Below are 72,089 nucleotides of genomic sequence, written 5' to 3' on the forward strand. Positions count from 1 at the left end.
CTGGCCATGAGGTTAGCAGGCTGCTCTCCCACCAACTCCACGCCATTGCATCACCAGAGGCTGAAGGAATCTCCAAAACTATAAGCCAAAATAATCTCTTTATAAGTTAATTATCTTGGGTATTTCATGTAGTGATGGAAAGCCAACACACACCGTTATTAATATGGCAGGAAAAATAAGATAATCACCATCAAACACTTTGGTGTGGCCTTCTAGGAAAAGCTAAATATGGAGCTGGACAAAGTGACAAACCACACGTAGTCCCAGTCCCTCAGCAAGCAAGTTTGAGGCCAGTCTCAAGAATTTAGTGAGGCCCTGTCTCAAAATGTAAAAAGTAAAATAAAATAAAAAGGAATGGGAATGTGGTTTGGTGGTATAACACCCCTGGGTTGTATGTATGTATTAAGTATGTATTGTATTTATTATATTTATTGCTTAACTAATCTATGAGAAAGATATAGAGTAATTTAGTAAGAAAGAACATTAGAGAAGCAGAAAGGAAAAAACTGCAGGAAAGAATGACAGAAGGAGTTGACGGAAGGAAGCCCAAGCAGATAAGAAGGTGAGTAAAGAGCGCAGCCACCCAGCCCAGAAGGACTGTGGGCTAAGGCAGGTGTGACAGTGGTGGGGGAGATAGAAGGTCAGATAGGTGCCCATCTCCCTGTCCTGAATAGTGAGGAATGGAGTGACTAAGTTAGAGATAAGTCTTACTTTACTGCCATAAACACCTGGTCCTTGTCCATTTTTTGATAACGGAGTACCCTCTATGGTGGTTTGAAAATAGCATTCATTAGTCCAATGTCTCCCTTTATGGCATCGTGGGCAAATACCCGGTATTCTACTCCTTTGATACCTAGCTTTGTTAAACCCTCCTCCTATGGGGCAACTCCTTTTAAAATGTCCTGTTTGTTCACAATTGTAGCATGTTTTTGGCCTGGCATCTAAAGCCTGTTGTACTGCAGCTGCCAAGACTTTCCCTTGTTCATTAATGTCTCTACATAATTTAATATATGTGTTTAAATCTTCATGTTTCCATGGTCTAATGACTCTCTGCAGCAACGATTTGCTTGCTCATAAGCCAGTTGTTTTATTAATGGCATTGTTTGTTCTATATCCCCCAAAACTCTGGCAGCTGTTTGAATACCTATCTACAAATTCAGCGTATGGTTCATTAGCTCTCTGTATTACCTTAGATAATTGACCTTGTAAATCTCCATGTCTTTGTAAACTCTTCCATGCCCTAACTGCGTCTGCAGCAATTTGTGCATATATAGAGGATCATATTCAATTTGTTGCCGTTGACCCTCATAAGGTCCTTTTCCTAACAACATATCTAGCTTTCTTTGAAGGTAACCGGCTGCTGCATTTCGCCTAGCTGTCTCCGTGCAAAATTCCTCATTGGCAACCTTCCATAACAAATATTGTCCTCCATTTAGCACGGATTTACACATGCTAGCCCAATCTGCTGGCGTCATGTCCAAGTTGGTAATGGATTTGACCATGCTTACAGTGAAGGGTGCTTGGGGACCATAGGTTGTTACAGCCTCCTTTAACTGCTTCACTGTTTTTGAAATCTAGAGCACAGTGAATTTGCTGCCTTCCTGCCTGCTCAAGTACAGGGCATGCTAATCTTTGAGGTCCTGTCTCAGGATCCCATCTATCAACTACGGGGGTTGGGGGCCCCATAGGATATGTTGTCTCTATAGGTGGACTTGTTGGTTGGACACTTACACCCCCTGGTGATAGAAAGGTGTTAGTAGCAGCCTCCTGTTGTAACTGTTTCCCTGATAGTTCTTCCTCCTTTAAATTTTCTTCCTCTGTCTGACTAGCTCGAGAGACCTTCTCTTTTACTTGATCTAAAATGTCTTTCTACATGGTCTGAACCTCTAACAATTTACTTAACACTCTTTCAGTTTGTTTTTTACTAATTTCCAATCTACTATAAAGATAACACAACCCAACAAGATAACACAAAACAAAACTGAAACAGAATGAAACAAAAACGGAACAAAAAATCACTGTATCGATTTTCCTATTTTCTTGAAATGTATTTTCATGGTCTATCTCTCTCTTCCTCAGGGGCGAACAACTTCAAACCTTGAGCCAACCATTTTTCCCAGTTTGCCTGAGAAAGTTCTAGGGATAGGCAGCTTGAAACAAAAACAAATCAAAACAAGAACACATTGCTTTTTGAAATGGTCACCCATTCTCTTGCCTTCTCTCAGGGGCGAGCAATTTCACTTACCTCCGAGCTTCAGGCGTTCCCAGTACGGGCCGCCAAATGCCGCAGTCCGGCTGGGCACAAAATCACGAGCCACTCAAGCAGGAACAAATTTTATTTCCAAAACTCCCGTGAATGCCACACATGCGGCCTTCTCCCGGGACACACTACACCAACTGGAAGTCCCTCCTCTGGAATTCCCTCCTACCACACTTCCCCAACCAATGGGAACTCTCCGGGAGTCCCTCTAGAGCTCCAAAGTAGCAGACTGAGGCGGACAGCAGGGGTCTAATCTCCAATTGAATGCACATCTTAACATAATCATTATCATCTCAATGGCTTGCTGGGGTCACCTTTCACCCAAAAATGCCATTCGTCATGGCTATGGCTCTCAGCACCTTACAGGCTGTTCAAGGTAACCCTGTGAGGTGACCTGGAAGCCTTGGATGCTTGGACAGCCTAGGTTCAGCTTGCCTTCCTAGTTTCCATGTTTCATGAATACTGGGTTAAAATAAGTCAGCCCACAGCCCTTAAGTACAGGGTGGACAGCCTCACCTGTGAACTCAATGGACTTATGACAGGACCCTCAAGAGAATGGGGGGGGGAATGCAGGGAATATCCTCCAGGTCCTGACCATTTGAGAAAGACCAGGTACGCAAGTATAAATCACAAACATCACCTGAGATACAGCAGAACACCTAAGGATAGGACCAGGTTGGTCATAACTTGGGGGACAGAAGGTGTACATACCAAAAGACCAGCATAAGGTCTCAAGAAGCCCATCCCACACTCACTTGGTTTCCTCTTGGAGAAAAGTAGGGGAAGAAGGAAGGAATTTTAAATACCAAGAAATGATTTCCTAAGGCATGGGATTAAACATAAACCAGTATAAATAAGTTTAAATCATGAGTTTCAATTGGATTGGGGTCCATTTGTCCCCACTCCCCTCTCACACTCCCCAGAGAAGTAGGAATGAGAGGGGCACAGGAGGCAGAGTTTATCAGGCATATATAAATACAGGCACTTTCTCTGCACCTTTGATTAGGGAGAGGCCATCTGTGGCTGCACCAGAACTGCTAAATTCTTTAACAGCCTAAGGGGTCCAAGTGTTCTGCCTTCTTCCACAACATTGTCTCTTGTGAGTCTCCCATGAAGTAAGTGTGGACAACATTTTTTTACCTCCATTGCACAATGAATGAAGGGACATGGGTCATAAACTCGAAGTGATGGAGGAAGGATTCCATTTCTCCAGCTAGGTCTCTGTGCACTGAGCAAGGGAATACAAAAGGCTCCAGGTGTTTCCAACGAGGTCTCAGCAAGCAGGCTGACCAGGCAATAGACACATACGGGCACTGCTCTCCGGACATACTGACGGTTCTCACTCTGACCAAAGAGTAAACTCTGGGCAGAGACAGCCCCACACAGCAAGCCCTGGGAGATCCACCCAGATGCCTATATGCTGCAGTGTTCTGTTTTCCCAGAGCATCCACAAAGCCCTGTTAAAGCTCCAGACCCAGTTTCTCATTTCATTTTGTGCCAAGGACATTTTATTTGCAGTTTTCTCAACTCCCACAAGGCCTCATTGTAGCTCTGTTGGTCTGATTTAATTAACATCAATTCTTGAAAAGACTCACATACAGGACTGGTCTTATTGTTCTCTCTTGCTGACTTGCTGGAAAACCATACACAAACCCCACTGAACCCAACTGCGGCAGACCCAACCACATCATCATCCAAAAGTCATTTGTCACTTCCTAAATTAGTTATAAGCCAAGTTCAGGTTCATAGGAAGCCCCGAGATCTCAACAACTTTTCCAGGGTCCCAAGATTTAAGCTGTGTTCCCTTTAACCCATTAAGTCTCGAGTTTTCAATTCTGTGAATATTTCAATGAAATTAATCAGGATGCAGTAAAATAGGTTGGAAATCATAATCTAGAGCTTATATAATTTATTATCATTCGTGATATTAATGAATAGTATCACTCATAATTCACCTTTTACTTTTCTCAAAATAATGAAACTCCAAAAAATGGAAATATTTAATTCAAAGTCACCGCAGTGGCATGTTTGATGCTCAGTTTAAGTTCTTAGGTGTTCCATCAATGGGACTCTGGGACGTAATGGGTTAAGATGGGCTGGGGATCTAGAATTGAAATGATGTTTGTAAATCAGCCTCTCTGGGTCTGTGGGCTCCAGCTGCTCGAGTTTCATTAGGATGACTTCTCGGGGCCTTCAGATCTCATTTCACATCAGGCTAAATCTGGTCTTGATTAAAGCTTCAGTGGGGGAAGCATATGGCAGTCAGAAAGGCAGAGGCCCTGTTACAAGCCCCTGCAGGTTCACGCCAAAGAAAGCCAGAGCCCGTAAACGGTCTGCCATTCCTTCAAGTTGGGCTCCAAATGAAACATGAGCTTGTGTCCTGCCTTTTGTTTATGGATTTGAGTTAATTGAGTTTTTAATTATTAAAAGTAAGACCAGTCAGGCAAGGAATTTAGTGAACTAAGCATTAAAATTGTGCATTAGGGAGGCAAATTTACTCCTAAGTCCTCCTCACACAAATTAGCGTGGGGATTCTGCTGTCATCTATTTTAATAGGAAAATAGGAAGGGGTGGGACTGTAACCATTCGTAGTTTGCTAAGCTTTTGCATCTGCAGAGTGAAAGGGGTAATGGTTTACCTTTTGAATTCCATGAGGCCAAACAAAACTTTTTTTCTAAGACATACTTCCAGTTGACTCCAGGACTAGCCATACAAAGGGGAAATAGATCCTTGCTCCCCATCATCAGAGCTCCCAGCCAGAGCAGACCAGAAATTACACAGCTTACTTCCACAGATACAGGAGGGGAGGGCTTTTGCAGAGTGGTCTCATTACTGAAGGAATCGCATGAAATTTTGTTCTGCATGGTCTTGAGTTCTTTATGTTGTAGAAGCAAAGCATTAGAGGTAGAGTTTTCTTGTAACCGACAGATTTCCTTTTTTTCTTATAATTATGCAAATTATTTCAAAATAAATGCTACTACAGCATATTCCTCATTTTTTTAAAAAAAATCTGTTTTATTTTTAATCAACATACAATAATTGTACAAGGTTATGAGGTAGAAAGTGCTGTTTTAATGATCAGATCATGTAATTAGTATATCCATCATCTTAAACATCTATAGTTTCTTTGGAGTGAAGCATTCAAAATCCTTCCTTTTGCATTTTAAGATCTCTGCTTCCTTTCTTCTTAAAACAATGTTATGAGTCTTTTTTCTTATGAACCATTCCTATTGTTTTTCAAAAGACTGTTAATTCCTTCTAAAGAAATAGCAGCAAAGTGTTTTCACTGCACCTTGTAGGATAACTGGATCTGTGCTGGCAACCTGTACACTGTCCCCAACTAGCACAGGGTCCTGTCTCTGGCAGTTGCATCCAGGTAAAATCCTAGGTTTCCTAGGAATGCCCACAACAGCCCATTCCTAGGAACTGAAACCCAGAAAACACAGCTGGAGACCCAGGAACCCCAGGGAGATAAGCAGCAGAGCTCACTGGGCCAGAGGGATGGGGCTGGGGTTTGGAGTTACAAGGGGGAGCGAGATGCTCAGTATCCTCAGCAAGAGACAGTTTGTCCTTATAGATGTTTCTTTGATGTTCTATGGATATCTGTGTTCTCAGAGCGTTTATTTAGCACCTGCTCTGTGTTGCTTCAAATTTAGTTCTCATAGATATCCTTTATTATCCATCATATTCCATCTCACAGGAATCATGGCATCCTACTTCTGAATCTTCTAACCTGAGGGTTATTTTAGAGTTTCCATCAACTCAACTCAGAAACAACTCAAAGAAGGAGACGACATGTACCCATGAGGCACGAGTGATTTCTGAAGACTCATGACCCAGGTGATTCTCTCTGAACCCTCCTTCTCTGGGTCAGGCTTTTCTATCTAGAAGACTTTACATTTTCCACATGAAATTGCCCATAGCTTGTCTGTGGTAGAGTGTGTCTCTGTGCTCCTGCAGAATGGACCAAAGCCCACACTCCCAGGGCTGGCTCAAGAAAGCATGGTTCTATGCCAGGAGAGAAACATTCCTGTGAAAGAACATGTTTTAGTCAGCTTTCTCACTGCTGTGACTGAAAGACCTGACAAGAACAATTATAGAGGAAGAAAGTTTACTTGGGGGCTCACAATTTCAGAGGTCTCAGTCCATGGACAGCAGGCTCCATTCCTCAGGGCTTAAGGTGAAGCAGAATAACATGGTGGAAGAGTGTGACAGAAAGAAGCAGCTCACATGATAATCAGGAAGGGGAGGAAAAGAGAGAGAGAGAGAGAGAGAGAGAGAGAGAGAGAGAGAGAGAGAGAGAGACTGACTCCACTCACCAAATACAAAACATTTACCCCAAAAGCAAGCCCCCATTGACTGCCTCCTCCAGCCATACCCTACCCACCTTCAGTTACCACTCAGTTAATCCCAGTGGATTAATTCACCTACAAGGTTAGGGCTTAGTAACCCAATCATTTCTCCTCTAAACCTTCTTGCATTGCATCTGCTCCTCAGCCCATCTGTCTACCTCGTTACCTGAGCCCCACTTTTTGTATCAAACATCACCTGGCTGCTGCTTTCAAAGCTTGGCCAGAGGGGAAGTGATGAAGTAGACACCCAACTATCTCCTCTCAAAAAAAAAAGAGAAATATTCTATTTACTCTCACATTGCTTGTTTCCTCCGACTTTGGTGTGACTCCCTCAAGGCTCTGGGACATCATACGCAAAGCTGCCTTGTGAATAGAATTCCCCAGGCCAACGCTGTGGTGTTGGTGCTGTCACTGCAGTCAGGATGTGTACCCGGGACACTTCTGGAGCACTGTGGAGAGGGCTCCCCAATCTCAGTCAGATCATCGTAGCTATGCGTGTGCAGTAAAGGAGCTCAAGACACATGGCCAGGCATATGGGTGTTCTGATCTGGGTGTCTGGTAATTTAAAAAGTCAGCCCCTAACCCAAGGAAACCTCTGGAGGCAGACACAAGTGGCTATGGGGACAGCAGAAGTTGACCATTTCCTATAAAGTCACAGAGCCTAGAAGAAATAATGGTACACCACCCCACACCCATTTGCAAATATATTTATTGTTTTTTACAGTTTAAACTAAAATTAAGGGAGTCTAATAAAATTCTGGCTTTTCCTAAAGCTGCTTAGAATCCTTTTTGAAAATAATAAACACTAAATCGTTTTATCTTGGGGCTTGACCTTGTTTTGCTGTTATACTACTTCCCGTAAGTCTGACTAGGAGGTAGCCCAGGATTCGTCCTGGTCCTCTTTTTCCAACTTTAAAAATCAAAACAGAACATTGCTACTGGTCATCTCTGTGACAAACAGACTGATCTCTTGGCTCACAGGTAGAAGAAAAAAAATTAAGTTATTGATTTCAATAACTTTGTTACCACCATGCAGAATATTTTGCAATTAATCTTAAATACATCAAATTATTTTCTGCTCTTGGAAAAGGGGTGTTCCCAGAGGAGGCTTCATAAGACATCAGGATTATCTCCAAATGGAATGTTTTTCTGAGGTCTCTTTATAAAGTCCTCACTGTTTTTCAAAACAGAGATGGTTCTAGTATACACTGCACCATCTTGCAATTACTGGGTTAATTCTGAAGGCAACTCTCCAGCAGAGATAGACCAAAGCCAAACAAGACACATATTTCAGAAAGCTCTGTCAGAGAATACACGATGGAATCACATTCAGTAGTTAACAAACCTCCATTATCTCATACTCTCCCAAGGAAATGTCTATCTTTCTGACACGAGAAGTTCTCGTTCAGTATGAATGTTGAAGATTTTATTTTACTCAAATAAAACAATCCCTGTGCAGTTGAATTTCTTTCACTATTCATTCACTATTTCCCTGAAGGATTAAAAATGCTTTTTAGGGAGCCAGTAGTCACGTCTGCACATCAGACTGACAGTGTGGTCCACTTGTTCATGATAACACTAAGTTGCTCCAAGGAATAAGGCAAATTGTACTGATCACATCCACTTGACGCAGTTTGCGTCAACAGAAACTGAGACTGGGCAAGTCCCCGTTATCTCTTAAATATAACACTCTTCATTTTTGTGGCAACAAAGAAAAAGTTGCTAATAAATGTAATTTCATCTAGTGTAAGAAATGGGCTTCTTGGGTTTTGCTTTGTTTTCAACATGTTTTACTGAAAAGACCCAGAATGCAGCAGGACTGTTCCATCAAAGCCCAGGGGTGGAAGCCCATTGAGCCACAACTGAGAGTGAACATTCAGAACCCAGGAGAATGTGTTACCATTTCTCTTTGTTTAAAAATGTTGACATTTATCATCATATTTTTTTCTCATTAACCTGTTTCCTTAAATATTGAACTATCATATTATGTATTAGAGATATTAACGTCCAATGCAATTGCCTAATTTTCCTCACCCTGGTCTGAATGCTGGTCCATTATTCTCTTCCTAGAAAACTTCAGAAGAAAGGCAGAAGCCCTGTTTGAAGAATATGGCTTAATCGGGGAAAATGAAAAATGATTCTGATGATCTCTTCTTAGATGTGGATCATCTCTAAAGACTTTGAAGATGTCATCAAACCAATACTAAGTCCTCCTCCTCGTACCCAGATCCAGTGCATGCTGTTGGGCACTGTAAAATTCCAGGGACACGGTCCTCAGCATGGTCCACATCTGTGCTGTCCAGGGCTATTGCCAACCCCCCAGCTTTGGTTCTAGGTCCACAGTCAATTTGTTTGTTTATTTATTTTCATTTTACTTCTAGCAAGACATTCCAGATGAAGGAAACAATGTGTCAGTGTATATTCTGGCCCAAGTTCCTTCTTGTATACTGGTGTTTCAAGTAACGGCCATCCAAATGAGGGGTGCTCTGGGGGGTTGTAAAAAGTGAAATCCGCACAACCAAATGTGGAATTCCCTCCCTCACTTCTTCTTACCTTTGTAATAGTGAGACCAGCAGCCAAACTAAGCAAAGAGTTCTCTTTGATAAAGGCCCTCCTTTAGCTTCTCCTTTAATGCCCTCTCTCTTTATATTTTTCATATTTGAAATGGGTCTTTTTCCTTTCCTGGATTGGCTCTGAGGCAGAGGTTCCTTTACACTAGTCTGGTTAAGAAAGACAGGTTCTTACCAAGGACAATTTCTGGATTCCTAACACTATATATAGCATCTCCTTGCTAAAATTAAATACAAATAAAGTTGATGCTCAAACCACTAGATAATGCAGACCTAGACTTGATGGCTATGATCTCAATTAGCAACTTCCCTATTTTTAAACTTTTTTTTTGTGGTTGAGGATGGACAGAATGCCTTTATTTTATTTATTTTTATGTGGTGTTGAGGATCGAACCCAGTGCCTCACACGTGCTAGGTAAGCACTGTGCTACCGAGTTACAGCTCTAGCCCTCACTTCCTTATTGTTGAGAACAAATCCACACCAAGAAAATTTTCCTTCATACAGTCACCAGGGGCAATATCCCAAACCAATCCATCAGAGGAGATGCTAGGAAAGTTGAAGATGAAGTCCCCTCCTCAAGTCTGACCTAGATGGCTGAAGCCCTTGAGAGCTAAAGACAAAGCCTAAATGAGGGGTCAGGGGGTAGAAAGTCCTTTGTAAAATTTTGCTTATAGGTTGGTATTTCCATTTACACTTAGCTGTGTGGCCACGGGCCCAAAGGCATATTTAACTGATCAGTTCAGTGTAAAGACAGATTTTATGATCAATGTTAGCTTGCAAAAAATAAAACACACACACACACACACACACACACACACACACACACATACACACGCACATAGGCCTAGAGAAGCTAAATTGAAAATCATTATTTTTGACAGGAAACTTCTGCAGAAGTGATTATTAACATTATAATTTTTTTTTCTTGCTTCTACATAGAATTTTGGCTTTTCAAACATTCTAGAAACATCACTCTGGCGAGTTCCTACAATTTTCTTTGAGAGCTGTTTAGCCACCTCATTCCATGTTCCAGGAGAAAACTAAAATACTTACTTTAAATAACTCCAAAGATTTCTGAATTGGAGGTCCTTGCCCAGGGCCTGGAGAGTATGGACCATGTAAAATACCAAGCATTTGGAAAAATCTTGGAAATCTTTGAGGACAGTGAAAGAAATCCATCAAGGGGCTGGGGGTATATATAGCTCAGTTGGTAGAGTGCTTTCCTCGCAAGCTCCAGGACACTGGGTTTAATCCCCAGCACCACAAAAAAAAAAAAAAAGAAGAAAAGAAAAGAAAAGAAAAGAAAAGAAAAGAAAAGAAAGAAAGAAACCCATCAAGTTTCTTCTCTGCCATGTATATGCATCAAGAGTGGTATCCCAGACATTTATTAAGACACTACTTTTATACCAGTAAGAACTCTAAGTTGATTAAGACTATGGTGTCGGATTATACATTTTAAAAACTACTAAATTTTTTTCTTCTAGCAGAAAAATTCTTTCTTGAACCTTAATAGAATCAAATTCATAAATTCTGTATGAGTTTTAATGACATATAATTTCACACATCACATTTTCTATCACACTCTTTATTTTTTATGCCTGACCATCCTCCACCAATTTAAGTTATTCTCCAAATTTATGGAGGGCAGTAAAGCCAGTAATTAAGTTACAGATGATATCTGAGGGAAATGCTTTTTGAATCTTGTTACCAAGGGCGCATTTCCTACGCAACATTGCCATCTCGTGGCTGACTTCATTCATTTCCATAGGACACTCCAGCTGAACTAAAGAGACCTGGAGAGCTCCACAGATTGGGATGGATTTATGGCCCTCTAATATCCTCCAATTGTGGGCCAACTTAGTTAGGGAGGAAGTAATTATCCCAAGAAATTTTACAACTTTGTTTTCCAGTAATCCATGCCATTTTATATTACATTACCACCTTTGGTTATTTAATGAAGAAAAGCTAAATTCAGATCAAGTGAAACATTAAGAAGAAGATCCATCATTTCCATCAAAAACACTTCTTTAGAGTGATTATTCCACCCATTTCAAAATTCCTCACACTCAAACTGGATTACATTCATGGTTGTTTCTTTCCTGAAGATTTTTTGAAACTGCTTGTTTCAACATTAAGACACGATGGTGATGAGACATTATATTGGGCTCTAAAAGAAAAGAAGAAAAAAATGTTCCGTTGCTCATGAATGGAAACTGAGCAGTTACTTTCCATCTTCTCTTTGGGATATTTGGTATTTTTCCAAGTAAACAGAAAAAGCCAGATTCCTCTATTCAATGTTTGGGAGAATTCCAGTTGAGGTAGGCCACCTGTGAGGTCTAATATTTGGATGTCAGTTTCACTCATTTTTCTCTACAGATGCATAGAGATGATCATAAAGCAATTCCCAAGTCTGGATCATGCAGGTGACTTCTGGTTCCCTTTGGCAGACAATCATGATGATTCAAACTGTGACCAATGGGGACTCATTATTGTAACTAGGACTCCAACTTTCAATTACACACAATGAACAGAGATCTATAAGATGGAAAGGAATAACTTCTAAGTTTAGAAAAAGATACACATTCTGACAGCTCAACAGGGAAACTATCCAAACATGAAGCACAAAAGGGGAAATTTTGACCACAAGGAACAGAAACAAAATTGCTATTCTGTCTCTTCCTTCTCATTTATTGAAAATCCAATTGCACAAACTATAATTTGTCATTTATATTCATGTATATATAAATAATAAATATATTCAATTTTCAATAATTTACCTATTTATGGATTGGGACAAATAGTTCAATATGCTCAGAGGTTTTTAAATTACATCATCATATTCCATTTAGAAAGTTAGGAGCAGCATAACATATGCAATATAATATTATTTCTGCAATAAATATGTAATAAATTATTTCTGCAATATTCTGCTTGTGGGTTATTAAAGCTTGGTCTAGACCAGGGTCTTTAAAACCTGCTTGCTGACATTAAAAATACAGATACCACTGGAGATGCTTATTCAGCAAACTTGGGGTGAATCCAAGAATCTATCTCTGATAAGCACACCAAGTAATTTTCATCATCAGACAAATGTGGAAAGTACTATGCAACATTTTCATTGTAGTGACTCAAGATCTAAGACTAATCATAGTCCAGACATATTATAATCTATTTTGAAGGTTGTCATCTTTTAATAACCCAAATATTCAAAAAGTGAGAAAATAATTATTTGCAATTTTCATAGAACGTAATATTCGTACCAGGGTATAAATGAATTGTTTTATGGAATGCTAGTCAGTGTGTTCTAATTTTGAATATTTGTCTCTTTCATTGACATATAACTAGAGGTTAAGTGTCTCTATTTTAAAAATGTAAATGAATTAGTACCAAGGAGATTAATTAGGAAAACTGAAACCCTGAAAAAGAAATCAGAATTAGCAAGAAAATAGAAGTGGAGATGAAAAGATATAAGAAGGTAAAGAACTAAACCCAAGGCCAGCATCACTCTAAATGGAGAAAAATTGAAAGCATTCCCTTTAAAAACTGGAACAAGACAGGGATGCCCTCTTTCACCATTTCTATTCAACATAATCCTTGAAACTCTAGCCAGAGCAGTTAGATGAAAGAAATTAAAGGGATATGAATAGGGAAAAAAAGAATTAAAACTATCATTATTTGCTGATGACATGATTCTATACTTACAGGATCCAAAAAACTCCACCAGAAAACTTCTAAACTGTGGTATATCTGCACAATGGAATATTACTCAGCATTAAAAGAGAATACAATTATGGCAGTTGCAGGTAAATGGATGGAGATGGAGAATATCATGGTAAGCAAAGTAAGCCAAAGACCAAATGTTCTCTCTGATAAGTGGATGTTGGTCCATAATGCCCGGGGAGGGGGGGGAATGGAAAAATGGAGAAACTCTGGGCAAAGGGGAGGGGGCATAGGGCAGGAAAGATGGTGGAATGAAAGGAACATTATTACCCTAGGTACATGTATGACTGCACATATGGTGTGACACTACATTGTTTACAGCCAGAGAAATGAAAAGTTGGGCTGCTGTTGTGTACAATGAATTCAAATGCATTCTGCTGTCATATATACCTAATTAGCATAAATAAATAAATTTTAAAAACTAACAAAAAAAGAAGGTAAAGGATTAAGGGAAAATGTGAATGCTGGAAAAAAAACAACACTGACATAAATATTGGGGAGCAAGGGTATTTTATTTATGATACAATTGATGTGAAAAGTGGATAAAAGGAAAATCCACACATGTATAAAGAACTGGAATAAATAAGAGATTTCTGGTTTGGACATTTCGCTTGTAAGTATTTGTATTTGTCCATTTTTCATGATTAAAATGAAAAAATGGAGGCAGGCTACTTTGTAAAGAAAAGAGTTTCATTTGGCTCAAAGTTCTGGAGGTGCAAGGTCTGGGGCTAGCCTTCTGCTGGCAGAGTCCCAAGACAATGCAGAGCATCACATGGCGAGTGATGGGCATCACACGTGTGTATATATTGTGTCTCTTCTGGCCTTTCTTCCTCTTCTTATAAAATCACCAGGATTCAATCGTGGGACCCCACCCTAATGACTTTATTTTAATCCTAATAACTTCTGGAAGGCTCCACCTCTACACACCATAGTAGGATTAGGTTTCTTCCTCACACCAAGGATTAAATTTTAAGACATGGTCAGCAGCACCTCTAATTTTTAAAAACAGTTTCCTGAAATCATTTTTTCTAGAACAATACCTCTAGAAGGGCTCCATGAACAAAAGGATCTCATGGTAAAGAAAGTCTGCAGAATGCTGCCCAGGACACCTGCTTCTGAGATTCCCTTGCATATAGAATCAAAGGAAACCTATTTGACTTACTTTAGCTCAGCATTTTAAGTCAGTACTTTCCAAACCAACCTGACCCAGGACACTTTCTTTCACTCCACATCTTATTAACCTCCCAGAGAGTCAGTGAGAAGAGGGTGGACTCAACATCAGAAAATCTGGGTTTAAACTTTGCTCCCACATTTACCAGCTATGTGACCTGGAGTAGGTTATTTAGTAATGACCTTGAGTCTCTGCGGCTCTATCTGTAAAATCAGTTTAAAAATGTCTGGCACCTGGGAAATGTTGAATTAAATACCTATTACTAATATTCTGAGAACATTCTGGAAAACTTAGGGACATGTTGAGTCCTGTCAAATTATCAATATACAGTATTAAGTTATGTTGTCATCTGTTTTGCATCTAGAATAAATTTTTCCAAACAAACCAGACCAAAAGAATATATGCATGTCTGTATGTATGTGTATATATATATTTTTTATTTTTCCTCATCAGACCAAGAAAGGTGAGAAGTTAGTCATATCACATACAAGCCAGTGACATGTAGCAAACAGGGGTCATAAGCAACCTGTTGCTTTCTATAGATACTAACAGTTTTGGGGCCATTTCTAAGATGAAGTGCTTTACCCTGAGGATCCTCCCACTGGCCAGGAAGCAAGACTGAGCCCCTGCCAAATGCCACAGAGGAAGAGGTAGAGCCTGCTTTTGCCACCCTCCTGACTCACCATCCCATTCAGAGGGAAAAGGCTTCCTGTAACATGCCATGCCATCCCTGATCTCATACTAAGCCTCAAAGTCTGTCCTCGCTCTCTCTATCCGCAGGACTCCAAAACCTCATCCATATATATGGGGTCTAGTGCTCCAAGTCATTCCCATTCTAACATCCTTCAAAGTCTTCAGCTGGAGTAAGGTCTAAAAAGGAAAATATCAAACACTTGCTAATAATGTGTGGGTGGTGGGGAAGGCTCCTTAAAATGAGCACCCAGTCCTTGGAGAAAGCAGAGGCTTCCACCTTGACCGTGTCTGCTCTGGTTCTAATTAAGGCCACCTTTCCAAGGATGAGTGTAAATTCCTTTGGCTCCTTCTTGCCATTTTCATAGTCACCTGTGTTTTCATAGTCACCTGTGTTTCCTCAGATTCACTCACTAGAGCTGGGACAGCCTCTGTCTGATGCCTGAATGAGTATCAGAGTAGTGAGCCCAGGTTTCCATGTGACAGTGTCAGGGAAGACACTGACCCTACTCACTATTGACAGGGGGTTCTTAACATGATCTCCCAAACAGACATCCTTCACAGTCACGCCCCTACTATCAGAGACCACAGTTGCAGCCTGAAGGCACACACTGCCAAGAAGTGCCAAGGACCCCCCTTTCACAACTGAAAGCCTATTTACCACTGCATCCTTGGGGCTTCAAGGTACCTAGAACACCATTTAACAAAACAAAGGCAAAAGCTTCTTAAATGAATGGATAATGAGCGAATACATCACTTCTCTCCATTCCAAGTTCAAACTCTTGACCCACAAGTTGGGCCAATCCTGGAATTCATTCTTTTAAGATATGGCTGTGAAGCTTACTCCCTGATCCATGAAGATAGAAGGAAATAGGAAGGATGTGATGTCCCCTGCCCCAGCATCCCAATAGCAGAAATCCCTTGAACAGTCTGATTCATCAAAGGATCCTCAAGTTCTAACCAATGTCCAACCACCAAATAGCTTTTCTAACATATATTCTGTGCCATATTTCAATTCACTATTTCATTTGTATCAAATGTTAAAAATGATTCAGACTCAGGATGTAGCTCAGTGATAGAACACACAAGAGGCCCTGAGTTCAATCCTCAGCATCACCACCCCCCAAAATCTTTCAACCATATTGAAGCAAAGCTATAACATTCTCATATATCATACTGATTCCTTGTTCACCCAAAAGAAAGTAGAAATAGCTATCCAGTTGTGATGGGCAATTGCCAGTGATACCATGGAACGTCTGATGTACCTGATGATCCCCAGCAGGCAGTTTTTTAAGTGTGGAATTGTTCTATCGTGTTTTATTTTGAATTAAGAAAATGAGTCCCTGTCTTATTTTCAAGGCCCTTGCTTACTTAGTGTATTAAGGTCAACACACTTCACTGCTTTGGTATTTAAATGGCATATACTAAATGTCACTTACCCATATGGTTCCTGAGATCATATGTCAATGACCTAATGCAGTTTGTAATGCTAGTTTCTTAAAAGCTCCGTAACACCTTATCCTTGATTATGGGTATGAAGTTATTCAAAGCAATACTATTAAGAAAACTTGCACTTGACTTTAACTTTGTAGAATGCTATTGGCAATGACCTGCCTCTCACAGGATTTGTGGTATTCTCAAAAGCAAATTAGAATGGTCTGCAAAATGGCCCTGTTACTTAGGAATACAGCAGATGGAACACACATCTGTGGTAATGGGAGGTGTTGGAACTGATCTTTTCTGGGCTCTTCCTTTCTTCCCTCCCCAACTCATTTTATTATTAATGTTGCCAGGAGTGTAAGCTCAATCATCTGTGGATGACATAATTGACTCATATTCTCTTGAGTTTGTCACAGTATTCTTATACTCTTCATTTTGGTAAGTTTTTATGTTGAGATCTTTGCTTGATGAATTAATGTTTTTGAATCCTTCAATTGTTGTGTAATATGTCCCATTTACTTTTGCTGGATTCTTGATGCCATTTCCTGCCCCCCTCATACTTACTCCCTATGACAAGTCATCGTGGCATGCACATGGACAGGACATTAAACTCCATAAAAACCAGCACTTTGTCCATTCCTACATCCTTAACACACAGGAGGTATTCAGTAAGCATATGAGTAAGTAGATGAACAAATCAAATTAAGATCACCATATGACATGAAGGAACAAAATAAAACAGATTGAATCTTATTCTTAAACAAGAGACTGAAACAAGAATGCAGTGTGTTGGATGAACAGGTTCCATCTCTGTGAGGTTGAAGCCACACCGAGGTGTTGTGGGGGAAAACTGAAGCAATTTAAGTGAAAACTTATGAACACGGAAAAGAGTCTGGAGAGTGAGAAGGATCTGTGAAGAATAGTAAATTAGCAATTAAGTTATGGTATGGAATTGCAGTAATCCAGAGGTCAACCTAAGAGCAGGGTGCAGTCAATTATTTTTTGAATGAATATGGTCATGGTTCAGGCCTGTTATAGTTTGGATGTGAGGTATTCCCCAAAAGCTCATGTGTGAGACAGTACAAGAATATTCAGAGGTGAAATGCTTGGGTTATGAGAGCCTTAACCCAATCAGTGGATTAACCCCCCGATGGGATTAACTTGGTGGGAACTGAAGGCAGATCAGGTGGCTGGAGGAGGTCATTGGGGTGTGCCTTTGGGGCATATATTTTGTATCTGGTGAATGGACACTCTCTCTCTCTCTCTCTCTCTCTCTCTCTCTCTCCTGATCATCGTGTGAGCTGCTTCCTTCTGTCACACTCTCTGCCATGATGTTCTGCCTCATCTCAAGCCCCAAGGAATGAAGCCTGCTGTCTGTGGAACTGAGACCTTTGAAACCTTGAGCCCCCAAATAAATTTTTTCTCCTCTACAATTGTTCTGGTTGGGTCTTTTTAGTCATAGCAGCAAAAAAGCTGACTAAAACAAGATCTCACAGATTAGAGATGGTAAAGGACATCACTAACCTGCAACCTGAGAGGAGAGCGCTTCATTGCAAAGAACTGACAATTACAAAAAGCATTTTTATTGATTTTATTATTAGATGTTAAACCAATAATATAGAAACTAACATTTACCCAGGGTAAAACAAAAACAAGATTTCTTTTTTCATTTTCAGTGTTTCTAAGTTAAGTCACATACCCAGATGAAATAAGTCCAGATCAGCTTCCTTTGGTTTCACGAATTCTTTCCAAAAATGATTCTAGACTATTCCACTTTCCCTCTGTAGTTAGAGTTCAAATCAGAAACTTGAGAAATGGAAAGCGGCCAGACAGGACCAAAAGCAAATAATTGAGCTGTGTGACTTTTTTCCAAATTAGAGTATACATCTGTCTCCTGAAAAGAATTTATGGCACATAGGCATTCTCATTGCTTAGACTTCAGAAAAAATAAACCTTTCAACACATAACACAAAGTAACTAATTGCATGGTTTTAATATACAATAAATTGTCCAGAGTGAAATTTGCTGTATAAGTCAAGCAAGACTATTTTGTTGTTGTTGTTGTTCAAAATATTACCAAGCAAGCCAACTAATTGTACCTTTTAATATGACCCTTCCACTTCAGAAAGTTGTATCTAATGACAACATTAGATACATCTTCTGTTGCCAACACAACACACATCAAGCTGCAGCTGTAGCTAGGGATTCCACAGGCAGATATTGCATAAAAGCATCAAACACCTTATCTTCCAGGGTAACTATACCCATTCTTTTTAAATTTTTAAATACATTTTATTAAATTTGCTTTGCTTTCCCTCTGTTTTATTTTACAGTTTGGGGTACTATATTCAATGTAAAAATTCTATGTATACATGGATTATATTAACTTTGGCTTTCATCTCAGGATATCCAGATTAAAATATTTGCTATAAAAGAGGGATTAAGCCTGCCAGGGTTAAAAGAAGCACTAATTTCATCCAGCACTCTCACTCTACAATGAAACTGAGGTTCAGAGAGATGACATAACTTGCTCAAGCCCACAAAGCAGGCTAATGACCAGAGGGACTCTAGGAGCTACCTAGGGGACACCTAGTGCTCCTTCCAACACACCACTAGATCTCAAAAAGGTGATGACATAAATGCACAAAGAGAGAAAATTAAACTCACACCTCAGAGAGATCCAGTGGCCATTGGACTCAAAGAAAAGAGACTAAGGAAATCCCCCCACCCCCAGGACAGGGTGTCAAGATGCTCTAGAGAAGTTTTTTGTTCTGCCCATCTGAAAAGCATCAGGTACTGAACTTCAGCAAACTAAGATGTGTCCAATTCAAAATTTCTCTCTAAAAGGTATATAGAAACTGCAGTCAATGGTGAGGGCTCAGGTGTAAGGGTGGATTGAGAAGAGGAGGCAGGGCAGAAAGAACATCATGCTTCTAGAGAAATCACAGTTCCTTATTATCTTGAATGTGAACTTTCAAGAATACTTCACAGTGAACAAGTCAATGAGAAAAGCTCAATTTAAAATAGATAAATGATGCCCTGAGTTTTACTTCTTAAGTTCTAGTATTTTTAGTCAGTTGGAGTTTATAGGAGGAGGAATAGGTAATGAACAGGTCCCATAGGTAACTTGTATATTTAACATGTGCATTTAAGACATTTCTTAAAGACATTTCTAAGTAGATAATGCAAGGTGATTTTTAAGACATTTCTAAGTAGATAATGCAAGGTGATCAACATTTATCTCAAAGCTGCATCTAATCAAATTACTGCTCTGTGTTTATGAAGCAAGAAACCTCTCAACTCAGTGACTTCCACATTTGGTACTCCACAAAGCCAAAATGGGTAACTCTCAAAGCAAAAACAGAAAAGCAAACCAACAAAGTGACATACTTTTAAATTATTACAGGTTACACTTAATCTGATATCACTGCTACTAATATGATTGGTGTTGTCTTCCAAACCTTAAGATGCAATTAGAGCACCCATTTTTTTTTCAGATTAAAAGCTGATACTAACAATTATAACATGTATGATCAACCTATAAGCTAAAATGCCCTTTCTTTTGGATTCAGCATGTTAAAGACTTTACACTCTTGTTCATATAGTTGCTATAAAAGAACCTAGTATTTTCAAGATGGAAATCCTGAATCTTTGTAATGGACTTTGCTTCAAATGAATATGATCCTAAATGCCTATGCAATCGTTTTTTTATGAAATTAATGGAATTTGTATCTATAAAATAAAATAAAATGCAATATATCTAAAATTACAGATGCGCTAAGCCAAAACATTTAACTCTGTGTGTAGAGGGATACACAGAATGCCAGTTCACATCATGCTAATTGAAGTCGGAGGCGGACAAGGCAGGCAGCAGGAGGCCCAGGGGAAAGGTGGCTGCAATGATGCACTACATGCGGTGGCATAGGACCACCCGTGGTGGTTTTAAAACCCTGTGGAGAAAAACAAACAGTTCATCACTATGGCCAGATCCTTAGAGTTTTCTTTTGGAAGTATATAAACGTAAAAGGGGTGATTGATCTAGGTTTACAGCAATTAAACCTCTCAACTAGAGGCTCTTCCTGTCTAACTCCAGGGACCGGCATGGGTCCCATCAGTGAGAGGACCCAGAAATGGATGATAGGAAGGGAAGGGATATTCTCTAAGGAGCCAAACACTCATGGTGCTACACAATGCTGAGTACTAGGAAGAGTATTCAAAAGCAGAAAACTCAATCCGTCTTAACTATCCTGCTTACTTGGCAATGTACATCTTATTGGAGAAGGACTTCGACTTCGAGATATCTGAAAAATAAGACAAAGTGTAATGTGAACCACACAGTAGACAGAGCTCAAAGGATGAACCCTTTGGACGTGTTTTTTACCCCCCCCCAAAACTATCTAATTAGTTGCTCCGAGGCCCTTTAGAACTATGATTTCTCCCCTGAGGCTGACCACTGTGAGTCCTTTTATGTTTTTTGAACTAAATGGGCACTCAGTGTGGTTTAAATTATAGTATTAATTACAAACTGGGTTCAATGGCCATATTGAAATTAATGCTTTTCAGAAAATAATAATTATAATAATCAATGAAATCTAAAATAATGATATAGTCATCTATTACATAGCCTTAATAAGTCGTCTCATGTCTCCAAAACCCTGCCTTTAAAATCTCATCTTTAATTTCAATAAGCAGAAGCTACCATTATTACTCTCAGCTGACGCTGCCTGCAAGCATCATTCCTGCCCTGAGTTGTCCAACACTTTAAATAAATAGATTGCTAAGGAAGATAGAGTCTGTTCTGGATGACCTCAAATAAGCCAAAAAGCCAGACTAACCAAAAACATTTATATTTTATTTTGCAGATATACCCAGTTTTGTTGTAGAGAGAGGCTGATGGAAAAAGAAGGAATGTTGGCAGAAGTTTCACCTTTGAGAATACATTCTAACTCCCTTGTCTAAAGTTCAAATTACTTTGTTCCCTTTAGCAAAAATGAGAAACAGAAGGTTTAGACGTGTCTAGGGCTCATCACGGAGGACACTGTCCATGGATGAAATGTCTAATCAGAGTCCAGAGTGACAGTCTGCCCCAGCTGTCACACAAGACATGTCTAACATTACTTTCCTCTAATATGCAGTTTCCTCTTGGAATGGGAAGACTATGATTCTCCCAGTATAATGCTCCCACTATTTTCCTTTTATTTATCAGTCCATTACATGCATGTCTTTTTTAAATACTTAATCAGAAATACAGGTAATCAAGTTATATTAAAATCCTCAAGAGCAAAATTACACAGATGCATGCCTCTTCCACCTCCCCACCATTCTTAGGCCATTTTCCTCCCCTGAATATTTTCCCCAATTCTCAGCTCATTGAAATTCTACTCATTCTAAAAGAGCCAAAGAGCTCCCCAAAGAGCTCTTTTATTTATTTATTTATTTATTTATTTATTTATTTATTTATTTATTTTACTATCATGGCCTTTGTTTTACAGACTGTACTGCTTTATAGACTGGATTACATTCAGTTAATTTGTTTAAATTATATTGATCTTCCTATATGGGGGTCCTTTCAGGGAAAGACTAATCATGCTTAGTTGTTTTTGTGTCCCTCCAAAATCTGACATCTATCAGTTACAGAAGGAATGTTTGAGAAGGAGCCAGCTGCAGAAACAAGATGCTTGCTAAACTCCTTAAGGTAAGTCTGGGCTAGATTGTGGCTCAGTGGAAGAACGCTTGTCTAGCACATGTGAGACACTGGGTTCAATCCTCAGCACCACATAAAAATAAATAAATAAAATAAAGGTATTGTGTCCATCTACAACTAAAAAAACTATTAAAAAAATAAACTACTGAGCAATAGTAACAAAAACAGCATAATATTGGCATCAAAATACACTTGTAGACCAATGGTACAGAATAGAGGACACAAGAGACCAATCCACATAATTACAGTTATCTTATATTTGACAAAGGTGCCAAAAATGTACATTGGAGAAAATATAGCCTCTTCAACAAGTGGTGTTGGGAAAATTAGAAATCTACATGCAACAAAATGAAATTAAACCCCTATCTCTCACTATGCACTAAACTCAAATCAAAGTGGAACAAGGACCTAGGAATTAAACCAGAGATACTGCATCTATTAGAAGAAAAAGTAGACCCAACTCTCCATCATGTTGTATTAGGCCCCAACTTCCTTAATAAGACTCCTGTATATCTCAAGAATTAATATCAAGAATCAATAAATGATGGATTCAAACTAAAAAGCTTCTTCTCAGCAAAAGAAATCATCAGTGAGGTGAATGGAAAGCCTACTAATTGGGAACAAATTCTTACCATATACACATCAGATAGAGCACTAATCTCTAGAATGTATAAAGAACTCAAAAATCCTAACACCAAAAAAACAAATAAACCAATCAATAAATGGGCCAAGGAACTGAACGACACTTCTCAGAAAAGGTTATACAATCAACCAACAAATATATGAAAAAAATGTTACAAACTGGGTTCAATGGCCATATTGAAATGAATGCTTTTCAGAAAATATTATAATAATCAATGAAATCTAAAATAATGATATAATTGTCTATCACATAGCCTTAATAAGTCATCTCATGTCTCCAAAACCCTGCCTTTAAAATCTCATCTTTAATTTCAATAAATTTAATTTCAATATCATCACTAGCAATTAGAGAAATGCAAATCAAAACTACTCTAAGATTTCATCTCACTCCAGTCAGAATAGCAGCTATTATGAAGACAAACAACAATAAGTGTTGGCTCAGATATGGGGAAAAAGGCGCAACCTTATGTTGCTGATGGGACTGCAAATTGGTGCAGCCAATATGGAAAGCAGTATGGAGATTCCTTGGAACATTGGGAATGGAACCACCATTTGACCCAGCTATCCCAGTCCTCGGTCTATACCCAAAGGACTTAAAAACAGCATACTACAGGAACACAGCCACATCGATGTTTATAGAAGCACAATTCACAATAGCTAAACTGTGGAAGCAACCTAGATGCCCTTCAGTAGATGAATGGATAAAGAAAATGTGGTATATATACACAATGGCATACTATTCAGCAATAAAAGAGAATAAAATCATGACATTTGCAAGTAAGTGGATGGAGCTGGAGAATATAATGCTAAGTGAAATTAGCCAATCCCCAAAAACCAAATGATGAATGATTTCTCTGATTTAAGAATGCTGATCCATAATATGCTGTAGGGGGGATGGGAGGATTAGATGAACTCTAGATAGGGCAAAGGAGAAAAGAGGAGGGGGATGGGAGGGAGGATGGGGGTAGGAAAGACAGTGAAATGTGATGGTCATCATTACACTAGGTTACATGTATGGAGATATGAAGATGTGACTCTACTTGGTGTACAACCAGAGATATTGTGCTCTATATGTATAATATGAATTGTAATGCATTCTGTTGTCATATATAACAATTTAAAATTTTTACAAAATAAATTAAAAAGAGAAAGGTGACTCTTGTTAGCTGTGTTTTGTTTTGTTGTGTTGCCAAGGAGATCTCGTCCCTTTGGGGCTACACCTGCTATGTTAAAGAACACTTCAGAGACATCTAACATTATCAAGTGTGGTTCTGCTCCTCCGCTCTCTTCTAAAACAAGGCTGAACATACATGTAAACAAATGCTGTTTGAAGGAATAGATGATTGTTAGCCTCTCTGACATATATATGTCTTGCTCCAGTCTTGACTAAATATTATTTGTTGAATAAATGGACAGTGGTGAGTTGTAATAATGTTTCTAGGGATGCTATCTTCAAAATTTTCAGAGATGTTTTTCTGGGTTTTTTTTTAATCTTGATAAAAGTGTTAGTAATTCTTCCAAGAACCAATACACAAAGAAACGAATTTTTCCTACTATGAAATTGGGGACAAATAAATACCTTCAATAAAGTAATGAAATCCAGATCCATTTGGATTTGTATTGGAAATGAACCATTTCCCCCAAACTCACACAGTAATTGTGAGAGGAACCAGGGACCTGTGACCAGATCAGTTGACCAAGGCATCTCCTTCTCTTTTCAGAAAGCTATCTGATATCTAATGGCTAACATCAGAGATAATAAAACTACTAAGTACGGAAAATCTATTATTGCTTGAACTAATTAAAAATACCAAAAAAAAAAACCCCACCCTCCTCTTCCTTCACTCTAGAATGGTAAAACTCCTTAGCCCACAGTAATATAAAAATCACTTTAGGGTTAGTGATACAAGCTCTCTTTATACCTATGATAGACTTACAATCACCAAAGAGACTGCTGAAGCAAAAAAAACGTGGGCTGTAGGCATTTTGTGTAAAAATGATTAGACAGATAAGTACCGTGCTTAAACCAATGCGGTTACGGGGGCAAATGGGACTTAAACTCCTGCTTCGACACCGACTCACAGCTCTCACTGAATTCCACTAAAAAAAAGAGAGAGAGAGACAGAGAGAGAGAGTCAGAGAGAGAGAAGTAAGTAATTAAGAATGTACAAAAGAATGTGCAAAAACTGACACGGCTTCAAACAACATGCATATCCCGTGAAACGAGAGGTTTACCAACAGGATTATCCTTGCCCATGACTGGTCACCAGTATGGGCTACATTCTTTTTATTTCCTATGACTGCCCAATATTGGGCAATAATTTTTCAAATAAAATCACGCTAAAATGAACTTGGGGTTATTCAGATTCTTGGTACTAGATTTTTTTTTAATTTCTTAGAGTAAACTATTAGAAACCCCATTTAAGTTTGCAAGTGTTGGAGAATATAAGCTCCAGGTGGGCAGGGATTGTGTCTATTTTATTCATTGCCAAATCCCCTAGCATTTAAGTACATTGCTCAGATCATAGATAAGTACTGAATAAATATCACTGAATGAAACACCACTGTTGCACATTGACTCTCTAACTGTAAATGAATGAAGACCAGAACTGTATCTCCAATTTATCTGATTGCATATATTACACATATGCTGTTTTTATTGTTTCAATAATAATACAACGATTTTATCCTACAAGTAAAATCCCCTCTTAAGATTTCTCTTTCAACTCAACCCTTTTCTTTTCCAAGTTTTTCCTTTTGGGGAATCAAAATCTTTTGATTTTGAGGTTTAAGCTTGGGCAAGTGTTGGTGATATACTTGATGTGAGAGAAGGAAGATGGATAAAGGAAACTGGTGGAGAATATGAGTACAGTGGCTGCTTCCTCTCTCTCCCTGCCAAACTGCAGTGCAGCGGAGGTTTAAGAGGCAGTATTGGAGGTCAGGAAGCACACCTTATGCTCTCATAAGATCATTGTAGAGCATATGTAGCTGTCAGATCAACAAAACCCAGTTTTGATGAGCTCCACTCTCAGAGCACAAAACATTTTATTAAGCTACAATCCACCACAATGGGATTTTTAAGCTACACAAACCATTTTCCTAAGTTCTTTGAAAATAAAATACACCCTTCCCCTTCACTATATGCTGCCGTGAGAGGCAGGCACTTCCCCTATTGCCCAGTTCAAAGAGAATCGAATCAGAGACCACCCAGATGATGGTTTTGCTCTGGATCAAGGGGTTTCCCTTTAGAATTAACCCTTTTTAGGTAAGGCCAGGTTCCACACTGTATCCCATGAACTATGTACAACCCAGCACCTGTGGCCACCAGTTGCAGCACCCGGTCCTCCTACAACACACACATGCTCACACAATTAGACACCCAGGATTCCCTTATGAAGTCTGTTAAATTATTTAATATGTTTAGCACTTGTATAGCCCTGAATATAGAGAAAGCAATCTTCCAAAACTGATCTGTTCCTCTTCCCTGACTCCTCTTTTTCTCCATCCCTCCCCTTTCTACATGTCATACCAAGGAGAGAAAATTGGCACATTCATAGTTTCCCAAAATGAAGACTTATCAGTAAAAAATTGTCAAATTGTTTCCTGAAAGTTCATTAATCACTTTCAAATGCTTAGGTTTATAGAAAGCCTCCAAACAAGACGATTTCAAGGGTTTTCCCTTAAAATATCATAATCCCTCTAAGAAGAGGTAAATTTGACTAGTTCCATCTTATAAATAGAGCAATGAAGAAATTACTGCCAGGGAATAATGCAGAATGATGGAAGAATAAATAAAAACAATCTGCTTTTCTAAGGCCATCTTCTTCTCCTTTTTATGAAATCTTAAACAACTCTTCATCAACTTCTTCTATAGAATCTTTGGGTTTATAAATATTCTCGAACTTGTGAATCAAATACTGGGGATGAACTGTCATTATGCAAGGCCACCGTACAAAAGCCCCTCTCCTGGTGACAGCTTCTCCCTTCATAATGACGCAGTCATTCTCCATGAGAGCAGGCCATACGTGGTAATAGACCAAGGGAGCGGTGAAATCCGAGTCATAGCTACGACGGTACCTACAGTAAACACAAAAGAACAGAAAAAAGAAGTTAAGCAATTATATAGCAGCATCGGGGGAAACCTTGTGTGTGAAGTTTCTTTTTTGATTATGCTTAGATCTAGGTAAATATGGATCCCAATCCTGTTATTAAAGAGATGGCTGCAAGATCTTAAAATAGAAACCAATGATAACTAGGACCTGTCAGGAAGTCACTTAGAGCAAGTCCTGGAGACTAATCTTACTCCTTCTCTGCTCAGGATTGTAAGATTCGCAAGACAGGGAAATGAGACTATCTGAAGTCCCATAGGCTTCCTATAAGATTCTCCATGCTGTCTCTGTGGACAAAGTAAAAGAAATACAGGTGGATGGTTTACTTCTGCAGGTGGCCTGGAAACTGGTTCCATGATCCTATCCAAAGAGTAATGAATGGATCAACAAGAACCTGACTGAAGATATTAAAGGTTCTCTTTTAATCCTATACATCAACACGTTTACCAACGACTTGTACAAACAGAAACATGCTCAAAGGTGTGGAGGATAGGAAATGAAAAACAGATGATGATTATACAAAAATAGATCAATAAGGCCACAAAAATAAGTTGGCTCTAATACGATAAACTAAAGGTTAATGTATATGAGGTCCTGCAACTGAGTCTAAAGAGAATTTAACTGAACAAATAAAGGAAACATGGTTTAGTCTCAACATGAGAGGAAATAAAATAGCAGGTTTTAGTTGCCCTCAAAATGTGTGAACAGTATTTTAAGGCTAAATATGAGAAAAAAAAAAAAGAAAAATGGCTGTACGTTTGTTAACCCCCTCCACTGGTAGTTCAAACTCGCCTATATTTAATTGCAGACACTTTCATTAAAATGAATACTCAGCAGAGCATGAACTATGATTCCCTGGTTGGTTGAATCTGCAGATGGAGACCCTGGCGGATTCAGAGAGCTGAAGGTAGAAACAAAGCCAATCTTTGTTCAGAATCCTGATTTTAACTGGACAGCCATCCAGGCAAGAAAGGCAGGAGGTGCCTCTGGTTAAAGGCCTGTGACTGGGAGGGCAGACAGGTCTGGGAAATGGGAAAATTCTACAAACTAAAATGGGTGAAAGTTTGAGTGTTACTGTCCATCCTCCAAAGGAGAGAGGAATAAAGGAAGGTGGATGACCATGATGATATATGCTCAGAAAGATCCACCTGTGATGTCATGTTCTTCCATGAGTGGAGGCATGCTGGGATCAGTGACCTAAAAGAAACTAGAAACAGATAAAAGCTGTGCTGTAAGGCAACCAGAAAGCCCAATCACTGATGTGATTTGCCTAAGCCCCCAAAAGGTATGTGGTCTCCCTCAACAACATGCTTTCAAGAGTCCTGGGTAGCCCCTTCCCCCCGACTCCATGACTCCAACAACACCCAGAGCTGATATTTCCTGAGCATGCCAGCAGTTACCTCAGCTATCCTTCTATTCCTAGGGAGTAGGCATCATTATTTCCCCCTTTGACAGAGAAGAAATTAAGGAACAGGAAAACAGAGTAGCATGCCTAGGACTACTCAGCCAACAGGAAGTGGAGCTGAGATTTGAACCCAGGCAGCCCAAGACAGAATCAGTGTTCTCGGCCTCTTCCCAGATTAATCTCCAGTTATAGCTAAAATTTCATCAAATCTCGATAAATGTTTAAAATTAATTTAATATCTTTTAATTTATAAAGAGAATATCTGTCATGTAAAATTTAGAAATCTGATTCTAGATAAGAATACAGTCCATCCTCTCAAACTTTAGTGTGCACAAAGCACACTGGGTACTTTTTAAACTGCAGCTTCCTAAGCTCCACCACAGACTGACAGCATGAAACAGCGTATCATGGAATGTGGCACAGGAATGTGCGTTTTGCACAAGCACCTTGAGTGATTTGCACACTGCACACTGTACTTTGAGGAACCTAGCCTAAATAATTCAATAAAAGCCAATAAAAAATAATACACATTTGCATTTATAGAGCACCTTTCTTTTAAAATGTTCCAGACAGGTTCCAGGTACCCTTAGTTCTCTCCAAAGCCCAGTCTGTTTAGTGGAGAATGAACCCAGGAAGGGCCTGCTCAGAAGTACAGAGAAGTCCACAGCAGGCCCTGGAGAGCAGAGGGTCTACTCATCCCCCCACCAACACACACATATACTGGAGTCCCCTCCCCGGCACTGTTCCCAGGAACAGAAGCAAGGCAGTTATTAAGGGGGATCCCTTAGCTTCTGCTCCTGTGTCTCTTACTTGGTGTCATTAAAAACTTCTCCATCCGCCCCAAAGGCAATGTCAAGGGGTGGCTCTAAGGACTGCATGGCAAAGGCGATGCAGCAAATCTCCTGGATAAAGTCACTGAGAAGGCAAAAGTCAACTTCAGGGGGGAATGAGATCTTGGGGTTGACATTCATGGCACGGATCACATCCTGAAAAACAAAACCAAAAAAAAAAAAAATGGCATTATCTGGTGGCCAACCTGTGACAAGACACTCTGACACCCTGAGGACTCTAACATCAGCTAGGACCAATGGGGGATGGGAAAAGAGGGTTTCAATGAAAATAAGCCAGAAAAACAGTATAGGTGCTACATAAAGAAGGATGTTGTCACTCTTTGATAAGGAAGGAGGAAAGATACACAGAGCACAAATGACATGCTGAAGGCCCAAAACTAAGAGGGAAAATGGTCCATGGATTCTTAAATTATTTTCTTATTTTTCTTTGCTGTGTAAGTGTATAAGGTGCCAACACAGAAGTCTGACGTGTTCCTAATCCATAAGAATAATTAAAATAGCTTGCTTTTATTGAGTGTTTACTATGTGCAAAGTCTCGTGCTAAGTAAACGATCCGCTTTCTTTCATTAAATCCTCTCAATGACACTCTGGGGTAATAATCATTGTTGTTTCCATTTAAAGGTTAGAAAATCTAAGCCCCGAAAGGTTATGTAAACGTGTAACATCACATGGCGCAGTCAAGTGGCAGGGTCAGTATGCAAATCCATCCTTACTTCCCAAATCCCTTCCTCTTAAGAACTATGATATTCTATCTCCCAATCCTAGGGCCCCACTTGAAGAACAGTACTCTGAAGCTCAGGACATTTTTTTCCATAAAATTTCTAAGAAAAAAATAGAAGTGACTAGTGCTACAAGACTAACTGAATGCTGTTCCTTCTTCTGTTAACTGGAAGCAATACAAATGCTAACGAGTTCCTGAATTATGAATCTCCATTGCAAATGTCATCAACCACAAGCCAGTTCTAACAAGAGACCCAACACTTACGTTAACACTGCTAACGGAGTCATACAGATCAAGATGGCAAATGATATATTCGGAGACAGCATTCTCAAAGTCATTCGACCCTCCATAATTTGGTGTTAATGTCTTCCTCACCCGGATCTTGAAGTGTCTGAATGCCATTTTCGCCACGTGAAATGCCTCCTGCGTGTGAAAACACAGCACATTTATTATCTAATAAGAGGAGGAAGGTAAATAAGTTCAAAGAAATGAATTCAAAAGAATAACAAAGTCCACATCATATTAGACTTCAGATAACTGAACACAGTTGGTCGAAATGTTTTTAATATGATAGAAAATAACATCTCTCAATTTTGAAAAAGCATGCAAGTGGATACATAACAGCCCACATTCACTAATTGCAAGCATTAGCCACTGTTCTGGTCTTTCTGAGTGCAGTGAAGCAGGATAGTACAGATTTAAGGACAGAGGTCCTCTACCATGAGCCCACTACAATAGCATATCACTGGCTGAGAATGAGAGAAAACTATCAGTCTAGAGTTCATTCCCTACATAAGCACATTGTCATGCATATTTCCTGTTACATATTAATTCAATAAATCTTTCTAAATACCTTTTATATAGTAGGCCCCGGGAAAACTCAGTTACAAAAAAGAGACTCAGCCTCTATGTTTGCACAGCTATAACCAACTCAATGATTCTTAATTATAAAAACCAGGGTTGGCAAAAAATTTTTGTATGAGGAGCCAAATCTTTTAGGTTTTTCAAACTACCTACAGTCTCTCACATTTTTTCCCTTACAATTCTTTAAAAATGTAAAAATCATTCTTACATTCTTAGTTTGGGGGCAGTATTTCTCATAGAAATACAAGCCAGGCCCAGGTATAGTCCACAGGCCATGGTGTACTGACCTCTGATATAAATGAATAGACACAGGATTCTGGACAATTCTGCTGTCATAGCAACATTTTCTTTTTTTTATATCTAATTATTCTCATAATAGATCCTAAGTATCTCAGTATGGCATTGAACAACCCATTGAACAAATGTATTTACTTTGGAAACTAAGGACTGTAGGTTTTTAATTTGCCCTACTCAAGCAAGCTGGTGTATTAGCAGTTTCATTAACTACTCTTCATTAAATAAATGAAGAGTTGACACAATTGCAACTTCTGATGTTTAGACCTGAAGTAAATGAATCAAGCAACAGTCATTTGCAGTGATTGATTTTATATAGAGAGAGAAAGAGAGAGAGAGAGTGTGTGTGTGTGTGTGTGTGTGTGTGTGTGTGCTCGTATGATCATATTAGACAAAGTTGATTTACAGTGCTAATCAACTTAGTATATACCCATTGAAAAGAGTGCTACATTTATGGACTCTTCTTCAACAAATCGGTCAATACTAATAAATGCATATGAACAGTTATTGTTGTGAAAAGCAATTCACCCCCGAATATTTGTAATGAAAGAAGGGAGGGAGAGAGGGAGGAAGTGAGGAAGAAAGGAAGGAGTGAAGGAGAGGGAAGGGACAGAAGGGGAGACCGGAATGCCCCCATTCAGTGACCTCAAGATGCACAAGTCCCTTTAAAGTTGTACCATTCACTTTATCCAAATGTCTCCCCCCACTGCACCCAGGACAGCTCAAGTCTGGCCACCAGAGTGTCACCTACCACAGTGGCGATGTAGATGATCCGCTGCACTGTCTCTGCTTTGTCGATGCAGCGCCGCAGCAAGCACTGGGCATCCAGGCGGGCCTGGGAATAGGCGTCGCTGAATCGGGACAGGAGAGCAGCTTTGCGTGCCACACTGGACATTTTGGAACCACCGTTTGGGGACGTGTTTCTGATCTTGGCGATTTTGTTGTTGGGGCTGCTGGACCTGCTCCGGCTGGGGCTGTGGCTGGGGCTGTGGCTGAGGCTGTGGCTGCGGCTGCGGCTCTGGCTCCGGCTGTGGCTCTGGCTCCGGCTGTGGCTCCGGCTGTGGCTGTGGCTGCGGCTGTGGCTGCGGCTGCGTGGGCCAGGGCTAGGAGACCGGCTCCTGGGTGCCCTGTGGAGGAGGAGGAATCAGGTGGGACACGCTGAGTCCCTGGCCTCTGCTTGTTCCCTGGTTCTTCTCCCCACATCAACTGCAAATGACACACCCAACCCTCCAAGGGAGGTCAAGTGGCTCTCTGGAATGACCTTCCCCCCAGTCTCAAAGGCCACCCCAACTAAGAAATTACTGGAAGAAATATTCCATATCTGCCTAGTGAGTTGGGATTTATAAAGCACTCCCCTTAGTGTGGCACGTCTATCCTTGAAACAACCCTGTGAGGCCAGCTCTGCTTCTTGGCCATTTTACACATAAGGAACTTGAAGCTTTAAAAAACTAAAGGACCATCCTCAAGGAACACAGCTAGCAAGAGCCAGAGTTCAAGAGGAGAAGTCAGAGGTGGGTGTTTCTGACTCTGACCCTGGAATACTAACACACCACAGGAGCACATCGCTTGAGCCTTGTGGGACAATCTGGATTGCTACCCAATAGGAAGTGAAGTTATCAACCAGCTAATCCAGAGGACATGGCCCCAGAAAAGGGACGTTTTACATGAGAAACTGTACTATGCTGTCAGTGTTGACTGGCAGGCTATCGGAAGGGGTGGAGAAGGCCTTATGTTTGCTAATTTCCAGGGTGAAGATGCCCCTACCATGGCAGAAAGGAACAGGTTCCAGGGAGCAAGTACACATCAGCACCAGGACAGCACAGAGGGAGTCATTTAGGGAAATGGGTACAGGCAAGGATGATGTTTCAATAGCCTGAATTAGAGCATGCTGGGAGCCTGGAGCAGAGGGGGTAGAAAAAATAAAAGTGATGAGGAGACTCCCAAAATCAACATGCTTCTGTGTTCTTCATCTCACACTGTCTTAATGACCCACCTCAACACACCTGCCCTTCAGTGGAAAAGGATTTCATAATACTTAACCTATACACACCACCCATCATGTGACATAGGGAAAAAAAAATACCATGCCCTTCAACAGATGGATAAAGAAAATATTACATATATATACATACACACACACATACCTACACACACACACACACACACACACACACACACACACAATGGAATATTACTCAGCCATAAAGAAGAATGAAATTATGGCATTTGCTGGCAAATGGATGGAACTGGAGATTATTATGCTAAGTGAAATAAGCCAGTCCCCCAAAACCAAAGGCAGAATTTCTCTCTGATATGCAGATGCTAACACACAATAAAGGTAGGGAAGGAAAGAATCGAAGTTCATTGGATTAGACAAAGAGGAATGGAGGGAAGGGAGGAAGGATGGGAATAGGAAAGACAGTAGAATGAAATCAGACATCACTTTCCTATGTTCATATATGAATACACAACCAGTGAAACACCACATCATGTACAACCACAAGAATGGGATCCTAATTAGGATAAGTTATACTCCCTCAGCGGTAGAGCGCTCATCTAGCATGTATGAGGCCCTGGGTTCGATCCTCAGCACCACATAGAAATAAATAAATAAAACAAATGTATTGTGTCCAACTACAACTAAAAAAATAAATATTAAAAAATACACTCTACTGTCAAGTATATCTAAAAAGAACAAATTTTTTAAAATTTTAAGAAAAAAAATACCATGCAGACTGCTGTCCCTGGAGAGAAGAGTCCTAGACCTCAGAGAAAAGAACCCCTACATCATGAACATCCTTTCAACTCAGGCACCTCTCACCTGACCAGTGCACACAGCCTGGTTTCAAGTAAACAACCACCCTCCCCATATTTCCCCATTGAAGGGAAATTACTAGCAATCCAGGAGTTGTTTTCTCTCTCTGGAAGAGTGCAGAAAGAAAATGATCCCCTTATAAGACAAAGCTTCCCAAATTGTTGCAGTTTTGGTTTACAGGGTCACTGTAGTCCCCAACTCCACCAACTTCGCACTTTTACTACTAGCTCAGAGGGGAAAAAAAAAAAAAAGCCAAATGAAAAGATCAATGAGAATTTGTCAGACCTTCCTTGAAGACCAGCTTTTTCAGCCGACAAGACAGCAATCTCATCCTTCAGGTTTCGGAGCTGTTTCTCATAGTCAGAGATCACCTCTGCGTTCCGCTGCTCTGCGCACCGCTGCTCCAAGCTCCGCTGCTGCTCTAAGCTCCGCAGCTCTGCGCACCGCTGCTCTAGGTTCCGCTGCTCTGCGCACCGCTGCTCTAAGGTCCGTGGCTCGGAGTTCCTCTGATCAGAGCGTGGCTCCGAGTTCCTCTGATCAGAGCTCCTTCTCTCTGAGCCCCTCTTGAAGGAACTGCGGTGCTCAGGTCTGATCTGGTCTCTGCTCTGTTCTCTGCTCTGGTCTGTACGCCTAGGTTCTGAGTTCCTATGGCGAGCATCCTCCTGGGCTTGAAGAGATTTAAGCCTGAAGAGCAGAGAGAACAGGGCGGGGAGGGAAGGGAAAAGATTAAACAGAGGAAAGGAAGGAAAGGGAAAAGGAAATGAAGAGAAAGAAGAGAGAGAGAGAGAGAGAGAGAGAGAGAGAGAGAGAAATAAACAACAACTGGTATACCTAACATTAGCCTGCCATTTTGCATTGGAAAGGTGAGATGGAAATACACATGAACAAACACATATGAGCAAAGAGCAGAATTGCCAGTATCTGGGGGTTAGTCCCCATCTGCAGCTTACATGGGAAAAGGTCCCTAAAGAAAGAATGCTCATGCAGGGCCTCTAAGAATAGTAGAGTGGACCTATACTCATGCTGTTCCACACTGGTCTCCATTCTATGAAATTCTGGAAACACCTGACCTTCAAATCCTAGTCCAGGGCTGAAGGTGTTGCTCAGTGGTAGAGCACTTGCCTAGCAAACATGAGGCTCTGGGTTCACTCCCCAGTACCTCAAAAAAAAAAAAAAAAAAGAGTTGGAGGGATGGACTTCAATAGAAATTGAATGGTATTCAAAAGACTATCTAGAAGTACAAAACTATGAAAATAATGGAGTACAGAAACAAACCAACAAAAAAATCTTTAGAAATAAAACTGGCACCCTCCTGAAGATCCAAAGAGATGTGGCTTCCACAAAACAGAAGCAAAAGCCATAGAAGAACATGCTGTGATGATCATGACAATAGTGCAAGATGAGAAGGTGAGAATTAAGATTCAGAAGTATGAAGAGAAGTGAAAAAAGGTAATAGGGTTAAAAGCTACACCAAAAACAGCAGACAACAGATTCAGAACTATGGAGACCAATGAGCAATATGATCAATGAACTTTCGAACGTGTACCAAATAGGAAATAAGAGTTTAAAATGATGATGAGAGAGAAGCTAAAAGTGGAAAACAGAACAGCTTCTAAGCTAAGAGGTATGTGTGTTTCTGAAGAAAGGAGAACAACTAGAATGTGAAAACCATCAGAAAGTGTGAGTTTGAGTATGTGTCTGTGAGTATAAGTGAGTAAAATACACTTACCACTTGGAAATCAAAACTAACACCAAAAAACATATAACCTTAAAGGAGCCACATGTCGATTTGTTCCCTTCTAGAAATTGATCTTTAGGTAATAATATGAAATTTAAGCTCAGATTTTCCACAAAATTATCCCAGTGTTGTTTTCCAATGTTGAAAATCCGCATCTAAGTTAATATTCAACATGAAGGAAATATCCAAATGATGGAAATGATGAACGTATTTGAAACTAAGTTCTGCAATTATTTTTTCATGGTGATAGAGGAAAACAAATATATTTTGGGGATCAAAAATATATACTTATATATTTTAGTCTGTATTCTGCACTGTTAATCAGAAGGAACATCAAATGGACAGTTAGTGGCACTAGGATTATGAGAGGGTTTTCAGATGTCTTCATATTATGTTGTACTTCAGAGACTTTAGTCTATATCACGTAAGTAATATTTTTGTTTTCTTTTTGTGGTATTGGGATTGAACCCAGGACCACAAGCATCCTAAGTGAGCACTCTACCACTGAGCCTTAGGTAACATTTTTGTAATAAGAAAAATATATCAAACATTACTAAAAATGTTGCTGCCCTTTCTCTCTAATTATGAATAATATTTTTTCATACTGTAACAGAGCATCAAAAAAAACTTGAGTCAATGATTAATCGGGAGGCTGCAATAATCCTATCATTTTTCTTACTGCTTTTTTAGCTGATTTATTTCCTCCTCTGCAGCCAAAAGGGATATGGCAGATCTGTTCTTGGTTTCTTCGAGAGACTTTCCAGTTTCAGCAAGACTGTAAGAGAAATCAGTAACTAAAGACAGATTTTCTAAAATCAGCAGACTTTCCAAATCAAGGCCTAGGTTCTCTTGGAGACCTTTGTCATATGATATAAATTCAATGAAAACAAAATCAAATTATAAGACATCTGCACTCAATCAGATAATATTGCAGATATTATGGTGGACATGGACACAAAAACATGCCAGCACCCTTAGCTCAAGGTCAAACACAGAGGAAGGTCAGAGCTACTTTAAAGACTGTGTGATAACTATTAATGTTAAAATGTAAAGGATGAAGGAACTCATTCAATTGGACCTCCTTCGCCTCTTCCTAATTCATCTACTCTATTTATACCCAATCCCCAGGTTGTCTCTCTATAAAATCTCCATTTTTCTTCAATATACCAATACCTATTCCTGTTGCTTTGCACTGTAGAGCTGCATTTGCCTTATTTTTCCCAAAACTTCATAATATAAAAAGCTTATTGCCCACTACGAAAGTCCTCCACAATCACATCAGACTACAAGTATTTCAGGTCTTTCTGCTTCTGATGTCTGCCACTTATTGTGCACAATTTTCCTGAGTTTTTGTTGTTAGTTTCAAGGATTCTCTTCATTGTAAGCAAATCATAATAATATACTCTCTTTTTTTAGGCCTATCTAAATTTAAAAATAAGTGGAAGTGGGATGGATGACCATGGACAAAGATCAGTGGTTCTCAGTGAAGTTGCCCTGGGAACCATGAGATAATCATGGGTCCCTGACTTCTCTGATCTGCCTCCCTGGAACAGGCAAACTCTTTCATCACAGTAATCCTGAGGCTAAGAAAACACAGGTGAAAGAAGAGTGGGAAATGAGACCTGGGATTCTGCTGTGGTTTGGATCTTAAGTGTCCCCACCCCGCCCCGCCCCGCCAAAGCTTGTGTGTTGAAGTCTTGGTCCCCAGATGATGGGGAAGTTGGGCCTAGTTGGAGGAAACAGGTCATTGGAGCAGTGAAGATTATATATGGACCCTGATCCCTTTTCTCCCTCTCTCTCTTTTTTTGCTTCCTGACTGCCATAATGTGAGCAGCTCTGCTTCACCACATGTTCCCTGCCATGATATTCAGCCTCACCACAAGTCCAAAAGGACAGGGGCAAAGTGGCCAAGGATTGAAACCATGAACCAAATTAAATCTTTCCACCTTTAAGTTGTTTACACCAGATATTTTGTCAGAGAGTTGGAAATCTGACTAAAATGGAAAATTGCTACTGAGAAGTGTGGCGGTTCAGGAGCCTTTGGAATTCATTTGCAGGAGGAGTTTGGATCAATTTGGAGAAGCAGACTGGAAAAAGCTTAGAATGCCATAAAGAGAACTTCATGAATGATTCTGGTGGAAGCTCAAAACAACAATGCTGATAGGAATGTGAAGAGTAAAGACTATGCTCATGAAGTTTCAGATGGAAATGAGGACTCTAGGGTGTTTCAGTTCTGGCAAAGAATTTGTCTACACTTTGCTCATGCTGAGACTTTATGGGAAGTTGAGTTTAAAGGTGATGGATTAATTAATGTGGTGCAGGAAATTTCAAGGCAACACAGCATACAGGCAGTGGTAGGGGTATTGTTGGCTGCTTTTAGCCAGATTCACAGGGAGAATCAAAAGCAAAAATCAGTGTGGAAAGATGTAAAACTTGGAGTTTGTCCCCAAATAAAGCACATTTAAAGTTGCATCCAAGAAGAATATGGTTGCTAAAGAGATTAATGCCGTTAAGAAAAGAATCTGGGTGCAGTAGCCCATCCTTGTAATCCCAGCTACTTGGGATTCTGAGGCAGGAGAATAGTAAGTGAGGCTATCCTGGGCAATACAGAGACCCCCATCTCAGAATAAGAAGGAACAGGAGGAGGAGGAGGAGAAGGAGGAGGAGGAGGAGGAGGAGAAACAGAAGCCACCAAGTATTTTGCATCACGACAATAGGAAAGATGGCTTGAGGGCATCTCAGGAGTTAGTAAGACCCCACCCAGCAAAGACTTCTGTTTGAGAAGACAGCTCTGGGACACACTGCTTGCAAAGGACCATCTGGGGAACTGAAGAAAAGGAAGCCAGAATCAGAGAGGGAAGAGGGAGCTGCTTACCATAGAATTTTGGGAACAGACTTACATTTGGGTTACCTTAAATAAAAACACAGAATAAGAACTACAGGTGGGTTGAGCACAGTGGTCCACACCTGAAATCCCAGCGGCTCAGGAGGCTAAGGCAAATAGATCACACAAAGCCAGCAATTTAGCGAGACCATAAGCAACTCAGTGAGACCCTATCTCTAAATAAAATATGACAAAAGGACTGAGGATAGCTCAGAGGTTAATCACCCCTGGGTTCAATCCCAGTACCAAAAATAAAAAAGAACCAGCAAAGTATTGAAGTCCTGCTTCACAACTAGAAGCATCTAGAGGGGCTCTTATTCCTGGAAACCTAAGCAGACAAAGCACAACTCAGGACCCCTCAGCACAAGACACTAGTGCCAAGTCCACTAAGGCTGAGAATACAGTACATGAGCAAAAGATCTTATCTGTAGCATCCTTTCCCTAGATGCCAATCTAAGGAAGGATAAGGGGAGAGGAAGCTCCATGCCAGGGCAAAACTACCTCTGAATAGAAGTTCTCACTATTAACTGAAGTTTTCACAAAAGTGACTATACTTAACCAGGAAAGACCTAGATGAGGCAAATATAAAGATCAGCTGACATGGGTTGAAATAAATAGAGATTCAGAGAAATCATGTTCCCTGCATGTTACAGCTGTACAGTTTGACTTCTGCAGTTGTACTCCTGCTCGCTGACTATGATTCCAAGTGGAAAAATGCACAGGTGCATGTAGAGGCATAAGTACATAGAAAAATGTCTGGAGCCAAATATACCAACATATTGACAGAGGTGAGGTAACAGTTATTTTCATCTTTACATTTTTGGTACTTGTATACATTTGATGAGGAAATTAGTACTACTTTTATAATCAAGTAAAACTAAATCAATAGGGATATCTTCATTTGGGAGAGAAGACAGGACATCTCATGAGAACAACGCAGAGGGCTACAACTATTTCATCACAGACTTAATTAGTTAAAACAGACTTCCTTTCCCTTCCCGGAAGCAATGGAGCAATACTGTGGGAGTGGAAAGACCTTATTAACAGACTTTTGTTAAGTTCTGTCAAAGGCAATTTCATGCATATTTGTCTATCTTCCTCAAGAACAAATCCAAAATTGCAATTTTCTTTGCAGTGATTCCCTGTGCTTGCTACCCTGACTGCCCAGAGCCTGCCTCTGACATCTGTTGTTGCCTGCCAGTAACTTTTAAAAATATATTATTATACCTAAGAATTATTTCAAAATCTTATTTTTTAAAACTCTAACTCTCTCCCATCAGGCATCAATAGGCCTGAAAAGAACATTAGTATAGCTGCTTTGTCTTTTATTCTCTTCTTTTTCCTCATTAGCTGATCTTTCATCCTCTTTAACTCTTCCCCTTCTATATCTTTTTCAAAAAAATCTTTCCTCCCAAGGATAGATTTTTCATCTACAATCTTTACTTATTTATTTAAACTCTGAGCTGATGCTGGACCTGCAGAGGAGGCATAGCTCAGCAGATGGAGGCGAGGGACCAGGGATCACAGACCAGATTGGTATCTTGTCCCCAAACTCAGACATTGACTCCCAACTTGCACAAATCATGTTACTTATTTACAAATGCCCACATTTCACATGAGCCATTATTCTCCTTCAAATTTAAACAGAGTTAAATTGAAAACAATTCTTTTTGAAGAAAGATAACTTGCATTCCTCTTACTCGTCTTTAACCTGGTTGAGTTGATTACGGGTTGAGTTCAAGTCAGAGTCTAGTTGTTGTAGGTCCCGAGGACTACTGGCTCTAAGGTCTCGAGGACTACTCGCTTTAAGGTCCCGGGGACTACTCCTCCCTTTAAGGTCCCGAGGACTACTCCCTTTAAGTCTCTCCCTTTCAAATGTGTCCTGAAAAGATAACAAAAAAAAATAAAAATTAGTCTGAATACACAAAATGACATGGATTGCAAAACACTGCACTGAGCAAAAAAAAAAAAAAAAAAGTCAAGACACAGAAGAACACATAATGTGTGCTTCCATTTGCATCAAGTTCTAGAGCAGACAAAACTGATCTGGAGTCATAGAAACCAGAAGAGTGGTTGCCCTGGAGTGGCACAAGAAACACTCTGGAGTGATGGAAATGCTTCATCTCTCAGTAAGGGATTTGTCAAAACTCACTGACCTGGGATTTCACTGTACATAAATTACATTTTGATTTAAAAAAAATGGATTAAAAAATCTTTTAAAGCATCATCTGATGTCTCTACAACCGGATGTAATACCCACAGGGAGTAAAAATTTGAGAAGCATTTAAAAATCCTCAGGGAGAAAAATTACTGAGTAATGACAACTGATAGCTATTTAAAGTCTTAACCACACGCCACACCTCTGCAAGGGTTTTTCATGTTTATTGCATTTCATTCTCACAATGACCCCATTATTAGTTAGGCCAGTAAAATCATTGTCCTAATTCAGTCAAAGAAGGAAACTGAGACATAAATGTTCAGACCCTACCAAGGGCCATGGGAGCAGGACAGATTTCCTGGCCCTAGATCTCCAAGCAGGGATTCTGTCTAGTTAAGACCCCTGCATTAAAACAGTCTGCTCTAACGGCTTCAGTTTTAGAAAGGGATTCATGTTTATCCATTTAAACATTTAAAAGTAAAGCTGGTGATCACTGCGGCTTGAATATGGTTTGAGTGTGTCCTCCGAGGGTGCGTGTGTTGGAAGGCTGGTCCCCAGTATGGCAAGGTGAGAGGGGGTGTGGAACCTTAAATGGCTTTTAGGTCATTGAGAGCAGTGTCCTCGGAAGGAACTGATGTAGTTCTTGGAAATGGTTGCTATAAAAGAGCAATCCTGACCTGTTTCTTCACATGCTGGATTCCTGTCTCTATTTGATCTCTGTCTCCCACATATGCTCCTGCCATATGTCCCCTCTAGGAAGTGCCTTTAGAGTCAGCATTGTGCTATTTGGATTTTCAGCCTTCAGAACTTAGGAGCTAAATCAAACTCTTTTATTTATATTTTATCCAATCTCAGGTATTGTGTTGTGGTCCTGGAAAACAAACTCATATACTGGTGTTGTATTTACCCAGACATAATGATATTGATGCATGAAGCAAGGCCCATATTCTATTCTAGTCTGGTCTCCGGCTGTTGGAATTGACACTCTCCCATGGAAACCAGTAATCCCAAATTATGACACTCTTGGCTAAGTTTTCTCATTACCTCAGAAATTTCCATTGTATGGCATTGTTTCAGGAAGTCAAGGGCCATTCTTTAGCGTTCCTACCTGTAGAGAGGGGACCCTGCTGTCAACAGGTTTTCCCATGGAAGCAGCAGTAAAAGAAGCCTCCAGCCAAGGCAAAAGGCGAGACTTGATTGTTTCCACACCATCATTATGTCCTCCTAAGAAAACATGCACAAGGTCAGAGAGAGAAAGCGAAGTGCACACCAGTTCAGTCAGCAAACACCAACAATGGAAAGGGACTAGAAGAGAGAGGGGTAGGGGAAAGTATGGGCCTTTCTCACCTTCTTGGGCTGCAATAGTGAGGATTCCAAAGAGCTGTCCCTGCACTCTGGCAACTTGTTCAATGATTTCAAGGCAGTAATTTAGATTCTGATCACATGAGTTTGTCTGTGAAGTCAAAACAGCAGTAATCAGTGTGATTCCTTTACTCTGGAACCCGCTGCAGACAGACAAGGGTCTCTTGATCCAGGGGCTCCTGGCTCTGAAATGCTTGCTGCAGCAGACACTGCTGGGCAGGCACCAAAACCTGTTCCCCTCCCCCCCGCTGGACACACAGTGGGACCATTTGCCCCAGAGTCCCAGGAGTGTGTGTGGCCCTGAGACTGAGTTCAGTTAGTGGTCTGGGAAGTGATGTGTGCCATGATCAGGCATGGCCAAGAAGAAAACCTCCTGAGCAATCTTCTTCTCTCATTCCCATTGGCTAGTCAAATGCAGAAAAGGGCCAGCAGAGAACCCAAGGGCAGTAGGGATGGTGGATTCTCAAGATTTGTAAGGCTTCTGACTGAGCACTTGCACCAAACTACTACATAATCAAGAAAGTCGTTCTGTGTGTGTGTGAAAACACTAAGATTTGAGGTTGTTTTTATAGCATCATCCTACTCAGTGGATTCTGCAAAACGTCCCCTTATAAAATGAACATGCTTTCTGTAGCACAGTGCAAATTGCTAATTTATCTCCTTTAATGGCTCTTGTCCTCTACGTAAATTCAATTTTTCTATCTTTTCTCTCCTACCCTTATTGTGTGTTAGCATCAGAGAGAACATTCAGCCTTTGGTTTGGGGGGAGATTAACTTATTTCACTTAGCATGATAGCCTCCAAGTCCATCCTTTTGCTGGCAAATGTCATAATTTCATTCTTCTTTATAGTTTATTAATATTCCATTTTCTTTATCCATTCCCCCATTGAAGGGCACCTATGTGGGTTCCATAGCTTAGCTATTGTGATTGAGCTGCTATAAACATTGATGTGGCTTCATCACTATAGTATGCTGATTTTAAGTCCTTTGGGTATATACTGAGGAGTGGGATAACTGGGTCAAATGGTGAGAACACTAATTCTTAACAACAACAACAAAAAAGTGTCTGCATTGAAGATACATTGAAGAATAACACAAAAAGAGGCACAGGTTGACCAGAGGGCAAGTAGATAGCTCCCCTAGCTCCCCTGCAGTGGAACAGTAAGTCTTACTACATAGTGAGTTCGAGGTCTACAGAGCCCACCATCTCAGAAAATCAGGGAAGGCTTCTGAGAGGAAGTGAAAACCAGCTCAAGAAGAAATGAGGCAGACTTGGAGAAGAGGTAGTAGGTGGTCCAGTATCTATGGAACCTTCTTCGAAGCAATGAAAACAGAAGACGGGGAGGGGGTATGAGAGCCTTTTAGCTATTATTCTGCTTTGGTCATTCTTTTGTGAGAGTTGACCTTTCACCATTAGCCAAACATCTAATTGAACATACTACTAAAAAGAAGAAGTAAAATTATAAGCAATAAATAAATCACATGGGTGCAAAACTGTATAGATTTATTATGTGTCACTCAGGTCATGATCCAGCATTGGCTCCACAAATCCCAGAACAGGAAGCAAAGCAGATGAAGGATGTAACCAGAATGAAGATAAATGGTAGCTCTAGGCAGAAGTTTACCAATAAAATTCATTATCTGTACCAACAAGGGAAATGGTCTGGGCAGGCTGAAGCCCCCTCTAGGACAGAGACTACTTGTCTGTCCCTGTATGCTCAGTCCTCCATTCTGTCCTGTCGATATATTCAAACTCGGCATGCGTTGGATGGATGAGTGAAAATTAGATGACTCACTCACTCTTTGATTTTCATACACACCCCCACAGACCAGGCACTACTAGTGCTTTACACATCGAATCTCAGTTAATCCCTGCAATCGTACCTTATGCTATTATTATCATTCCAATTTTCAGATGAGAACACTGAGGCACAGAGAGGTTAAGAAGCTTGCCCGAGGCTCTCCTGCTATGAGCTGTCAGAGCTGAGAGCGGAACCCTGGTTCCAGAGCGCATGCTCCTAACTACCGACTTACACTGACATTTTTGTTTTAACTAGTCTTTGGCAAGAAATGGCTGGTGTGACAAAGAGTAAATGGGGAAGACAACCAGGGAAGAGCTCTGTGAGGAGGGGACGCTTGAGCTGAAACCTGGCTGATTCACGGATGTGAAGCAAAAGGGAAAGAGCAAGCCAGGAGATGGGCACAGCAAGGCCAAAGGCCCTGAGACAGGAACACATAGACAACCTGGAGGACTATGAATAGGTGAGTGTGGCAAAAGAATAGGTCAGAGAGGTTGGCAGGGCAGACCTCGGAAGGCCTCATGGGACTGGTGAGGAATGGGCATGGAATGGGTGGGTAACTGAGGGGCTTCTGGGTTAATTTCCGTGCCTGGCAACTAGCTCTTGCAGCCCTACTTCCTCCTGTTGTCATTCCTTCTCTTCATCTTGTCCTTCCATCCTCTCCTCTCTAACAGACTGAGTTCTTCCTAAAAATGAGCCTGCCTTTCTTTCTTGTGTCTGCATCTATTACTAGTATCCTGAAAATTGAAGGCCCAAACGCTGATGAAGGAACGATTTAACGACACATTATTGACCTGATCAGGATTCTGCACCCCACCACCTGTGCAGCTCTGTCAGTTCTTCCTCACTGCACCAGGCCTAGGCTATGGTATGCGTCACAATGACACTGAACTTCAGTGGCCTGCTTACAAGACTCTTGCCCTCTGGCTAGACCATGCCATTTGCAAAGAGGATAGAGAATGAGCTGAGGAGTCAAAGGAGACCCCAAGAATCCCAGCTCTGCCACCTGCCACAGTTCTCTGTGATCCTCTGAGCCCATTTTCTCTCTTCCACATGGGGACAATAAGGCCTTGCTGAGTGTTAGAAGAACTAAATGGAATCAACACATGCCTAGCTCCTCAGAGACAGGAGGTGTTCTATAATCAGAAGCCATGAGGTGGTTTGCAGCAAGGCAAGGTGTCAGGAATTTAGAGACAGGGCAGGGCTGGGTTCAAATCTGGATTTCTTTCATTAGCTTAATTCCTTTAGATAGAAGCCTCCATTTCCTGATATTTAGGAGGTGGTTAATCCCTCCAGGCACAGAGCTTAGCATAAAGGAAAGACACAGTTAAATTAGAAGCAGGATTGTAGTGTCATTATGATCTGCTCTTAATGCTTTGCCCAGGGCCTGTGCATAATGGGCACCCAGAGGAATGTTTGTCAAATGTGTTTGCATACACAACTTAAATCACAGAATACAATATACTATGTCACAATTCTCCAGTTCCCGAAGACCTGTCACAACATGCCCCAGCTTCTTACACAAAGCACTGCGCAGGATATTCAAGCCATAAGAAAGTCACATTATTCTACTAAGATAAATAGAACAAAGACATGAACTCTTTGGAACTCTTTTCTCCAAAGCCTCGTCTCTCCAGGTTCATTCCCTCATAAATCATTGAGTCCTATTACATGTTAAGTCCCAGGATTGGCAGTTGCAATGATAAAGTTACATTTAAAAAAGAAAAAGAAGTTGTCCACTATCACTGAGTTCACCAGCTTTGGAAGTGGGATGGAGAATGAGAAGCAAGCGGGAGTAAATAACCATTAGAGTAGGTTAGGGCTTTGTGTGGACAGTGAACTGCAGACACAACAAGCTCTGTGAGGGGTCAGGGGAAGAGGGAAGGGCACTTCAAAAAGGAGAAACAGCAAGTATCAAAGATAAGAAGCAGAAACACTAGGGGAAAATGAGTTCAGGGTCCGAAGACCAAATCTGAAAGCCGTGACTTGCCACATGAAGGGTTCTGGGCTTTGTCCTGTCCTTGGAAGATCTCTGAGGCAGGTGTGGAAGGGTGATGAGGAAAGACCAGATTTGCTTGGCATTTTACAAAAGTACTTCTGCAGAAGCAGACCACACAAGAGTTTGTGTTAGAGAGCGAGTCTGGAGGAGAGGTAGGCAGATGTAACCATCTGGCCAAGAGATACGGAAGGCTATGGACATAACAAAGGTCTGCTAAAGGTCTTTCCCAGGCCCACGATACACCTGGCTCAGTCAAGGTCCCACTGATTCCAGAATTACCTTGGAGGTCAGGAGGTTTAGAAACAGACAGAGGCAGGAGAGGGCTGAGACTACATTTGGGTTTGGATAGTTCAGGAGGCCATAAGACCCTCAGATGGAAATGTCTAGTAATAGTATCCTACAATTATTGAGCACTTACTCTTTGCCAGCCAGGCACTGCACACAAAGCTTTATATATACACTGTTTCATCAAATCCTCAAAACAACCTTACAGATTGAATGCCATCAACAACCCGAGTTCACCAATGCAGAAAAACAAAATGAAGTATTTTGAAGAGACGGTGGTTGAACAGGGACCTATACCCATTCCCGCAGCCTCCAGCATTAGAATCTAGCTCTCCCCAGGCGCTTTACCAAAAGCAGATGCAAGATAGGTCTGGAACTCATGTGAAAGGTGGGAGTTGAAGATGTGGGCTTGGAAGCGCTCCGCAGATGGGAGAAGGTGGAAGCCACATGCATTGAGGTCACCAGGGAGGTGTGTGGTGGGAAGAGGGCTGAGGGCAGGCTGCAGGGCCATCTTGCTATGTCAGAAGTGGGTTGAGGGAGAAGGGCCAGTGAATGAAAAATAAAACAAAAACAGGAAGTAGATGACAATCAGCAAGAAAAATGAAAAAGAACTAGGAAGCCAGGGAAGAAAGTGGCTTTAAGAAGTAGAAGGCACAGTTTCTTCTCTGCTTCACTCAGGTACTTATGTTCTCCGCTAATCTTTATGGAGGGGCCTGCCAGTGCTAGATGCTAGGGACACAATGGTGAGTGAAATAGTGTTTCACCCTCAAGGAATGCATAGTTTAAGATAAACACAAATAAATGCATGTTGTAATAAAACTAAGTCCGGATTTCAAAGTCCAGACTCAAAAGATGTAAGGAACCAAGAAGATACAGGAAGGTCTTCATCTGGGGAACCTGGGGAGGGGCCACCACACTAGAAATTCTGCTTTCCATGCTCCAGTGTGGGAACTGGGCCTTGGTTATTTTAAGAACTCACCAGATGTTTCCCATGTTCAACCGAGATTGAGCACCACAAAATTAGTGAGTAGTGAAGTCAGTTTAGTGAGCCTCAGTTGACGACTACCAATCATAAAATAGTAAAATAAAATACATCATAATTAATAAAAGTAAGAATTGTTCGTGTAACTTGTTTTCAGTCATTTAACAATGGTGATATGTTCTGAGACCTGTGTTGTTAGGCAATTTCATCATTGTGGGAAAATCTTAGGGTACGCTCACACAAACCTACATAGTCGTGTCAATGCAATCAAGAGTCACGGTAAGTAGGGTGTCTGAGGATGTTGCTGGAATATCACAGCAAACAGTTTTATGGTAAACTGTTTTTATAAGTAGGAGTACACTCCAAACTAATGTTAAAAAGTACAGTAATTTATTATTACTATCAAATGTATTCTATACATAATTGTGTGTGCTACTGAATATAGGATAGTTAATGAATCCCAATTAAAGTTTTTTTTTTAATGTAAAAGCTCCTCCATAAGATAAACTTGTAGAAATTTTCTAAGCACTGCAGCTAAACCTTTGTCCCAGAATAGCAGTAAAAACAAAAGTGGGGCAGACCCTAAGAGAGGTTACAGGAAAGTTCAAATTCAAGGTCTAAAAAGGGCAGAGCCAATTAGAAAGTGATGGACTAAACCAATACAGTTGGTACTTTCCCAGTGTAATAGATTAGCATAGATTTTTGTCCAAAAGAGTTGGTACTTTTCCAAGGCCTGATTAGCATAGATACTTATCAAGGCCCCTACCCCTATATAAGCCCCTAGACAAGTACATTTAAATGGCAACCCCTATCAGGTCCCCTCTCCCCTTGCAGGAGTTCTCTTTTCTTTTCACTTGAATAAATCCTACTCCTTTCATTCTTGCCTTTCATTATCATCCATGGATTTCATTCTTCGAATTTGCAAGACAAGGACCCAGAAAGAAATTGGTGGTGAGCTACTGGGGTCTGCTCTGACACTGGAGACCGTAGTCTGCCATTAAAAGCCGCAACACATTACTCAATAGTAGTGGAGAAGAATCCAGCTTTGCCAGCTGCAACCCTCAGAGATCTGATGCCAGCAGGTATCCCCCGCTGTCATTAGCTGCTAACATTAAATGGCTTTCTTGGTTGCAGAGCCCTGCCACTCAAGCAGACCCCACCCACCAGCAGAAGCAAAGAATCAAGTTTTTTTTCTCAAACTCTGGTTTCACTGTACTTCCATTCAACTAACAGGGCAATAAGTTTTCTTAACAAGTATCTCCACAAACATGTGATTAATGTGATGTGCTTACCAGATCAATGGGCCATGATATCACTGGGTAGTAGGAATTCTTTGGCTCATTAAGTTGTAGGGGACCACCAGTTGTACCTGCAATCTAATGTAGTTATGTGGCTTTTGACTGTATAAATACAACAGTTTATGTGCGTTATGAGGTGAAATAAAATGCACTGACCACTGTGGTTAAGTTTCTAAAACATAGCCCTAGAGGATAGTGTCTTGCCTGTGTTGAGAACTTCCAGTGTGGGCAAGTAGAGCCACAAAAATGATTCCTTGGAGACCTGAATCAAAGTTGACTGGAAGTAGGCATGCAGAAAGGCAGGAAGATCAATAGGAATATGTCATATTATAGAAGTGAACTTCAACAAGTGGGACCAAACAAATTCAAGTGACTTTGTGTAGATAAAAAAGTGAGAGGAAATAAAAAGGAGGAAGTTATTCATGAATGTAACCCCACCCTTATTAACATAAAGAAAATGTATTCTTTTAAACACTCTATACAACAGTTATGGGCTCCCTGCCTCCTTTTGTAAACATGATGACTGTAAAAGCATTCAGCTTTGTTAGAGCAGAATAATGAAGCTGTTATGCCTGGGAGTTTGCCGATATTATTGTTTCTTTTGCAATGAAGTTCTCTTGAGATCTATCCTGTACACATCCTAGAAGCTCGTTTTCCCACATATGTAAGAAATAATGGAAGCTTAAAATAAGAGGAGCTTGGTGTGGGAGGCTGAGGCAGAAGGATTGCAAATTCAAAGCCAGCTTCAGCAACCTAGTGAGGTTTTAAAACAAAAACATTTTAAAAGGGGTTGGGGATATGACTTGGCGGTTAAGTGCCTCTGGGTTCAATCTCTGGTACCAAAGGTGTGGGGAGGTGGATAGGAGCTCAAGGGGGAAAGGGGGAGGTATTTGAGAACTATTTATCAGGCAGAATCCTCAGGGATTAAATGAATCCATTTGTGAAGTGGGGATGGAGAAGGAGGGGCCAGGATTCTGACTTGGTCAACTAAGGGGATTATGACACCACTACCCAGCCAGGGGCAGTGAATAGTCCTATTGGACTAATTTATTCTCCTTAAATATTAAACTTGAAATGCTTACATTAAAAAGTTTGTCTCAGGAGAAAATAAGAAAAGTCAAATTAAAAAGTTGACAGCCTCTGTTAAAAAATAAAGCGTTCTGCCTTAGTCCCTCATCAATTTATTTTGCAATAAGTTGATCATTAGAAACATGACAGAAAAGGCAGCGCCAATTCAATATGCTGCGTGCTTTCTCACATTTCTTTACAATTAGATTGGGGCCACATAACTACAGTCACGTGCTATAAAATGTGACTCTAATCACAATGTGGCAAAATATGCTGTTTCAGTCGACCACAGGCTACTTACAAGATGGTGGTCCCATGGGATTAAACAGCCTAGTAACCTATTGTGTTTGCACAACCACAAAAATCACCTAGTCAGGCATTTCTCAGAACGTATCTGCATCATCAAATGATGCCTGGCCGCACCTCTGGCTAAGGGATGACAAATAGAGGTGGTGTGCATCACTTAAGAACGGTGCAAGATTCCACTGCTCTTCTCTGAAGCCCCTTGAGGTCACATAATAGGATGCTGTCACCACTAGGCAGAAGGTGCTGAAGCTAAGCCAGTGATGGAGCTGTCTCTGAACTTCAGGGGAAGCCAAGTTTTAGAATCATAACCCTCAGAGACCTGCCATCAGACCACATGAAAGAAGAAGGAAAAATCTCTCTTCTACTTGGACACTGAGATTTGGGGGGGGCTATTCATCACTGAGGCGTGGTCTGGCCAGGAAACAGATAAGCATCTTAAATTGAAGAAAATGTTTCTCTAGAAATGTACTAATCAGATTGACTCCTCAAGAATGTAGAAGTATGTCTCCCAAAGAGGAGGGTGAAGGCAGGCAGGGAGTATGTTTGTACAGACCATAGCAACGGACAACAACCTTTGTACTAGGAATCTAGCATATTTTGGCACAGATCTCTTATTTCAACCACAAAGTTTATTCTAAACCAAACAGAAGGCAAATCTCAAATAATATCTCCTTTTTATATGTGGATGTTTAATAATGCTCTTTCCCCCCGCTCTTCCTGTAGATGTCTATCACACAAACGAGACTAATGTGGATGGAAGTCTTGTATTTCCAGTCCTTTCCTACAGCTCCACTCACACATTAAATAATGCAAGATTTCTAGACTATACTGTCTTGGTGTCTATTATTTTACTTTAAGAAATCTCATCAATCCTATCTTGGAGTTGGGGTTACCAAAGATACAGTTAAGTATTACATTTGCTGCTATAATGGGGAAAATTTTTTGAAATAACAAATCTCAGAGCATCTAACACAGCTTAACTCCCTAGTCCAAAGGGATCCGAAGGAAAACAAAAGCATCTCAGAGGGAGGAGAGTTTCCATCCAGAGCTGACTTACCCCAGGAGCTGCTAACTTGGTAAGGGAATTTCTCTTCTCATGCTAACATTTCCATGAAGTAATTAGGGAATTGGAATTTAGTTCTGCATAGAAGGTGATTTCAGATTTTTGCAGTTTGTTAATAAAACATACAGATGTTGCATGATAAATTGGGGGTATTTGGGCGCTATACTCTTGCAGTATCCCTAAGGACCATTCTTGGAATGATCTTGTTCACTAAATGTGCTAAGCAAGTTTATGAGAGGTTGATTCATACAATGTCTTGCCTAAAGTAATACCCAACCACATCTACTTTCCCTAGAGTTTTGAATTTCTCCACCATGGGACAATGAGAACATTTCCTAAATATGACCCAAATTTTTCTCTTCCTGCATTACACTTTTAGCTTCTCCCTAGGGCGCTTTATCATCTGACCTCAACTCTCCTCCTACTTAGCTTTGAACCAATCACAGCACACACACCCCATTGTCAGCTTCTTCAGTTTTCCTTGCCTCTGTATATGCTGCCTCCACTCCTTCCTCCTCTTCATCAGATGGAGGTTCATTGTTAAGATGCAGCTCACTGGGCTGGGTTGTAGAATGATAGAGCACTTGCCTAGCACTCGGAGATAGACAGCTTGCCTAGTGCATGTGAGGCACTAGGTTCAATCCTCAGAACCACATAAAAAATAAATAAATAAAAATAAAGGTATTGTGTTCATAAAAAAAATGATGCAGCTCATATTGTTATTACCAGCAACCAGCATTAATAAGCACACCACAAGCTCTGAAAAAAGTATTTATAAAGGTACACTGTAAAAATTGTAAATAGTATGTAACCCACTGAGTAACCATTTTTAATCACCACTTGTTGAATATTAGGCTTTTGATAACTGGTTCAGTTCTTGGTGAACAAGAAGGAATTCTCTAGGACCTATCACCATAAAGGCTCACTCAACTACAAAGGAAGAAAACAACTTCCAAAAGTCACATGGTTCAAACCCAGTTGTCCATGAACTTCAGGGGAAGTCAAATTTTAAAGGTATAAACCTCAAACATTTAAAATGGGGCTTACTCGAAGGCAATACAACCACAGTGACTCAAAGAAAATGAGTCAGAAATGTTTGCTGCTGTTTTTAGTATCTGCTTCTCTTAAGGAGGTTGAAAAATACCCCTTCTCTGCAAATATTTTTAAAATAAGCAAGTAGACTGGGCGCGATGTCGCACACCTGTAATCCCAGCAGCTTGGGAAGCTGAGACAGGAGGATCGCAAGTTCAAAGCCAGCCTCAGTAACAGTAAGGCCCTAAGCAACTCAGTGAGGCCCTGTCTCTAAATAAAATACAAAAAAGAGGATGTGGCTCAGTGGTTGAGTGCCCCTGAGTTCAATCCCCAGTACACACACACACACACACACACACACACACACACACACACATACACACACACACACACACAAAGGCAAGTAGTTTTCCCTGGGCCCAGAAAACTTAGTTGTCATAAGATTAAAAGGCAAATTATACACACACACAAATACACACACACACACACGACTATAAAGCAGAAAATTACATGTTTAAAGAATTTACTGTCTAATAACATATACAGTAGTACCCCCTTTTATCAGTATGTCTGTATATGGGTTGTAGAGAATGTATTTCCCAACACTTAGAACAATGCTTAGCACCTAATAGTTGCTCCACAATTGTGTAGAACTTCAAAGTCCATTAGAACTGAGCTTTTATTCCAAGTGAAATAGGAAGTTTGAAGAATCTTGACAAAGAAAAGTAACTTGATCCGACTTAACATTCAGAAGAATCACTTTGGGTTACTGTTTTTTGCAATAGTCCAGGGTGGTAGCAATGGAGGAGGTGAAAAATGTTCAGAGTCTGTATGAATTCTGAGGCTGGACCAACAGATCCTGACGGTGAAAAGGGTGCAGAGTGCATCATGATGAAGACTAAGTTAGGAAGGAGATCTGTGTGTGGGGTGTGGGAGAAGCTAAATTCAATTTTAGGCTGATTTGATTTCAACATGACAATAGTACTCACCATTTAAAATGTCCATGGGCAATCAAAGAAGTGAGAGCTCAGATGAGAACAAGCCCCAAACACAGATACGCAATTCATCAGCACATGAGTAAGAGATGAAATGAATAGTGTGGCAATTGAGGCCAGAGTTTCCACAACAAAGCAGATTTCAGGAGGACTTTTATAAGAAGTCAATATTCTATCATCATATCCATGCACTGTTCAAATCTCATTAATCCCTGCTTCCACTCTGGCTCCCTGTAATCAACCCCATCTTGCCCCCCATCCCCAAAATAGAATTCAGAGTGCTGGAAACACCTCCCATTAAATAGGGAGGTTAAATAGGAGGTTCCCCTTAAATAGGAGGTTCCCCTCTTACATAGCAAGTAGAGCCATCAGGCAGAAAAAAAGGCTTTGAATAGAACTTGCCAAATAACCCAGGGGCAGTTTACTTAATGTGTCTGGGTTAGGGTGCTTGATCTGTACCATGGAAAGGATTGGACTAGATGATACATAAAGTTCCATTCCTCATCTCACAATTGTTTTTTGTTGTTGTTGTTTGTATGTTTGTTTGTTGTTTTTTTTTTTTTTTCATTTAGATCAGATTCTTTCTGAGCGCTGCCTTCTCAGGAGTCCCTTGGGCTTCTGGTTCACCCTTTAATCAGGGCTTCTGAAGTGGAAGGTGGCTCAGAGAACAACTAGAGCTTTTCCTTCTAGTGTCTAGTAGGTTCTCTCTTTGCTCCCTTTTAAAGAACCAGCACTGGACATTCCTTCACCAAGAATTCAGGAAAAATAAAAATCACCTTTTTTTTTTTTTTTAATCACAAAGGACCTGGGTTCTCTCCACCACTTTTTAAAGTAACTGCTTGCTACCTAGTCTCAGAAAATTGAGAGTAACAAATCCTAATGTATGTATTTACCTTTTTTTTATTGCCCTGTGGCCTTAACTCTGAAATTTTAAAAAGCATTTTTTTTCACAGTGCTTAACACAAATGGCACTAGCATTTGGTGGAACAAATTAAATTATTGTTTTAGAAATATCCTGTAAGTACTCAGAAGTGCCATTGTGTGTTACAGTTTTCTGTCTTGGTAGCAAATTGTTTCTCTGTTCTCATAAAATCATTTCAACTAGCTTCCCCTCACCACTCTAAAGACTGAATTCACAGGGACCAGCAGATTTCCAAGCCATTCTTCACCCTCTACTTACTTAAATTCCAGTTAGCATCTTTTTTCTGCCTGATGGCTCTACTTGCTATGTAAGAGGGGAACCTCCTATTTAAGGCAGACAGACCCCGAATGGGAGGCGTTTCCAGCACTCTGAATTCTATTTGGGGGATGGGGGGCAAGGTGGGGTTGATTACAGGGAGCCAGAGTGGAAGTAGGGATTCATGAGATTTGAACAGTGCATGGATATGATGATAGAATATTGGCTTCTTACAAAAGCCCTCCTGAAATCTGCTTTGTTGTGGAAACTCTGGCCTCAATTGCCACATTAATCAGCACGCAAATGTTACCTGGTGTCCCTTTCTCTAATTTCTGAGCAATGACTCCTAGGTATATATTTATAAAAACTCATTCTGGTGCGTCTGGATACCTTCAGAGTGGGAGACTTGCGAAAAGGCAGGAGAGTGTACTAAAACTGGGGTGGAGGGCAACGTGGATTCCACTGGCTGGGGGCGAACAGGAGAGGATCAAGCAGGACCTGGCACTGATTTTCCAGTTGCTAAGGTCGCCGGCGTCCTTGGTTACCGCTGTAGGTCAGGTGCCCCGCCAACAGCCCGGTCGCCGCGGAATCCCGCGCTCTGCAGGAAGCGCCGCCCCAGCGCCTCCAAATGGCTCCGGAGAACACGTTCCCTTCCTTCCCGCCATCCCAGCCCAAGGCCCAGGTTCCCGTTAGGAGTCAAAAACAGGGGGACTTTGCAAAGCGATCTCACCGACGCCTGTCCCCAAAAAGCCCCGCGAGGACTGTGCGGGGATCTACCGCGGGGCGAGTCCCGGGGGCCTCCCACCCCGACTCACGTTGTACTCTTTGGCCCAGGAGTCTATCCTGTCCTGCAACCGTCGTAAAGTTTCGTTCGAGACCAGCCTCCTCAGGTTTTCCGCCATCGCTGGCTTTTTCTACGCGGCTCGGCTATGGGAGACAGACGTGGAGGGGCGGAAGCAGTGGCCTCCGCGGGACCGCCGCGTGGTGTAGCGGGAGGGTGGATATCTTCCAGGGGGGCTCAGATCGCAGCTGGTGTTTCCATCCTCCCCTTCGGGTCGGACCGGGCAGGGTTCGGGATGCCAGGGGGGGGTGCCCTGGGCCGCAGCTGTCGCGCCTCATCCGCTGCCCGGCGCGCCCTCCTGGTTCCCCCGCCGCCGCCCGCGAGCCCCAGCCACTTATGTACCCTGGCGATTATTAAACAAACCTTGACGTGGGCGGGCGGCTGCCGGGGACGCCGCGTCGGGGCAACGCTCTGGCCACCCCGCCCCGCCCTGCGGCGCCCGGCCTCTGGACTCACCCACTATGCGCCACGCCGCTGCTCCTGATGCAGCTTCTCCTCCTGCTCCTGCTTTTGGTGCAGTGGGGCGAGGGCGAGGAGGGCCAAAGCCACCCGGATTCGGGATCGGGCGGGAACTGGAAGGCTCCGAGATCCGAACCGAAGCGGTGCAACCCCTCGATGGGTCCGGACCGATGGCAGTGCTGACTGGGGTGGCACGCAGGCAGGCAGGCAGCCGGCGGCCTAGAACCCTCCTCGGCACGCCAAGCAAAAGTTAACCCGCCATGAACTTTTTTTTTTTTTTTTTTTTAGACTCTCGGGAAATCACTTCTTTGGCCCTTGCTTTATTCTTTCTCCTCTCAAACCTTTCTTGCATCTGCAGCCTCCTGGGATTTGCCTGTAGGAAACTCGCTGGAACTAAAACTTCTATCTTTTGCTTTATTTTTTTACCCCACAGGGTGGGTGTCCAAGTTGATGGCACTAGGAGGTTCACAAATTAGAACTGATCCCTCAGGTTTGGATAGGATTTGGTAGTATGTGCGAGCATATTCGATTGTGCCATTAAAGCTTCATTTAATTCTGAATTCCTTAAATGAGACTTTGTAGAAGTTCTCACTGCGATCTGTCACTATTTCAAAAGAATGCATTCAGCCACAGTGAGTTGTAGTTTGAACTATTAAATTAAATCATTTCAACCATTAACATGTTAGAAGCAATCTCTTGTTTTATATACCATCAAATGATGTGCTGATTGCAAATCACCTGTTCATTAAATCATGGAGGTGAAGCTAACAACTTTAAACTCGGTTTCATTTCTTTAGGTACTTGAGAGGAAATTGAACATTGTGTATATCAGATTACCATAAAATTCAGAATTTGCACCACCTCTTGTTTTTATTCCTTTTAATTGCAGTGGTTTTAATGTTCAATCATGAAAATAAAAGGTTCGTTTCTGGAGTCTGCATTTCTGCTAGTTTTTGTACACCACAAAATTAGGTGTGTCACAAAATGTTGGTGTGTCACAGTAGAAAAATTACTAAAGTAAAAAGAAAAAAATCCTATTCATTAAACATCTCCTTCCTAAAATGTGGGAGCAGGGAAGAAGGAAAGGAATGGAGGAAAAACAGATTTCTTAATTTGGAACCAATAGCATATTCCAATAGGTAACAGGAATCTGAGCAGTCCTGCTTACTTATAATAAAAAAATGAACCGGGACAGTTGTTTATGACAAATTAGAGGCTAAATCCTTTTTCCTTGCTCTGAGCACTTTAATTAGCCTGTAATCCTTGTTTCATCATCTGTAAAAATACAATAGTTCTTACTTCATAGAGTTATTATGAGCCCAAATAAGATAATTCATGTAAAGTACTCAGCATAGAGTTTGACAGTGCTCAAAAAATTCTATGATTGGTATTACTAGGAATTTTGATCACAGTATTATATTAAATAAAACTAGGTTGAAATTATCCAAATTTCTAATAACAGGATGATGTTTTAGTAGATCATTCAATGAAATATTGTATAAAAAAGTCTTAAGAGGAACATTTAATATCTAGAAATTCTCACTATATAATATTAAGTGAAAAGCAGGATATTACATTATATATTGTGTTAAATTATATAATACAAAAACAAGGTGTTAGCTCCTTTATAGTTTTCCAATTTTCCAAACTTTTACCATGACTATCAATTGCTACTATGAATATTTATCAGAAAAAGTTAGCAAAAACTTTACCATTCCTGGAAAAATGTTAGCCAAAATATGAATGGTTAAGCTGGTGATTTAGAACAGAATATGACTTCACCAAATGTCCTTGCTACTAATTTAATTATTAGACTTACAGTGACTTAAGATAGAACGATATTTTGATATCACCCTAGAATATGCTACCTGGTGCCATTTATCTCCTCATATGCTGTAGTCCACAACTAGACTCAAAATCCTCAAGATACTTAAAGCCTGAAGACTTGCAGTACTTAAAGCCTGCAGTACATCTTGGTTACCCTGGAACTCAGGAGCATGCATTGTACATAAAAGGACCTTTGTGTTTATTGATAACAGAAATGGGCCTTCCATTCAATGACTCAAAATAAGGGGAATGAATGTTCCACAAACTGTTCATCCACACTACTTCCTAAAAAAAAGTATCTGAGATGGCTTACAGTGAAAGACTTGTAGAAAATATCAGTTAGAAGTTTTTTAAAGGAAAAAGAAAATATTCCCTAAATTTGGGTGAAAGATTGAACCTCATTTCCTATCCATTCAATTAAGCCCAGGCAGAAAGAAAAATGAATTTTATGATTATGATTATTTGATTCTTAAAGTACATGTCTCTTCTTCGAATGGAAACATTTTCCTGGTACCAATTCTAAAATATGTTTATCTTTTAAAAAACATTATAGAACAATATAGTTGAAAGGTGCTTTAGTAATCATTTTTAAGAAAATATACAGCCAAGCCAGGCACAGCTGTGAAGGCTTGTAATCCCAGCGACTCGTGAGGCTGAATCAGAAAGATTGCAAATTCAAAGCATCAGGAACTGAGTGAGGCCTTAGGTAACTTAACAAGCCTGTGTCTCTAAATAAAAAATCAAAAGGGCTGGGAATATGGCTTAGTAGTTTAGGCCACAGGTCAATAATCAATTTGATTATTTTAGGATATATGTATATTATACAGGTACTATTATATATATATATATATATATATATATATATATATATATATATATATATATATAATATACACAACTATTATATATATATATAAATAGAACTATTTTATATATATATAAATATATATAAATATATATATATTTATATACATATATAGAACTTCCATGCCCATAGCGGATTTCTAAGTGCCCTTAATGACGCTCCCCTCTGAACAGTTTTCAGTGGGCACTGAATAGCAATCAATTTAAGAGAAAGCAAGATCTCAGAATGCAAATATCTGAAGTTGCTGGTTACAAAAGAGCCCATGTGCTTTGAATTATAAGAATGCATTCAACCTTGGAAATTACATCTCACCACCACTGCCTCGGATGCTGGACATGGAACCACGGCACCTAAAGTTTGCCCTGCTAGGTTTCCATCTTGCTTTGGTCTCATCGCTTCTTTCCATGCCTTTATTCTTCTTTTTTGGAATGGGAACAGTTACTCTGTGCCATCGTATATTGGATGTATGTAACTTGATTTTGATTTTTACAGGGGCTCACAGCCACAAGTTTGCCTTGAGTCTTGGAGGAGACTTTGGACTTGAGCAATGCAGGAACTGTTCAGTCTATGAGAACTCTTGGAAAAATAATACATTGCACTGTAAGTACTAAATACTGTAAGATGGAAATGAGTTTGGGGGGCCAAGGGGGGAATGTTATGGTTTGCATCTTGGATGTCCCCCCAAAAGCTCATGTATTAGGTAATTCAAGAATGTTCAGAAGAGAAATGATTAGATTATGAAAGCTGTAACCTCACTGGTAGATTAATCCATTAATGGATTAATCATTTGAATGGATTACTGGGTGATAACTTTATGCAGCTGGAACATGACTGGAAGAAGTAGGTCAGCTGGGGGGTATGGCTTGGGTTATACCGTCCCATGGCTCCTCCCTGTCTCTCTGCTTTCCTGATACCATAGCTGAGCATCTTTCCTTTCCGACGCCCTTCCACCTACCTCACTCTGGTCCAGAGCAATGGAGTTGGCTGACCATGAACTCTGAAACCATGAGCCCAAAATAAATTTTTTCCCTCTATTTTGTTTATTTTGGTAACAGTGACCCAAAGTTAGCTAACAGAAACAAATTTAGAACATGGACACCGTTGCTTTATTTTACACTCTATTTGTGAATTAATGACTATATATATTATTAACCACTATGAGTCACATTTCTTTCATCTATAAAATGAAAAGCATGGACTAGATGAGTTCTAAGATCTCTTGTAGTCCTGACATTCTTTAATGCTATTTTAACTTTTTATATGTTCAGGATCGAACACACCTTGCGCCTTGTTTCCATTTTTGGTTCACAGTTTAGTTTGGACGCAGTCTTGATTCTGAGTTTTTGCTAATCACCAAAAGTTGAGCATCGTTTATGAGTACAAGTTATTTCACAAGCTTGTTGGAATAACATTCCTAACTCTAGTAAACAAGGAATTTCTCTATGTTGCACTTTTAATAAATTTAGGCCTAGCTCCACTGACAGATTTCCTAACCCCCCAACCCCTAGAGCTCTTCACTCTTCTTCATACTTTCTCTAACTTTTAGACATTGTCACATTACATAATACTTATTTGTCTGCCTTCTCTATAAGCCTGTGTGTTTCTTGAAGGAAAGGGCAAAGGCTTATTCAGCACAGCCACTGGCTTATGAGAAAGGAAGGAAGGGGAGGAAGAAGGGAGAGAGGAAGGAAGGCAGGAGATGATTGGCTGAATTATATCTGATGTCATAATCCCACTGAGGTAGAAAAAATTTACCAGTTATTCATTCTTAAGCTGTCATAATTCTACCTCACAGCCAGGAATCATTTGTTCTAGAGAAGTATAATGTGTCAAATATTTACCTGGCAAAGACTTTCTGAAAGTCCTTAATTTTGTCTACTCTGAGTTTTATTTGCATCAATCAACTGGACGTATTTTTCATTTGAGATGTTAAGAAGCCAACAAAAGATTAACCGGATCCACTCAATGAAATGAGGGCTCGGCATATGTAGTTCACACAACACTGAACATAAATGTATGCTATAAACCACAAGGGTATAAAGTGGATCCTCATCCTGATTCTTCCTTACTAAGGACAGTGGCACACCTTTAGCCATGTGGCCATAAGAATAGTCTGTGTTCTGATCCTCTTCTATGTGTGCTAGGCTATTCTTGTCCTACTGCCGTCTGGGTTAGGATCTTGTTTCTTTGGATCAGGGCCTGTATTGTTAGCTAAAGAAAATCATCTGGCTGTAGCTGACCCAATTGCATGACATTGTTTTTAAATACCGTGTTTATTGGTGGTACGCTAAGGCACTTTTCACTCAGAAGGACCAAATTCTTATAGGCAGAAAACATTTCTTTGTTTCCTTAGTGTTCTCTAACCTGAGTGCTTTGTGTTCTCATTTCAGGAGCTTCATTTTCGTCCTTTTTATTTCTTTGCCAGATTGGAGGAAAAGCGAAGCAGGGGAAAGTTTCGTTCATTGGGAGGAAGAACTAATTGATGAGAGTCTGAACTGAAGGCAGCTTCTCCCACTGGGCAAAAGCAAAGATGCTGTGTCCTGTGTGATCCCAATACCAAGAAGCATTTTCTGCTCAAAGCAGCACATCAGAATTTTCCTGCATAATTAAATCATGCCCACTATTGCCTAAACTACAAAAACAAGAGGGAAAACTTCATGTATCACATGGTCTCACCATAGCACCCAAATAAACTACAAAACATTTACAGAAAATACAGAGTAAAGAGGGAAAATTAAAAGCAAGGTAGGTGTAGTGTGATATTTACACCCCTCCTATCTCAATCTAGGTTTTCATTGTAGCACAAAAAAGGCATCACTGTCCTTGATATTTTGGGCTCAGCTAGCCATATCAGTGGCAAACATAAAGCTCCATGAAATGGAGTATGTGAAGTATGAGCTCAGGATACATTAAGTTATTGCAGAGGAGCATAGGTCCATGGCTCACCCACTAAGCATCTCAGGAGAGTGACATGGGACAGCGTGACGGCCATCTCTAGAATGAGGGACGTTGGAATAGAAACTTTTCTGCACATTTAATGAACATTTACAGGATTTCTACTGTGATACAACTACCCGACTTAAGTATGAGGCACAATTAAACTGAGTTCCTGGTCCCTAAGGTGTCATATCATTCAAGAGAAAACTACCACAACCATAGTTCACTGGGACAAGTTATAAAATTCTATGAAAACAATGACTTCCCTTACGGTCTTTCCTGTTCTATTGAAGAAAGAATCAGGGAAAGTTATGGAAGAAGGTGACATTTAGGGCCAGTTCTGAAAGGATGGAGAAGAGTTCACCATAAAGACGAGAGAAAGTGGGAAGCAGAGGAACTGTAGATAAGAGGCGTGTGACTGAATGGAGAGTCAGGGAATGAGGAATCCTCACCAGTGTGACACAGAAGAATCAAGGAACAAGAGACAAGGCCAGGATAGTAACCTGTTATTTTGACTAAACATATTAGACTAAAAAAACCTAATTTTTATTTCACAGTCGGTGGGGAAGCAGCCAAGGTTATAAACAAAACTTATAGGATTAGATCTTTTTTATATCACATTGGAGGTCCTAGAGGTTAAGTTTGGAAGAGGTGGGACTGGACCCAGGAAGAGCACTTAGGAAACAGAGAGATGAGGAATGATGAGGTCCTCCCCTGGGGTATTGTATGATAAGTGTTAGAACATGTTAGAACATGCCAATAATATTTGTTACCCATTAAAAAATTAACCCAGTATTCATTCATCAAAGTTAATTAGTATGCATTATATATTGGTTTCTAATATTTTCAAGACTTAGAGTGACATGGAAGTGATAACACATTGCCCTTGCTTTGTAAGTAACTCACAGTCTAGTCAAGACCAAACTAGGGCAGGAAAAGCAAAATAACAGGTTAGTATGTTAAGAATCAAATGGGTATCATGTATCATAGTGAATGGGCACAATAAGTTAAAAAGAGAAAGCAACAAGGATTGGCTGTGGTTGTCTGGAAGAGGTAGAATTGATAAAGATGGGTAGAATTTGAAGAGGTATAAATTCACAGATAAGTAAGACAGATGGGTAAGTAAATTTCCACATAGTGTGATTCATAATAGAGATGTACTTGAGGATCACAGGGAAGAGAATAGATATCAAGTTTGTGATAAGGAGAAAGATTAAGAAAGGTGTGCTAGAAAGGAATCCTTTCAGCTGGGTTTCAGTGGAGAAGTAAAACAGCTCGATAAAAAAGAGAAAGATCCACAAAGGGATAGGCACAGGGACATTAGAGCCTCAGTATGTTTAGGCATATGTGTGTGACTACCAAATATTACATGATTGAAATTAAGGATGAGTTTTTGGGAAAGGCAGGAAATGAGGCTAAAGGAGGTAGACAGGATTCGGCAGATAATAGCCCTAATGTGCTAATACAAAGAGTATAAATACTATTATGGAAGGACTTGGGGTGAGTGTTTAAGCTTAAGGAGGAGGAGAGACATGGTTCAATTTGTATTTTAGAAAGATCACTCTAGAAATAGCACAGAATGACTTTGAGGTGTATGACTGGAGTGGTGTCACTAAGAGAATATAAGAAAAGCAGATTAAGGGGAAAGATTTATGAATTTCAATTTTGGATGTGTTGACCTTGAAGTATGTATTTATTAGTGTCTATGGCTACAAATTACAACAAAACTTGGTGACTTCAAACAGAAATTATTTTCTCTTAGTTCTGGAGGCTAGAAAGTAGAAGTCAGCAATGTTGATTGCTTCTAGAGGCTCTGAGGGAGGAACTGTCTTTTCTCCTAGCTGCTGGTGGCTGATGACAGTTCTTAGAGTTCCTAGCCCAGTAGTCAGATTGCTCCAATCTCTCTGCCTGAGTCTTTCCATCATATACTTTGTGTATACCCTGTCCTCTCCAAAGATATGGGAGGAGGCCATATCTCTAAATCCAAGGTCATGGGCCCATACCTCTAAAACCAAGGTCATCTTTTTTCGCTCTGCAGTGCCAGGGATTGAACCCAGGGCTTTGTGTATATTCCATAAGCATTCTACCTCACAGCTACAACCCTAGCCACGGGTAATCTTATCTAGAGATCCTTAACTTAGTCTGTGTCTCAAGCCATTCAAGATGCTATAATAGAACACCACAGACTGCGTGGCTTATTAAACAAGAGAAATTTTATTTCACCCAGTTCTGGATTTGGGGCAGACTAAGATCAAGGTTTGGAGTCTGATGACAGCACATTTTTTAAATTCATAAATGGAAACTTATCAATATGTTCTCACATAGTGGAAGGGACATATGAAAAATCTTGGGCATAATATATAAGGGCATTAATCTCATTCATGAAGGTTTGAATTGGTTCCCCAAATTTTACGTGTTGGAAACAATCTCCAAGTCAATAGTGTTGAGAAGTATGACCTGTAAAATGACTAGGCCATGAGAGTTTGGCTTCAGAAAGGATTAAGGATTATCTTGTGAAATTAAGTTATCTCAGGGGTAGACTCCTTGTGAAAGGATAAGGATGGCCCCTTTCTTCTCTTGCCCCCTTGCCTTCCTCACCTTTTGCCATCCTATGGTGGATGTGGGATGATGCAGCAAAAAGGTCATCATCATATACAGCCCTCTCAACCTTGGGCTTCCCAACATCCAGAAACATAAGAAATAAATCCCAGGTATTCTGTTATAGCAGTATGAAACGGAACAAGACATCTCCCAAAAGCCCCGTTACTTCCCAACGTTCCACTTCCCAGTGCTATCGTATTTGGGCTTAGGATTTAAACATGAATTTGGTATTGGCAGAGGCACACAAATATTCAGCTTATAGCAAAAACCCTATTTTCCACAAAGATCACAAAAATACTGAGGGTTTTATGTCTTGGATATTACTTTTTTGAGGGACATTATGCAACCCACTACAAAGTGAATGAGAGGATAAATATATTCATAGTCTGCTTCATACTGGGGAGTATGGGCTGTAGAGCTCTGCTTTGTGCTTCCAAATTTAATAACATACAATAGGCAAAGGAAATACAGAACGAAAGGCCATGTTGTTTGACAGAAACAGTAAAGATTTGAGTAAGATGAACATGAGTTCAATCTTAGCTCTTTCTTCTTTGAAAACTTGGTCAGTCATTTAACTTCTACAAGCCTTGATTTCCTCACTTGAAATATCGGGACCTATCTCATAAGACTGCTGTGAGAATTATAGAGACATTAACAGGCACACAGTGGTCTCTAAATACCGTTATGTCAAATAAAAAAGTTTGAAGATAATATACTTGATATTGCTTATGTTAAAGTTGTGATTGTATAAATGAGTTGGATCTCTTCATAAAGGACAGAGATTGGCATCAAGGACAATAGTGAGACAACCTATCAGAGACAAAGATCAACAATGAAGAATCCAAGAGAGGGTGATCTTCAGATAGCCAAAGGAACATTTGGCTTCAGGAAAATTTGCTGTAAGGGAGGTATCTGTTATCAGAACCCAAGTGGGAGCAACCTTGGCAAAATCAAGGCAACACTTTCTAGTCTTAAAACTGGAATATTAGGCATATTTTGAATAAATGTAATAAGCTTCATACTGTAGCAGGCATTGGAGATAAAAGGATGAGACATAGACATACGATGCAATCTGAAGTATTACACAAGGGTAAGAATAGAGTTAAGAGAACTCCTAAAACAACCCTTGAGAGCCTTGGAAGGGTTTGAAGAGAATGAGACATTTGGATGGTCCTTGAGGGTAAATAAAGAGTATGTCATCCAGAGAAAGGAGAAGGACTTTACAAATAGAGGAAAAAGAAGCAATGCATACGAATTAAGGGATACCTTTCCAGATTCAGAAACAGAAACTCAGGAACAATCAAAAGCCCAGTTATCCAAATTTATGAATGAAAACAGAGCCAGGCTATTAACAGAGATTTAGTGTTGCCTCCCAAAGTCTCTCTCTCTCTCTCTCTCTCTCTCTCTCTCTCTCTCTCTCTCTCTCTCTCTATATATATATATATATATATATATATATATATATATATATATATATATATATATATATTTTAGTCTTCCTGATTATAATAGCAAGTTTTTCCTAGGGTCTGAGGCAAGATCAAGCCTTCAGATGTGAGTCAGATAATTTCTAGCATTTGAGAAAGAAGATATGTCGATATTGATGACCAGCAGTCAGATACAGACCATACATAAAAGCAGAGAATAGTAGGGGGAAAGATTAGGAAGCATTTACTACATTGAATTATCTAATTTAAACTTCACATTAATCCTCTAATATAAATTACAGCGGTGAAATAACCATTCCAGCCATCAAAAAGCAAAACTGACTTAGTTCCTGGAGAAAGGAAGCTTTCTGCTGAGAGTCAGCCCTGGGTCCCAGGATGCTTTCTAAAAGTAATTGCCGGTGTGAGAAACAGTTCTTGCACCTTGGTTGCTACTCTTCATTACGTTTTTCTTTTTCGATGAAAGGATTGTTGGGTAATATCAAAGACAAAGAACAATGCATATGTACTCAAGTTACTTGTACCTATGGGTGGCTTCCTGGTGTGCAATAAATGTTAAACTAGGTTTTCCAAGGACATAAATCTTCAACACTATTTCCGACATGATGAGGGAAAACCACCCCCAATACCCTAGGGAAAAAAAGCTTCAGATTTCATAGGTCCTCCAAAGTTTAGAAGCAGCCCTGAAGCGACTCAGTGTCGTCCCTGGAGACAGTTTCCAAGATTTTAACCACCTACTGGCAACTCAATTTCTGTCCACCTTGTCACATCGCATCCTCGCCCAAGAGTACGCAGGCTGTCACCCCTTCCCACCCTAGCCAGGGAGACGCTGGCCTGGAGGACGTCACAGCTCGGGAGGGCAGCAGCCCTTCGCCAAGGGGAGTGGAGTGGAAGGGGAGAGGCGAGTTCTGTATTTGGGTGGCTCCCTTTCGGGGAGAATCTAGGGGCGGCTGGGGGTTGCCTGGGGTCCCAGTTAGACCCTTTCCTGACTCAGCGCGGGAAAACTCGCCGCAGCCGCAGCTCAACATCCCGGGAACGAAGCTCCGGGGCGCGGCGGGGCGGGGAGGGGTGGGGCGGGGGTGTGAGCGGCGCCCGCCTCCAGTGCGCAGGCGCGGGCGCGGCGGGCGAGGCCGGGCCGGGAGCGCGGAGGCGGCGGCGGCGGCGGCAGCGGCAGCGGAGAGCGCGGGAAGATGGCGGCAGCGGCTACAGCGGCGGGGGCCGAGCAGGTCTGTGAACCCCGCTGCGGCTGGGGCTAGAGGAGCGAGCGAGGCGGGATCCTGCCGGTAGGCCACCGGAAGGGTGGCCGGCGGGGCGCGAGGGCCAGCGGGGAGTGGACTCCGCGGGGCGGGGCGGGAGGAGCTGTCCGCCACCGGGATGCTGGCAAAGGCGAGGCGCGACCCCGAGCAGGAGCTCCCTCGCCGGGAAGGGGGAGCCTGCCGCGGCCCTCGGCCTAGCTTGGCTTGGCTATCCATCGTCGGCGGTGAGAAGGGGACACTGTCCTCAGGGATCGGGAGGCCACCGTGCCAGTCTGGAGCCTACTCCGGGACGTGCCCCGCTTGGCAGCCAGCAAAGATGCGGATAAAAATAACCTCAGTCCCTGCCGAGAGGCTCCCCAGACACCAGCCAAGAAATGGTCAGCTGTTGCCTAGTGTCAGATTGTGGCCACATCTTGTTTCTGCCAACCCTGATATGCAGACGTGCCAGATTTCCCCTCCCACTTTGGTTTTTGGAGATTTAGTCGCCAGTATAAAACCGTTCCTGTCCAGTGGGTTTAAAATCACTTTTAGGAATGCATTATCAAGTATTTCCTGATCTGCATTGTAGATTTGTAACTTAGACTAGTTTCAGAGCCTATATTCATGCATACATATACATGCATATATGTGTACCTACATGTATATATGGATGGTTGCTAGAGCCATAATTTTCAGTCACTTCTTAATTCTTGTTTCCCTTTAAAATAACTTTTTAGTTTATCCTAAGAAAGTGTCATTCTTCAACATCGTTGCAAAAATAAATGAACCAAGTTGCAAACATTCTTTTTGACCTTTGGAAAGTTTTTCGAAGGTGATTAACTTTTTAGGGACCTATTAGTTATATGTCTGGAAGTCTCATTCTAAGGGACTGAAAAAAATAGGAAAATGTGAAGTCTTCCTTCAAGGAGATTAAAGTCAAACTGCCAAATAAATGAAGAAAAATCAGCTTAAAACTCTAGTCAAGCTGCTAGTTTAGTGATAGTTAATGTAAAGGAATGAGTGAAATGTAAAGAAGTTTGGGACTGTTGAGATTAAAGCTGTTCCTTGGCTCTCATGACTTTCCTCCTGATTAAACAGCTTCTGTTTTAGATTATTCTTTTGCCATCTGTCATACCCTCTGATTCTCTTGAGATTCTTGATGTTCTATTCTTCCTTTACACATAAGCTAGGTATTGTGATCCCTCCTAATCTTCCTTGTGAGCCATCTTAGACCCCTCTGTATCACGCTCACATCCAAGAAATCACTTAGTCCTGATAGTTCTACCTGTTAAATCTTCTCCCCAGTCTTCTTTTCATCTCCAAAGCCATGGTTCAGTCAGGCTCTCTCTTGCACTATTAGAGGAACCTGCTGTTCTATTCAGTTCACCTCTTTTGTCATGATTTTGCTTGATGTAAATCTGAGTTGTATCACTCATAATTTTTAAATCTTCAGTAGTTCACTGTCTTTTGCAAAAATTTCATTCTTGCATTGGTACTTAGTGTCATTTACTGCCTCCTGCCACCACATCCCTTACTTCCTCTTTTGATTCACTACTATACCTATCCTCTCCATTCTCATAAAGTTACCAAAGTTCCTTGACTCAGAGATGACTTGAACTCTAAATCTCAAAGTTGTTCCCTATGCCTAGAATGCCTCTCCCTGCTCTTTTGATGTACTAAATCCTGACCATCCTTCAGAATTCAACTTACTGTAGCCTCCACCCCCTAAGAAGGTTTGCAGTCCTCTTCTGTGCCCTTTTGGTATTGCTTTCACTGCTATGGTATGACACTTACCATGTTGTACTGTAATTGTTAGTGACCTTGTCTGTCTACCCTATTGTCCTATAAGTAAACTCTTTGAAGGATATCTTGTTTACCAGTTTGGAGTAACTGACACCACATGGTAAATAGTCAGTAAATGTGAAATGCATCAAATTGAAGATAATAATGTAGATGAATTTGCAAAGACTGCATTTTGCCCTTTCTCTCTTATCTATGGACCTATATTCATACTCTGCCTGAGACCTTTAAGTTGCCCATCTATTAAGCTATCACAAGCCCCTACTGTTCTGTATAAAATAGAAGAAAGCACTCTCACAATGGCATTTTACTCCTGCAACTACAAAAACAATCTAAATGCATATTCAATTCTAAAATGTTTGCAGGTCATGCCCCTCTTAGGTGTTGCAACCTCATGCAGTACCCAACCTACACAACTATATTTACATCTGTTTTGTTATAAAATCTTTTTTTAGTAGATTATTTTACCTTCTGCAGAGCCTTCCTTATCATTCCTGATCTATGCCAGATCTAGCAATGCTGGGAGAATAAAAGTTTTAGACAAGTAGGGCCAGGCTGAGGAAGTTGTTGGATAGCAGAGTACAGATTCTAGTCTTTGTTCTGTGGAGCCTGAGGTCATCAGTGATTTTCGATCATGATCACGTTTCAGGGAATGAAAAAGGTAAGGCCATCTGGCAAGAAAGAGTGAAAGGGCAACTGGAATATTAATGTGGTAGCAGAGGTAGCAGGCTGATCAAAGGCTCATAAAAAATGGGGAAAAAAGGAAGTATTTGAGTGTTATATCTGACCCACCTACTCCTCCCCCTTTCCCTAGAAACTATAGCTCTTCCTGATTCTCTCCCATTTGAAGCCTGCAGCATGTATTGCTATGCACTTGGTTTGGCACCTGAATATACAGAGTGCTTTATTGCATTGTTAACTATTTCTGGCATAGGACTGTAATACATACAGAATAAGGATGCTGGCCTATATGTCTTGTGTCCCTATGTATGGTATTAATGTTCAAGCATAAAATTCTTAATACATATCTATTCAATAAGTGAGTTTTCTCATAGCTCTAAAAATTATATAAGTTGAGCAGTATCCATTTCTACCATTCCTTTCATGCCTGTGTTAAATAGGATTATTGCCTAATATGTCATTCAACCATAGTCTAGTTTAATGGTTCTCAAGTTTTTTTGATCTTCTATCTTTACTCTCTTAAAAACTACTGAGATCTTAAAGAGCTTTTGTTTATATAGGTTACATTCATTGATATTTACCTGATTAGAAATCAAAACTGGAAAAAATTTGAAAACACAAGAATGTCCAAACATTGCATTTTCTCTAAGAGTAATAATGTTATCACATATGATCATGTACCCATTGTCCATTCAAGACAGGAAAGTGAAAAGGAAATGATATCTTAACATTATTTTGAAAATATACCTGGCATTCCAGACCCTGGAGGGGTTCACTTGACCCCATCGCAGCCAACACACACACACACACACACACACACTTACATATACACACTCAAAGAACTGCCCAGTCTGCTGATCTATTATAATATTAGCTTTAGTCAATGGAGTTTTAAGGAGCAAATTATATCAAGTACCAAATTCTTTTGAAAATATGTATATGAAAAAATTAAACATGTTAATAAAACATTAATAAAAATAAATTATCCACCCTAAGATATGTTTGTCAACTCCAACAAGAAGTGAGGTGTACACCTTATTGACAATAAGACTGTTGAAAGCAAAGAGGGAAAATATGTTATTCAATAGTCACACTGAAGTTTCTGCTATGCAGTGCGTCTAAGTATAGTAATATCCTTATTTGGAGCCTGCAACGCCATGACTTGCAGGGTTGTAGTGGAAAATATATCAGCAACTAGTTTAGCTTTTTTAAAAATATTTTTTAGTTGTCAATGGATCTTTTATTTATTTATTTGTATGCAGTGCTGAGGATTGAACCCAGGGCCTCACACATGCCAAGCAGGTGTTCTACCACTAAGCCACAACTCCAGCCCTAGTTTAGCTTCCTTTAGTTATGAATTTGCCCCTAATAAATGTATCAAAAAAGTGTGTTACAATTGTTCCATTGTGCTGTATTTTGTTTTTAGCAAAGTTCCAATGGTCCTGTAAAGAAGTCCATGCGTGAGAAGGCTGTGGAGAGAAGGAATGTTAATAAAGAACACAATAGTAACTTTAAAGCAGGATATATTCCAATTGATGAAGATCGGCTCCATAAAACAGGATTGAGAGGGAGAAAGGGCAATTTAGCCATCTGTGTGATTATCCTCTTGTTTATTCTGGCTGTCATCAATTTAATTGTAAGTATATGATACAGAATATTCTCTTTTAATCACCAGGGGGAAATTTTCATCTTACTTTATGGTAATATTCTGAACTTAGTTCCTGTCACTTGTTGGGGGGGGTGGCTGTCTTACTTTCTGCTTTTCTATACGTGTTTTATCTCATATAGGCTTTAGTGAACATGTATAAAAAACCTAGTAAGCTGAGGAGGCAACAATAATTGCAGGAAAAGTTGAATGAAAAGACAGGAATCTATTGTTTTAGGAGAGGCAAAGACAATAAAATCATGGCAGAGTTCTCTTTTTAGAAAAAAAGTTTGACAGATTCTTCCCTTTAAAGGACTTAACTTTTAATTAGGATAGAGTCAACTCAATAGAGGAGAACTTTGCCATGATTTTGTTGTCTTTGCCTCTCCTAAAAAATAGATTCCTGTCTTTTCATTCAACATTTTCTGCAATTAGTAATGCCTCTTCAACTGGATTTTAAAATTATAAACCTTTTTAAAAATTATGATTATTATTGTTATTAACACCATATGCAATTTCTTCTTATTTTTTATTTTTATTGGTTAATGGCAGTAAAGATTTGGGTTTTGTAGTCCCAAGTCCCTATTGTCAAGAATGAAAGGATCTGCTGGGTGTGGTGGTGCATGCCTATAATCCCAGAAGCTCAGGAGGCTGAGGCAGGAGGATTGTGAGTTCAGAGACAGCCTCAGCAATTTAGCGAGGTGCTAAGCAATTTAGCAAGACCCTGTGCTCAGTGATTAGGCACCCCTGGGTTCAGTCCCTGGTACCAAAAAGAATGAAAGGATCTGGTAGGTTGATTCATACTATGGTGCTGAGGACCTATAGCCACCTTTTCCAAAGATATTTACTTTTTTAAAGAAAGGGCTTATTAGTCTGAGTTCATGACTCTGATGGTTAATTTTGAAACCTGGAATGCATTTAGGTTGATATTTTTATTTTCAGAGAGTGATTAATGGTATACATAAGACCGCTCATAACATGATCTGCAGCACTTCAAAAGTGAATTTATGTTATTATTACTTCTAATGCTTTCAAGCCAGCCTTTTTATTTTATGTACATTCAAAACATTTGTGTCTAATTATTAACTAAAGTCAGCAAGAGCTAACATTATACATTTTATAGTAGGTACCATAAATAGCTTTACTAGGAGCACATATTCTAAATTTATTTTTATCTTATAACTTTGCATTATTGAAGATTTCTGGTTAAAATGGCAGAACAAAGACATTTCTGTCCTCTTCCAAAAAAAATTTATCCCAAAGTGACAATGTCGAAATATCTTTGAAGAGGGTGAAAGACAACTGAAATCCCAGACCCACAATATATAAAGACAAAAAAGTAGGAGAAGGGATGCCAAACACTTGTCAGTGAGAAGAGATTGGTTGCCTGTTTGTTGGGAGGGGTTGCAGGGTGTGTTAGTGAAGTGCCTTGCTAAACCCTGCAAAGCCTCAGGAGTTGGAAATACAAGTACTTTGAAAAGCATAATCAAGACAGGACCTGAAATAGAACTTGTTTGAAAAAAAATCTATAATAGTCAGATGCCTAGGCCTCCCTCTGTCTCAGCCAGCAGTTAGGCAGCCTCCCCTCTGTACACCATCCCAAACTAGCAGGTGTCTAGACACCTTGGGCCAGACTGGGATCTTTGTGCTTAAGCCTGTTGTAAGAAGGTGGGTTTCCAACCTGAAAGCAGTGCACGGAGGCTGCCTTTCCTGCGCTCCCTTCTCCTCTTCCTCCAGCTCCCTGGCATCAGGCAAGAGGCCAAGGAGCCCTCCATAGGTAACTGAAGCACCTAAACAAAAGATGTGACAATAGTGACTTTTGGCAGGTCCCAGTGAAAAAAACATCGACTCTCACTATCATGAAGCCAATAAGTCACAAGCCCCACCCCACACAGAGAATTTCCTATGATCTTTTTCTCAAAAATCACTGTTAAGTATGAACACTGAGCCAGAGATCAATAGATTTTTGAAGAAAGCTCCAGGAATTGAGAAATGAAA

At 40.5% G+C, this 72,089-nt stretch overlaps 2 protein-coding genes across 2 annotated transcripts in view; one reads left to right on the forward strand and one right to left on the reverse strand.

Moving 5' to 3' along the window:
* Positions 1 to 20,442: 20,442 nt before the first annotated feature.
* On the reverse strand, positions 20,443 to 54,657 carry Spata18 (spermatogenesis associated 18). The gene is made up of 14 exons (XM_026387054.2): positions 54,571 to 54,657; positions 41,737 to 41,842; positions 41,498 to 41,613; positions 39,932 to 40,113; positions 36,027 to 36,122; positions 34,238 to 34,293; positions 33,895 to 34,090; positions 31,880 to 31,921; positions 31,546 to 31,771; positions 29,901 to 30,059; positions 28,875 to 29,050; positions 26,504 to 26,627; positions 24,567 to 24,650; positions 20,443 to 20,505 (listed from the first exon to the last, which is right to left on the reverse strand). Exons 1-14 carry the CDS (start codon positions 54,655 to 54,657, stop codon positions 20,443 to 20,445), a joined length of 1,713 nt encoding a protein of 570 aa, XP_026242839.2.
* Positions 54,658 to 65,854: 11,197 nt separating this feature from the next.
* The window catches only part of Sgcb (sarcoglycan beta), a 17,397-nt gene continuing 11,162 nt past the window's right edge, over positions 65,855 to 72,089 (forward strand). The window contains exons 1-2 of the mRNA XM_026385694.2: positions 65,855 to 65,956; positions 69,873 to 70,082. Of these exons, the coding sequence (XP_026241479.1) occupies positions 65,921 to 65,956; positions 69,873 to 70,082 (246 nt within the window). The 5' untranslated portion in view covers positions 65,855 to 65,920. The remainder of the gene's footprint in view (positions 65,957 to 69,872; positions 70,083 to 72,089) is intronic.

The sequence above is a fragment of the Urocitellus parryii genome, chromosome 10, assembly GCF_045843805.1.
Source record: "Urocitellus parryii isolate mUroPar1 chromosome 10, mUroPar1.hap1, whole genome shotgun sequence".
Lineage (NCBI taxonomy): Eukaryota > Metazoa > Chordata > Mammalia > Rodentia > Sciuridae > Urocitellus > Urocitellus parryii.

Coding starts and splice junctions, on each gene's coding strand:
- Spata18 (XM_026387054.2), bottom strand. CDS start 54,657: ATGGCGGAAAACCTGAGGAGGCTGGTCTCGAACGAAACTTTACGACGG. Junction 34,091..34,237: donor TAGGAACTCAGAACCTAGGC/GTACAGACCAGA, acceptor CACGGACCTTAG/AGCAGCGGTGCGCAGAGCAG. Junction 29,051..29,900: donor ACTCCGTTAGCAGTGTTAAC/GTAAGTGTTGGG, acceptor TTTGTTTTTCAG/GATGTGATCCGTGCCATGAA.